Source organism: Acinonyx jubatus, chromosome X, assembly GCF_027475565.1.
Source record: "Acinonyx jubatus isolate Ajub_Pintada_27869175 chromosome X, VMU_Ajub_asm_v1.0, whole genome shotgun sequence".
NCBI lineage: Eukaryota > Metazoa > Chordata > Mammalia > Carnivora > Felidae > Acinonyx > Acinonyx jubatus.
Window position 1 is genome coordinate 94663849 of NC_069389.1, and position 71073 is coordinate 94734921.

Genomic DNA, 71073 nt, shown 5'->3' on the forward strand with positions numbered 1-71073 from the left:
GGGGGGAGGGAGCTGCTGACTGCACAGCTGAGGGGTGTGCTTGCAGGCCCGAGGGGACGGGGGTCGTGTGCCTGGAACAGGAGATGGCGGGGGTGGGGGTGGGGCAGGAAGACCTACACCATCGGAGCAGAACTTAGAGGGGTCTGAGAATTCCAAATCCCAACTGGCCCTTTCAGGTCATTAGGAAGGTACATTTGTCATGGAAGGAGAGAAACCATTCAATTAAACGTGCTAATTTAAATCTATAAATATATGGTATGTGGCTCCCCCCCCCGAGCTTTTTTTCTGACAACTGCAAATGCCATAAATGCTACAGGAGGTCCAGGGTAAATATCCTCGTCCATCACCCCTTTCCCTTCTACGGTCCATGTTACACTTCATTACCTATGCACGACGGGGCCCCTTGCTTCTGAAAACACTTGTTCTAATAGCCCATCTTGCTACCAGACGTAGATCTAGTCCCTAGTCTTGGCTGGAGTACATCCACCAACCATCTTACCCCGTCGTCACCCCCAACAGCAGGTATTTATATGCAAAACTTCGATACCATTTCTTCCCCATACAAACCCCCACCTGGAGGCCATCAGCTTGGTTGGGCACATCTGCGTTGTGCTCTGCACTACCTCTTAAGAACATTTTGCTTCTCGGACAGCCCTCAGCTCTGAGTTATCAATAACATTATTCGACTTCCCTCCCCACGCGACAAAGACAGACTACCGAATAGGCTTTATTGAATTTATTTGCTTTGCACGTATATAATAAAAGTCAAGAATGCTAAAAGAAGCTGAAAACTTCTCAGAACGCGCATCTATGCATTAAAAAAAAAACCTTAACCTCTTAACTTAAAAACAGAGTTTTGTTAACCGTGGAAAAGAAGTGATTAATGGAGAGCTCTCAGAGTGAGAACGAGCTAATAGTGGTCTACGCTGAGGGAAGGGGGGTAAGGAGGTGTAACAGCTAAGTACCAGGGTCACTGGGTAAAGCACATCCACCTAAATAAACGGCTCACTATGGAAATATAAAGGAAATCAAACCCGACCGATCAAAAACCTAGCATTATCAGAACGGCAAAGATACAGTATCGGGACAAATCGTTGCCTTATAAAGAAAATGCAAAATCCAGCATATGATTGTACAAGGTCACGTCATGCCATCGCCAGCAAAACCAAGCATCGAGGGTTTAAATTCACTTTGGCACCTCACTGCCTCTCTGAATTTTGTTTTTGCACGAGGCAGTGCCCCCCTCTGAATTTAAAGGCACAGTTAGATGTCTAGGCTTACATTTCTGTTGAAGCAAAGCAGCCCCGTGATGACAGAGGCAGACACAGTAAAAGGCATACCGAGAAGACACTTCTGGGTCTCCTAAGAAAATGAGCTAGGTACGGCCCAGGCACCCAAAAGCAGCTCTCCCTTAGTGTTCGGTGTGTTTGGGGGGGTGGAATGGAAGGAAGGAAGGGATCTGGGGTGAGTGGTTCACTGGGGGGAGGTGGGGGCTGTCTAGCCGAGTGACTTTTGAGGTGTGTGCCTCCAGGAATGAGGACAGGGAGAGGCTAGGCGGATGGAATTACTTAAGGCTTCCAGTTGGCAGAAAGTGAACTGTTCTACGGCTTTGGGGTTGTGGTCCTGCTCTGGGCTAAAATCTCGTGAAACAGAGGCTGCCGAGGAGAAGAGACTGGAAACTGGGCTGCGTGGAGGTTTCCACCTTAAAACTAGAGCCAGAAAGAAGACAGCTCTCCAGGGGCCCCAGACTTCCTCCAGGAAGGCTTCCCATCTGCCTGATAGAAAGTACGGTTTTTGGCGTCTGTAGGATTTTGAATTGGGTCTTAAGTGCTTAAAAAACAAGATCTGTATGGCATTCAGCACATCTCTTGGCAACTGAAGAGTCACAGCGGCATTGGGGCAAGAGGTCAAACACTGATGAACTAACCATCTAAGGGAGGACGATAATCCCCAAGAAATCCTCTGTCTCAGTGGGAGGTGTTCACGGCTACCAGACCTGTGACACGGGGACATGTGCACAGAAGGAGCTCTAAGCTGCAGGCACTGGGGAGCCCCAGGGGTACAAGGGCAGTGCTTCAAAGGGCAATGGCTAAGTGGAGGCCAGGCCGGGCAAAATTTTCCGCGGAGACTCAGTTCCACCATCTCCTCTAGGGGCCTTTGCAAAGCTTGGAGCAGGAACCAAAGAACTGAAACATTCAACCAGGCTCATAAAACCTAAAAGCCAATCCTTGGGCCAAGCCATCTGGCCATTTCCATTCGAATTAATTTATTTAATCAAGGGAAATGACCGCATCTTAGTTGCTCTAACAAAATGTTTTTTGCTTTCCGTCTCCTAAGGCACACTGTCCAACGTTCAAGATTTCCCCACCCTATGGCAGTGCAAACATTTTTACATCATTTTTATAGAGGAAATGCTGGGTTTTCAGATGTTGGCGGTGACTGTACTGAAGGTTAGGCATTCATGGCATTGGCTGCATTCTAACGGTTATTAGCTTGAATTACCATCTTAAGGCTCTTTTGCTTAATGAAGAAAAATGGTTAAAAGTCAGTCAGTCACGACTTGGCCTTAATATAGCGCTTGGCGATTATCATTTGAAATGTTGACTCTCCACCCAGGAACTACTCAATGCATGATTTCTGTTATATGGCTCCTGGCTCCAAGCTTTGGCTTTCTTCTTGGCCACGGAGAACCAGACGGGCTCCTCCGGCTGTACCGGCTCTTGGAGCATGGCTGGGGGAGTGGAAGAGTGCTGGATTCCTTTTCCCACGGCGAGCTCTTGAAACGTCCCCTCATCTTCAAATCCTACAAGAACCACAGCAAATGACACACACGCGGTAAGAGACACGGAGCTACGTCGATGGGAGAGCAGTACAGTTCTTCCTCCTTTCAGCTTTCCTCTGGCTTCTAAAAGTCAGCGCATGTTGCACTGCCCCGGGTGGGATGTCGAAGGGACAAAATCTACGTGGCTATGGCCACAGGGGCCTGGGCATGGGAAGGCCTGAGAGAAAACACCTACAGCTGTAACTGCCAATCTTTGGCCGGTTGTTGTTACTGGATGGCCTTGCACTTCTGAATTGAGACCGGAGAGGAAGCAGATAGTTACGTTATCTCTTCATTCGGCTTTACGGCTGACTTAGTGGCTTAGACTCAACCCGTGGTTTTCAAGGCGGGTTACACATTAGAATCGCCAAGGGCTTTTCTTTCTTTCGTTCTTTCTTTCTTTCTTTCAAGCAATCAGACATTTGGTTGCTTCGGGAGACACAGATCTGAGTAGAAACCGGACTGGTGTTAATGTTGGGTCCTACTATTCCGTGGCCAGACCATGGTTTCCTAAATTGCTCGTCAAATTCTTCACGAAAGGGACTAAGGGAGAGGACAGAGATGATTCAAAACAAATCCATCCACCCCTCCCCCCCCCCCCCCCCCCGGCTCCTGCTGAAAAGAAAATCCCCCTGGCACACAACTCTACTGATGAGACCACATTCTTTCTTAATTTTATTTATTTATTGTGAGAGAGAGAGAGAGAGAGAGAGAGAGAGAGCGCGCACGAGCGAGCGCGAGTGGGATAGGGGCAGAGAGAGAATGAAAGAGAATCCCAAGCTGGCTCCGTGCAGCCAGCACCGAGCCTGACACAGGGTTCCAACTCACGAATAGTGAATCCATGACCTGAGCCGAGATCGAGAGTCAGATCCTTAACCGGCGGAGCCACCCGGGCGTCCCGATGAGACCTCATTCTATTCTATCCCAGCCCAGTGCTCTCTCAGCTTTTGACATGGCCCCACTTCTCACATCTTGTTCAGAAGGTGGAGAAACAGGCGTTTTACATAGTTAAAAGGAGGAGTGCCTGGGTGGCTCAGTCGGTTAAGCATCCAACTTGGGCTCGGGCCATGGTCTCGCGGTTCACGGGTTCGAGCCCCGCATCGGGCTCTCCGCTGTCAGCGCGGAGCCCGCTTTGGATCCTCAGTCCCCCCCCCAACCCCTCCCCTGCTTGCATTCTCTCTCTCTCAAAAATAAATAAACATCAAAAAAAAAAAATAGTTAAAAGGAACAATTCAATATCACTGGGCCTTCACAGTGGATTAAAGTGCCATTGGGGCTGTAGGAGGCAAGAAAATACTGTTTTCCCATGGACTGGAAAGTAGCTTTTGCTTCTTTCCTCCTGAATACCAGCCACAGGAACATTTTCGTGAGTGATCACAATTCTGTGCCTATAACAGCGTCCTCGATGAGGCAGGAGACCGGAAGACCCTCTGGAAGTTTCACAGTGGACTTAGAGTGGTTGTAATAACTGGATTTGCCTAAAACAAGCTAATATCTGCACCTAATGGAAGAGCCCTGAGAATCATGAAGCTGATTCGGGGCAAGGCGGGGAGGGGTGAGAAAAGGAAGGCGTGGATTGTTGCCAGGGTCCTTTTTCGGGGGAGGGTGTATGTTTTTACCTCCTTTGGTAGGCTGAAGTAGCTTCTTCAGTGCCACCTGCTCCTGTTTATTGACGTTGAAGGTCAAACTACTTGCTGGTTGGTTTTCATCTTCTAAGATATCTCCCTTTAATACAAAAAACGACAATGAAAGGCTTGTAAGTCCTGACGTGGAAAAGAGCCAATCACTTATTCAGAAAACCACAAGGGGCAAAGCCTCGTCCCGGGTATGAGTTCAACATTAGTCAAAAGGAAAGAGAGAGAGGGAGACAGAGAGAGGGAGAGAGAGAGAGAGAGAAGGAAGGAAACAGCACTGGGAGACCTTGGTTCAGAATGTAGGTTCACAAAACCTTAGCTGGGTCAAGTTTACCACCTTTGAGATCTGGAAGAAAAAGGCTGTTCTAATCCCACAAATGGTTTAATTATGCTTAAAATAACATGATTATTTAACCTGAGAACAACCTTTTCCCAAGCACATCACCGGCACTTAACAGCAAGCTGACGGAACGTGGCGGTTACAAATGAGTCTTGTCAGCGAATGGAAGGGAGTTCCATAGGCTCTCACTTAGCCAAACTGTTGACATCTGCCTTGCACTCTTCGCATTAGAAAGAGATGTAGCCATGAGTCTTTTCGGAGTTATACAGTTGAAGCTTTTCAAATGAACCTCTGCACAACTGGTCTCAACGAATGGGTTTATGCACCCTACTGCATTTCCCCCTGACAACGGCTTTAACTAAGGTGGACTTGGCCCCTCTATGGTCCTGTTCCCACAAAGATACGAATGATGGAAGGTGAAAAAAAACTCTTTAAAGCAGAGTTCAACAGATCTGAACGTGATCCGTCAACAAATACAGGAAGCACTTACAAGTACAGGACCTTAAACATATCTCTTTTTTTAATGATTCTTTTTAAAAAATTTTTTTTAACGTTTATTCATTTTTGAGAGACAGAGACAGAGCACGAGTAGGGAAGGGGCAGAGAGAGAGGGAGACACAGAATCCGAAGCAGGCTCGGATCTGAGCTGTTAGCACAGAGCCCGACGCGGGGTTCGAACTCACCAACCGCGAGATCATGACCTGAGCCGAAGTCGGACGCTCAACCGACTGAGCCACCCAGGTGCCCTTTTTAATGTTTATTTTTGAGAGACAGACAGAGAGAGAGAGAGAACAAGTGGAGGAGGGGCAGAGAGAGAGAGAGAGAGACAGAGACAGACAGAATCTGAAGCAGGCTCCAGGCTCCTTGAACTGTCAGCACAGAGCCCGATGCAGAGCTCGAACTCACAGACCAAGAGATCATGACCTGAGCCAAACTCACAAGCTTAACAGACTGAGTCACCCAGGGGCCCCGTAGATATATCTTGATATGCAAATTTGATTTGTTTTCTTGACAGTTTCGACAAGAGGGCTTCTCATTCCAACACCTCCAAAGACATTGCAAATGGGACACTGAAAGCAAGACACCATCCCATCACCCCCCATCCGCATGTGGGACCATTAGTCTAGCTCATCACGTAACTTTTCTTCTAATCTATAAGGAGGTGCCACACCAAACCAAAGCAAGATGTGAAACCCCAAATAGCAAACATTGCCTTTATAAGGTAAACTGCTACGTATGATATGGAAAGGTGTCCAGAAGTGAAATGTTACATGGAAAAAAAATATGGCTAGTTGGAGTCCATTTATAGCTTTTTCTATGATTTATTCCTCACTTCTCAACCGACTTCATGATACTGCTCTATAATATTTAGGACAGGATTGGATTTACAGAACCTTTTTGTATTAATTACTTTTCATGAGCCCTTTAAGACCATAAAGCAGGGCACGTCATATTTTTGTTTATTCATTTTTGAGAGAGAGAGAGAGACAGAGACAGAGACAGAGAGTGTGGGAAGGGCAGAGAGAGAGGGAGACAGAGGATCTGAAGCAGGCTTCAGCTGAAAGCTCGATACGGGGCTCGAACTCACGAAACGTGAGATGATGACCTGAGCCGAAGTCAGACGCTCAACTGACCGAACCACCCAGGCGCCCCAGCAGGACACGTTATTGTATGAGTCCAAGGCAAGACCCTTCCCCCTGAAGAGCCTCCCGGCCTTGATTAATGCACCGACAGAGGTGGGAAGCTGCACGCTTGGCCAAATTCCCAATGCAAGCTTAGTCAACCAGTTCTAACACCCTTCGGGAGTGTTCTGTGGGCGGCCGCACGTCCTACCGCACGTGAAGGCTCTTTGATCGTGGCTCTGTTCTTGGTTCTCAGCTCTTTCCTAGAAAGGAGGGCCTGAGAACTCTTCTGCTTCTCCTTTACCTCGGTTATCCAAGTTGGGTCCGAGATGCTATAATATTCCTGTCGACCAGGAGCCTTTCCTGAGAAAGGAAAGAAAGTAGTTACAACCGAAGTGAGGCAGGCAGCGTCTCAGGCCAGGCTGGGGCCGACCCACGATAACGTAACCACGTGGGATCCTCATTAATTGCCAGATGAAAATAAACAGCTATCACACAGAAAAGGCCCCCTTCTTCTGTGCCATCCCCACAACTTGGCAAAGGCAGGAGCTCCTTGTGAAGATAAGAGGCTGTACCTCCACGTTTGTACACTGTCCTCTCACCGGTCCCTTTCCCTCCCTTGTCCATCCCTCTTCCTGTCCCCAAGTCAGGGGAGGACAGTGGTTGCCAGGTGGGCTGCGAAAACTCCCCGGAGGCCAGGGGCTCAGGCTACTGATGTCATTCCTGTAACCCCAAGGGATACCTCATAGCCTTATGGCCCTTCACCCAAGTGTGTGATTCCACGGGTGGGGTTACGGGCCTACTCAAGAGTATGTGGTGGCCAGTCTGAAGGTACAAAGGCTTTGAGAGAGACCAGTGCCCCAAAGACCACCTAGCTCAGGATTCTTAGGCATGTCAGGGGTGTGAAGAAGCTAAGGAACTATGAACATTCCCAGTGAATTAAGATTTCGGGCTGAGAGGCTGCCCATAGCGCTCTACTAATGAGTTGGCTTTGAAAATCCCCACGGTGTCGTGGGCAGAGCATAGGACGTGTCAAAGTATTTGGAGAAAAGTATACAATTCCACCTCAGGGTAAGGTGTACAGGGGGTCAGGGGAGAAGGAATAAGGAGGTGGTCGTGTGTCCATCACAGAATGTGGACAGCTGTCCAGATGGCTGGATCTCCTCGGGAACGGGAAGATTCACAACTGACCGTCTCCATGTCCATTCATCTAGAACGGGGCACCACCCTGCTCAGAAAATGCACCAAGACAGCCTCATCGGAGCATCAGCTCAGCCGGCCAGGCTAGAACAGACTTCCTCTCGTTCAAGGCTTTGATTTCTCATGCTTCCCTCCACTCGGTACTTGCCCTCTGGAAAAAGAAAGTCTCACCTGGGACCTTGCAAGCGGGTTGATTCCCAGCTATGATTTCAGATTTGGGCCTGTCCTGTTGCTTCTCTGCAAACTCATACCCTGGGATGAGGTGCTCTGCGGTGCCCAGGAACCCATGGGAAGCGCTTCTTCTGATTCGCTTCCCTTTACATACAGGAAATGACTTTGGGCCCAGGGAGAGTGAAGAAAGCTTGGTCCGGTCATCTTGTGTCTCATCCTTGAACTTGTCCGAGGTAGGGATTTTTCTCACTCGAATCCCAAAGACGTTTTCAACATCAGCCTCGGTGGTGGACACGTCTGAGTGGCTGTTATTTGGATCACTGCTCTTGACAACTTCCTCCTTAGGGTAAGTGACCCCGGAAGTGGATGTTTGGCTGGCGGGAGCAAAAGTGAACTTCACGGGTTTCGCAGCAGAAGCCAGGATATTCTTAATGAGGTCTTCAGAGCTGTGGCTACGCTTCTTGGTTCTGTGTGGAGAAGCCGGGCCTTTGGGTACGGACCGGCTGCTAGGATTGCTCCCAGAAATGGCTCCCTCAGCAGCAGTGCCCACGGAACCGGAAGGAACCTGTTGCTGATGTTCAGGGTCTGCAAAAGCCCAGAAGGAGGATCTGCGAGGCAGGGGCTCCTCAGAACAACTCCACCCCACAGGCGCACTCGCTGAGCCTGTTGAGGAAACATGTGGTTGTGATTCAGGCCCCTTCTTGGCTTGGGAAGGGCCTCCAGAAGGCAGCTTGTCTTCAAAACTCTTCCTGTCTTCAAGAGCGCTCACAGAGACCAGGGAGCCATATTGCTGGTACTCAAGCTTCCTCAGTGCCTGGGAAAGGTATCTGGGAGGCGGCTGCTTTTTTGAACCACTCGACTTCGCAGGAGCGCTCTCCGAATGCGAAGAGACTCCTTTGGGGTCTTCGGGCCTCCCTGAGGACCGTAAAGGGCCTTTCCAAGGCAGCAGCTGTGAGGAAATGCCTCCCCCCATGTTGGCATTCTTCTGACCTGAGAAGACTTGGCACTGGGCCTCGGGCCTCATCGAAGGTTTGGAAGGTGGATTTGTAGATGGGGGATTCGTGTGAAATCCCTGCTCGGCTGCAGGGCTCTCTGAAAAGACTCGTTCTGCCATGTACTTCACAAATGACTGGGAAGGATATCTAGGAATCGGTGACTTCTTAGACGTGTTTCCTTCAAGGGCCTTGTTCTCTAGACGCAAGGATATTTCCTGGACTTTAGACCTGACCAAGACCTGGGTAGGATTCTTGGGAGGCAGTGGCTTCCCGGAGACGGCGCCCTCCGCAGCATTGCTCTCAAAATTTGAAGATATTTGCTGGACTTTGTGTCCCGCAAGGGACCTGGAAAACTGCCTGGGAGGCAGTGGTTCTGCACATGCCTCCTTCTTGGCGGCCACGCTCTCCGGCCCTGCAGAGACTGCTTGTTTCCCCACGGGTTTCATCGGGGACTGAGAAGACATTCTGGGGGGGGGCTGCGCCTTGGACCCACCCTTCTCGGCCACAGCGCCCTCCAGACCCGTGGAAGCTGCTTGCTTGGATTTACGGTTGCCCCAGGCCTGCAGAGCGCTTTTGGGAGGCTTTGACTCCACCGGAGTGCTCCGTGCTGCGGGAGCATTCGCTGAACCCGAGGAGGCTTCTTGCTCAACTCTGGGGCTCACCCAGGCCCGGGAGGTGTGTGGGGGAGGCATCTTCTCCTCAGGACCGCTGCCCTCAGAAGCACTAACCGAGTCGGGGGGGAGGGTCTGTGCCTGGAGTCTGGGCCTCCCCGAGAGCTGGAAAGGGCCTCCGCGAGGCAGCTCGGCAGATGTGCCCTCCTTGACCGCAGCGTTCTCTGAGATCTGCTGGCTTTGAGGATTCACCAGGGGCCGAGCAGAATGTTTGGGGAGCAGTGGCCCCCCAGAAGCGCCCCCCTCAGCTGCAGTGCTCTCCGGACTCACAGAGACTTGTCGCTGGACCAGAGGTTGCCTGGGGGACCGATGTTTGGGGACCAGCGGCTGCATAGAAGCGTCCTTCTCAACCACAGCACTTTCCGCACCGGGGGGGACTCGTTCCTCAACTACCGATCTCAGCAGGGCCCAGAAAGGATCCTTGGGCGGCAGCACTTGCTTCGAAACAGACACGTGCTCTGGACCTGGAGGGAATGCATCCCCCGCCGTGGGTTTCGGGGGAGGCTTAGAATGCCATTTGAGGGCCGCGGAATTGACCCCTGGGGTCATGGCAATTTCTGGACTTTTGGAGACCGGTTGCCCAACTTTACGCCCCATCAGGTGCTTCAAAGAGGTCCTGGGAGGCAGCGGCTCCAGGGAGAGGCCCCAGTCCCTGGCAGTGCTCTCCAGACACGCCGAGGCTTGCTGCTCGGCCTTGGCGCCCGTCCCGGACTGGGGCAGCAGGTGCTCTGCAAAGCCGCTCCGCTGTGCCAAAGCCCTCACCGGGCCGGACGACACTTGCTGCTGAACAGCCGGCTTCGCAAAGGACTGAGGAAGCTGTTGGAGAGCGAGCCGCTGCATGGAAACATCCCACTCCTTAAGTACGCTCTTCGAAACTGAGGCGGTTCCTCCTTGGTCCTTGGGCTTCTCCTTCCAGGCCCGGGAAGGGTCAGCACTCTTGTACTTGTCAGAGTAACTGTGCCACTCGGTGGACACTGTGGGCTCCCCCAAGACCTTGGAAGCGGAGCTCTTGGGCTCCGTGAAGACTTCCTGGCCATGGTCGGGCTTCCCCGCCGACTGGAGAGAGCGCCCGGGACGCACCTGCTGCTCCGAGGTGTCTTCGTCCTCCGGAACACTCTCGGAATCCAAGGAGTCCTCTTCAGCTTCGGGCCGCGCCACGGCCCAGGAAGGGGATCCAGAAGCCAGCTGCTGCCCGGGCTGGCTCGGTTCCACAGCTGAACTTCCTGGTTTGGGGAAGACTTTTTGGTCACCTTTGGGCTTCTCCTGCTGGGAAGCAGGCCTGGGAGGCACCTGCTCAGAACCACCCCCCACCTCTGAAGAACTCTCGGAATCAGAGGACTCTTCTTCGGCGTGGAACTTCACCACGGCCAGGGAAAGGCTCCTGAGAGGCGGCGTCTCCACAGAAACGCCTCTCTTTGCCAAAGCACTTGGCAGAGCCGAAATACCTGCTGTGAAGGCCGGGAGACACTTTCCAGGGGGCTTTTCTCTGCAGACAGTTGGAATATCTTGAACTGACTCCATTTTCAGCTGGATACCTTGCAAATCGGAGCTGCAGGCTTCTTCCCTCCCCGACTGGGTGCGAGAAGGATCCTTAAACGCTTCGGCCTCGGTTGCCGCTGACGAGAGAGAAGCCATGGCTTCTGGCCTGTTGGCTCCCGGGGCCCCGTCCTCACGGCATGTTGATGGGTCACCAACCGTGGACCCTTCCACGTCTTCAGGTACAGACTGGGCTCCTGCTGCGGTTCCAGCTTTAAAATCCATCCCAGTATTTCTCTTTCCCAGGCCATCTGTATCCGAAAGTCCCTCCTGAGGAGTCACGCTTTTGGCCGGTGGAGTTGTGGACTGCTCCAGAGAGAGGTCCGCAGAGATGACAGAAAACTGTTTGAAGGTTCTTCCTCCGAGCCCACACTCACTCATGCCTATAGCACCGGAACCTCTCCTTGCACACTGTCTTCCAAACGCCATCGTCGACAGGTAGCCCTGAGTGCCAGCAGCATCTGGGTTTGCGGTCTGCTCTGCTGTCTTCTTATCCGGAGTTTCAGTTTTCTTGCTCTGCTCCAGGCTTGAGGTACCTGTACCAAAGAGGACACAAGGAAAAGAAAACCATATGGGCCTTTGACTTCCTAAAATAAGACTATTCTGCCCCGGCCCCATGGGTACCTATGTACCACTGAATTCCTCAGGCTAAAAGACGAAGCTATTCAGAAGAAAGGGAGCCCCTTGGTCACCGTCAGCCTCTGCAGCTGGAAATTTTGACATCAAAGTCAAATCCCAGTTTTGCAAACTGGTTACAACGTTGGCTCGTCAACATCAAATCGGTAGTCTGGTCCACCAGGAGGCGTGAGACACAATAAAAGGCAATGTTTTTGGTAAGATTTAAAAAAAACTGTTTATTTGTTTTTGAGAGAGGGCGTGCAAGGGGGGGAGGGGCAGCAATGGGGGAGGCTGGGGACAGAGGACCCGAAGCAGCCTCAACGCTGACAGCAGAGAGCCCGATGTGGGGACTCAAACCCACGAACCGTGAGATCATGACCTGAGCCCAAAGTCAAGAGCTAGACGCTTAACTGACTGAGCCACCCGGGTTTGAACCCGTAACAAGCATTACCCTTTAGGAAACTGACTGGGGCTGGGCAAAGGGGAATTTCGCTTTCTGATTAGTATTTAGATTTTTTACTTAATTCTAATTTCCATATCATGTGCAGTTGTCGCTTTAATTTTTAGCAAGGTGCCAACAGGGGGTCATCTGGGAGGTAGGATTGCGGCCCCCTTTTCTTTTGCTTTTTACTCTCTTGTATTAAATCAATCTGATGTCATGCACATGCAAAGCAATTCTTGGAAAGCCTGAACATGAGGGGCATACATGTTTGAACAATAGGGACAACTATTAAAAATAAATATGAGGGGCGCCCGGGTGGCTCAGTCGGTTAAGCATCCAACTTCGGCGGCTTGGGATTCTGTGTCTCCCTCTCTCTCTGCCCCTCCCCCACTCGTGCTCTGTCGCTCTCTGTTTCTCTCTCTCTCTCTCTCTCCAAAATAAATAAACATTAAAACAATTTTAAACGTTAAAAAACTTGAACAATAAGAAATATGAGAAAAAGATTAAGAAAGAAGTAAATTTAATTTTCATCGCATTTTCTCCTTCTCCTCTTCTTCCCTCCTCCTCCTCCTTCTCCTCCTCCTCCTCCTTCTTCCTGCAGATGAGTTTTGTGAATTTTCATGGGGAAATGTGTCTAGGGATCTCCTGTCTTTGAACCCACACAGGGAAATCCTTTGTGGCAAAAATATACCTGTTCAACTTAATTGTGGAGCTAGAATTTTGTTGTATCGAGTATTGCTTGAAATTAGGCTGTCATCGGCAGCAACCAACGTCCCCATCCACCCACCCACACACACACACACACACACACACACAGATTTCCACCCCAGTGGTATTTGTTATTTGGGGGATTTGGTAGGTGCCGGCTGTCAAGGACACCTATCCACAGCTGCCCAGATCTCTGGCTGGAAACGCATTTAAATAAAATAGAGATCCGGGTATAATCTTTTACCTTAATCCCCCACAAGGGGCAATTGTATTAGCTGGGCAGTTTCAATGGAGGAACCTGGACCCCGTTGGTGTGCACCTGAACTTGAAAGCTCTCCGAGGACCGGAGGCAGCAGGCCTAGCTGAATCTCACTCCACAGCTCCTATCACCTAGCCCTGTGCCATAAATACTCCTAATACGCGTTTCTGAATGAGGGTAAGGATGTGCCAACCTGCACTGTCGTTTTTCGGCTTCTTTTGGACAGCGTCTTGGGATGTTGTTGTACTCTTCTCTTCTTGAGACACCAGCAGAATGCCTGGCTTCCCCTGTTTTGGCTCCACCTAAAAGAGGGAAAGAAAGCGCTTGAACCCGACTGAAGGGTTTCCCACCCACCCTTGCGTGGTTGCCAAAGAAAGTAACATCAGGGGGAAGAAAAAAGTCCTTGATATCCAAATGGTTCAGCTGGGAGCATAACGACACCATTAACCATAGAAATCATGTCCAATGGCACTCATCCTCCGCTGATCCTTTTCCCTGTTGGAAGTGATCATTTTACCTATTGGAAGCGAGTCACGCGAATTCGAAGTTTCTGACCCCTGAGCGATGTGCTGCAGGGAACCTTCTAAAACTAACCCCGGGAACCGCCGAACCACGCTACCAGGCCGTCAGTCTGCAGCCGTGGTTGTTGGGCCGGACGGCAAGCAGCTTCTTGGCGACGCTGGCATTCCCAAATGCGTTGCACCCGACCCGGGAGCCAAATTCAAAGCCCGTTCGGCTTCTTTTCAGGGAATTTAGTGAAAGCACGAATCAGGCCTCTCCAGCTCCAAGGAAGCAAAGAGGATCGGAGGTTTGCTGGGAAAGAAGAGAGAACACGACGAAGGGTTCAGCCCTTATGCGGAAAGGCTTGGGCTTGGTTTAACATAAACCAGGTTTACAGATGAGTACAGCGCAGCTTTGGAAATGTCAGAGGAGCAGCGTGCCGAGCGGTGACCGAAATTTGCTCCGTGCGAGCCTTTATGGACGTACCTCTGATCTATTACTGATACTGATACTGATCTGATGTATCAAGTGTGTTACCATTGACGCCCTCACTCGAAGTGCCTGTGCAGACAGACTCAGGTCAAAGTAATCTATTGGTGAGTGAATGAGGTGAGGTAGACCCGGGCTCAAGTCTCTGCTCCATTATCTACTCACCGAGTGACCTCGGCCAGTTATTCTTGAAATCTCTGTGTCCACGTCTATCTCTAAATCTCTACACCCACATCTATAAGCCAGGGGGTGAGGAGAAAAGCCAAGAGATTCCAGAGCAAGGAGCAGGTGGCAGCAGCCTCTGTGTCATAAATGATCCCGGACCCTTTCGTATTCGCCCACGAGTCAGGGAGAGTCACACGGAAGAAGACGGGCTGACCTTCTTAGAGACCAATGCCCAGGCGTTTTCTTAATTAGGTCGTGCAGAAGGAAGGGAGTCAGAGGTTCACGCTAACTCTCCCTCGGCCACCCCCCCCCCCCCATCTCCTAGGTTTGTGGTGAGGTGTCCAGGCGACGATGCACGTAAATAGGGTTTAGTGCACAGGGATGAGTCCCCTTCTGCTCGACAACCAAGGAGATCCTCTCAGGGCCACCAGAGGGCACCCTGGACCTGCTGTCCTGCCACCTCTTCTTTCAACCCACAGTTTGTTCTCTTTCTGAAGCTAAATTGAGGTGTCCAAGCTGAGCTCTCTCTCTGCCCCTCCCCCACTCGTGCTCTCTCAAAACTAAAGAAACGTTGCAAAAATGATAATTGAAAGAAACCTGATCTGGGCTACGGTTGAATGCCCTCTGCAAAGAAAGGCTGAGTGAATTCCCAGCAGTTTCTGGGGTTTAGGTCACTGTGTCCGCTTTCTTCAGTCCCTCTTATGGAAGTTCCGCACGCGGGTTCGCTCCCCTCTCGGGGGTGGGGTGGGGTGTCGAGTTTGGGACAGTGCCCTTGACTTTACCATCCCTCCTCGGGGTATGGATCCCCCAAAATCATACCACTCCCCCAAGAGCAGTTTGTGAAGGTTGGAACCCATTCTTTTATGATATGAGGGTTTTTGTCCCAGGCCTCTTGAAGGACCCACAGTCGTTTGAATGTTCTTCTTCTCCTTTTGCTTCCGGGGATTTAAAGCCATCTTGTGTCAAGCAGCTGAAGAATCCCAACAGGCCTTCGGGGAGGCTGGGGTGCTAAAACCAATGGGCAGCTGAGCGCTGCTGGGAGAGGTTATCATGGTAAATGTGGTCAAGGACTGTGAGTGGACGGGTCCAGGTGAGGGCTCAAAGGAGCTCTGGAGAGAGTGGGAGAAAAGAAATGAGGCAGCTCCGCGTGCTGGAAATTGTTCCGGCTGATGACCTCCCAAAGAAGAAATCTCTCCTGATTTCTTTACTTGTCCCTTTCCCTCCAGCAATATTCACGCTTCTGGTCAACGGGCTCACTTCTGCTGCTTCCCTCGTAGGGGAGGGCAAGAAACCTGAAGTTCAGGGGGCTCCCCTGCTTAGAAAGGCTGTGGGGGCTCCCCTCTGCCCTCAGAGAGGAACTCAGCCACTTCGTGGAGCTTACAAGGTCAGAGGATTTGTATTTTCTCTCATCCCCTACCCCCCGTTTCGTAGCAGGAGGGGCTGACTGGGGTGAGAGGCCCAGTCTGTGTCAATAAAACCCAATAGGGTTCTGGGGTTTCTCCATAAGAGGGGGGGAGGGCGCGGAGGGGAGAAAATCAGGGTGGAAAAGGGGCTTGTCTTTTGCCTAAACAGCACGCTGCCTTGATTGACATTTACTGTTCCAGAATGAGGAAGCAGGACCCTGAGGAACTGAGTGTCCTCACCCGCGATGAGGTGGATCGCGGTGAGGGATGGATCCTGTCACCTTTGCCTCGTTATGGCTGGCTTCCCCCTATTGCCAAACCATCCGGGCCTGGGGCTCCCAGTCGAGCTCCTCTGTAGAGGTTTCAAAACAGCCTTCTCTGGGCTTCCCGCCGTCGCCTTTGCTACACCTCAAAGGCACAGCCCAGAGCACCTCCCGCTCCTGAGAAACTCCAAATATCTGTGTTTAGGAGAGCCCCTCCGAAAGCCAGGTGATGAGCCATCTCTTCCCTGGACACCAGTGACAGGCGATCGGGTTCCGCAGGTGGACAGAATTTCCATTTCTGTGGACTCGCTGGCTCTTTCCAACCTGGCTTGTCACCGCACCCGGGGCCCCTCTGGTATCTGCGGCTTTCACATCTCTTCACATGTCCCCACCCCTGCTGTGTGTTGGTCCGGTGATACCCTACGGGGCTCCAGATACGGTCCTCGTATGGCCTGTGAGCCCAGTGCCTGGGGACATAACACAGTGCTAACGGGTCGGGCCAACGCTCTGCCCAGGTCACTATTCCGTTTCCGGTTCTAGGCAAGGCGGGAGGAACACTAGCTTTTGGAGGGTCGATCGCGCAAGATTAGGAGGGGTCCCGGGCCTTTCTTAGCTTCTTTATTCGTGAATTCATGGGACACCTCTTCCTGGTGGTGCATATTTGCCTGCGTTATCTACAGGAACAACACGTGTTATTGCTGGGCACGCTGTTCCTGCACGTTCCGGTGGCTTGCCTCTCTCACTTCCTTTACGTCTTGATACAAAAGCCACCTTCTCAGTGACAGACACCTTCCCTGGCTAACCTATTTAAAATTTTAGCCGCCCCGGGGGGTTCAGTCGCTTAAGCATCCGACTTCGGCTCAGGTCCTGATCTCCCGGTTCGTGGGTTCGAGCCCCGCGTCGGGCTCTGTGCTGACAGCTCGGAGCCTGGAGCCTGCTTCCGATTCTGCGTCTCCCTCCCCCTCTGCCCCTCTCCCCCCTCTCTGAAAAATAACTAAACGTTAAAAACAGAAAGTCTCCATACGTGTGAGCAGCTGTTGCTGTTTGGGGCGCTGGTTGTATAAATCTAGAGAGCTGCTAGAGTCCACATGGTTTGGTGAAAAAGCGGGGTGGATTTAGGCAGGAATCCCGCGTTTGAATCAGCTTCGGTTGGCTCTGTAGCCTTGGCCAAGTCATTTCACCTCTCTGAACCTCTTTGGGTTGGTTTGTTTCCACCTAAAACGGGAATAATAGTACCTTCCCTATCTACCTTACTGAGTTACTGAGACAATCAAATGCACCTATATATGCATAATCACTTTGTAAGCTACAAATTTCCATGCAACAGCGGCGGGGCTGGGGGCGTTACGCCCTCCTTTGATGTGTCAGGGGATTTAAAAAAATGTATCACTGGGCTTCAAAAACCTATCTATAAATAGTAATGGTGAATTATGGAATAGGCCATCAGGGGTAAAGCAAAAGGAGGCAGTCCTGCCGGACTCTAAATTAACTCTTCATTAGCCTATACGATGTTAGGACTGGCAGTGGCTTAACCCCCACCACGTTCAATAGCAACATTCACCCTGCAGTGGAACTAAAGCCCAGGTGCTTGATCAGCTCGGACCATAAGCACCTAAGTACTTGATACACCCCTTTCCCAAGAGCGAAAAGCGATTGGGTTGTGTATGCATGGCTTCTCTTTTGCACACTTATTTTTCCCCATGAAAAGCAATATTGAAGAAGAAAGATCTTCTATGGGCTCATCAGGGAATACAGATGAACATGAGCCAGGTTGGGAAAGTGGCGGGGGTCAGGGAAGTGCTAAGCAGGAAGATCCTCTGGTCCAAGGTGGGGGCTAAAGATGGCCGGCGGGGTGGATGAGTCAGGCCCTGTTAGGTCAGATCGTCTGGGCTTGTGTCTCTCTGTGTGGTAAGAGCCGACGTCAAACAGAGTCACCATGGCTCACTATGTCACTGTGTCGCCTGCGCTCTGCAAAGATATCTGTTCATCCCCGTTGCCAGTCTCACCTCTACTCAAAGGACACAAGCCACTGAACCAGGACAGAGGGCTGTGAGGCCGAAAGAGGAAGATCACTCAGGGGAGTTTCGCTAACCACAACTGAAAGGGGCAAAGCGCTCAACTCTTCACCCAAGGAAACGTGGAAGACACAGGCTGAGGCAGCGAGGCTTCAGGCAATCCTTCCTGTTCTGCCCCCAGGAGGGGGTGGGGTGGAAGGAAAAAGTGAGCCTGGAGTAAAAGGTCGGAGGTGTCCTTTGAAAAACCTCTCTTTATCATTACTTTTTGCCATTTTAATTATGAGTCCTGGTGTCCTTGAAGGGTAATGTGTTTCCCCCCTGGTACCAGTAGGAGGCAGCAGCTTGGAGAAGAAAATGAAACCGCGAACTTGAACTTGGAAAGATTCCTTGGAGATGGGAGTCCTCTTTTCGTCTGACTTTCCTATTTGGAGGATTTGGTTTTGCGCCGAGCTCCTTAGTCGATCCTCAGTGAGAAGGCGGTAGGAGTTGGGTTGGTGGGGAGGCCTCCAGGGATAGACTGCTTGGGGGTCATAATTTATGGGAAGCTTAGAGAAGCTTCCGGGCCAGCATATCTGGTTGGGATGGTGATTCCAGCGATTTCTTGGGATGACGCGGTTGCCACCACCTGTCCCCCTTGTGTTCACCACGGTGAACTAACGAACCAAGAAGCATGGCAGAAACAGCCAAGAAACTCTCATGCCTGGGGGTGATAGGAGGTTGACTAGACCACCAAAGATTAGACTTTCTGTCTGCCAGCCCAACGCTTAACGTACTGCAAGCAACCTGACTGAATTCTTGAATTTACTAATAGGAAGTTCATGACACTCCAGCAGGACGAATGTTTAGACTGGTGCTTGGAAATGTTGACTATAAATAATTTAACTCTGTTCATTAGCCTATAAAATGCATAGTTAGCCTACTCAAATTCACAGCAAGAGAAAACTCTGTATCTTAAAATGTCAAAGCTAGCAAAAGGAAGTAAATAATAAAGATTAAGGCAGAGACAGTGAAATGGGGAATAGAAAAAACAATAGAGAAAGTCAATGAAACCAAAAGTTGGTTCTTTGAAGAGTAAAACAAAATCGACGAATCTTTAGGAAGATTTACTAAGACAAAAAGACAGAAGACACAAATCCCTAGAAGTAGAAATGAGAAGGGAAAATTACTATGGACTTTACAGAAATAAAAGGAATTATAAGACAATACTACACATAATTGTATGTCAACAAATTAGATTACCTAGATGAAAGAGATAAATTCCTAGACACATCCAAATTATCAAAATTGACTCAAGAAGAAATAGAAAATCTGAATTGACCGATAACGAGTAAAGATACTGAATCAGTAATCAAAACTTCCCAACAATAACAAAAAAGACCAGGACCAGATGGCCTCACCGATAAATTTTACCAAACTTTTAAATAGTTAACACCAATCCTTAACAAATATTTCAAAAAAAAATCGAAGAGGAAACACTTCCTGATTCTACGAGGCCACCACGGTCATGATTCCAAAGCCAAATAAAGGTATCATGAGAAAAGAATACTTTAGACCTATGTCCCTCGTAAATACACACGCAAAAATACTAGCAAACAAGGTCCAACAGCATATTAAGGCAATTGTATAGCACGGCAATCAATTGCAAGGAGGTTTCATATGAAAATCACTCAATGTAATAATATACCATATTAATAGAATGAAGGAAAAAAAAAACTACACGATCATTTCAATTGATGTAGAAAAGCACTGTTAACAGGCGTGCCCAGGGTGGCTCAGTGGGTTAAGCATCTGACTTTGGCTCAGGTCATGATCTCATAGTTTGTGAGTTTGAGCCCCATATCAGGCTCTCTGCTGTCAGCACAGAGTTTGCTTCAGATCCTCTGCCCCACCCCCCCACCCCTCCCCTGCACTCTGTCTCTCTCTCTCAAAAATGAATAAACATTTTTAAAAAAAGAAAGAAAAGCATTTGACAAAATCCAATACTTGTTCATACTAAAGACACCTAACAAACTAGGGATAGAAAGCTTATATGAAAAATCCATAGCTGAGATCATACTCAATGGTGAAAAACTGAAATCTTTCCCCCTAAGATCAGGCATAAGAAAAGGATGTTTGCTTTTGCCACTTTTATTTGTTCTACTGGAAGTTCCAGCCAATTAGGCAAAGAAGAGAAACAAAAAGCATGCAAACTGGAAAGGAAGAAGTAACACTATCTCCATTTATAAATGGCATGATCTTATATATAGAAAATTATGTATCTACAGATATATATATACATATACGTATGAATGGAGACATATATATGTCTCCATTCATCTGCAGTTAACTGATTTCCAACAAGGGCGCCAAGAACATTAAATGGAAGAAATAATAGTTTTTTCAACAAACAGTGCTGGGACAAACTGGATGGTCACATGCAAGCCATGACAACACTGTACGTTAACTAACTTGAATTAAAAAAAAATGAAGTTAGACCCTATCTCACCCCATATATAAATATGAACTAAAAACGGATCAAAGACCTAAATATAAGAGCTAAAACTCTTTGAAGAAAACATAGGGGTAAATCTTCACGATCGTAAGTTGGGCAATGGCTTCTTAGATATGACACCAAAAACACAAGTATCAAAAGAAAAAATATCAATAAATTTGACTTCGTCAAAATAAAATTTTTTAAAAATTTTATTCCTTTGATAGAATTAGAAGACAACTCACAGAATGGGGGGGGGAACGTTTGCAAACCATAGATCTGAAGAGGGTCTGGTATCCAGAATATATAAAGAATTCGTAACTCAACAACAAAAAAACAACGCATTAAATAAAAAATGGGCAAAGGTCTTAAATAGACATGTCTCCAAAGAAGGTATACAAATGGCCAATAAGCACAAGAAAAGATGGTTAACATCATTAGTCACTAGTGAAATACCAATCAAAACCACAATGAGATACATACACTTCACAGCCACTAGAATGACTATTTTTAAAAAATGGAAAATGACAAATGTTGACCGACATGTGAAGATACCAGAACCCTTAAACATAGCTGGTGGGAACGTAAAGTGGTGTAGCTGCTGAGAAAAACAGTTCGGCGCCTCCTCAACAGGTTAAATACAGAATTACCATATGATCCAGCAATTTCACTGCTAGGTATACACCCAAAAGAGCTGAAAACATATGCTCAAACACAAACTTGTATATGAACGTTCATAGCAGCACTGTTCATGATAGCCAATAGGTAGATAGGACCCAAATATCCATCAGTGGATGAAGAGCTAAACAAAATGTGGTATATCCATACAACGGAGTATTATTCAGCCATAAAAACAACTGGAGTACTATATACACTTATATGATAGGCAAATCCAGAGACAGAAATCAGACTGGTGGTTGCCAGGGGCTGAGAGGAAAGAGGAATGATGAATGACTGCTTAATAAGTATGGGGGAACCAAAACCATTCGGGACCTAGATAGGAGTGATGGTTGTGAATTAATGCCACTGAACTGTATGCTTTAACGTGATACATTTTTTTGAAGTTTACTTATTTATTTTGAGGGGGGGGCATGGAAGGGGCATAGAGAAAAGGAGAGAAAGACTGGTAAGCAAGCTCTGCGCTGTCAGCACAGAGCCTGTCGTGGGGCTGGAACCCACGAACCATGAGGTCATGATCTGAGCCAAAACCAAGAGCCAGACACTTAACTGACTGAGCCACCCAGGCGCCCCTAACATGATAAATTTTATGTTATGTGTATTTTATCACAATAAAAGTTATTTAATTCAATCCTTCCACCAATTCAGACTAATTTATCTGATTTAGCAGTATTCTGCTGAAAATACTTATAGTCATAGTCTAAATCCATTGGCTGGTGAGGAACCATATCCACCTACCATTTGCCTATGCTTTAATTTTGTTCCTAACTTGACTGGGGTTTTGTTGTTGTTGTTGTTGTTGACATATTTAACTGAAGGCTGCTTCCCTCCATTGGATCTTTTAACATCAAAACAGTTTTGTGCTGACTGGTCAATTATCTTCATTATAAATTACCTTCCTGGGGGTGCCTGGGTGGCGCAGTCTGTTGAGCATCCGACTTCAGCCAGGTCATGATCTCACGGTCCGTGAGTTCGAGCCCCGCGTCAGGCTCTGGGCTGATGGCTCAGAGCCTGGAGCCTGTTTCCGATTCTGTGTCTCCCTCTCTCTGCCCCTCCCCCGTTCATGCTCTGTCTCTCTCTGTCCCAAAAATAAATAAACGTTGATAAATTACCTTCCTGTTTACTTTTTAGTTCCCAACGTTAATTGTTCTAAATGCTAGTTCACTTTAAAAGTCCTAGGGCACCTGGGTGGCTCAGTGGGTTAAGCACCCGATTCGATTTCAGCTCAGCTTATGATCTCATGGTTCATGGGCTTGAGTCCCACATTGGGCTCTGCACTGACAGTGTGGAACCTGAATGGGATTCTCTCTCTCCCTCTCTCTCTGCCCCTCCCCTGCTAGTGTTCTCTCTCTCTCAAAATAAATAAATAAACATTAAATACACATATATATATGTATATGTATATTTAAAAGTCCTTTCAAGTTCACTAACAACCAATTAAATTAACCACTCATTAGTTTGAGAACAGAAGTATTGATATGGGTACAATCTACTAATTTCCCAGTTGTTGATGGATATGACTTCATTGACAAACCCAAATGCATAAAATGCACAATACATGCCCTCTCATGTGTCAAATGATTTTTCACATGGGTGTGCGTCTACCAAACCATACTACATGCCCTAACCCTTGAGATTCTGCCATTCGAAAACACAGAGCCTTTACTCCCATAAAAATCTCCATTGTTTTCTTCCCGAAATAACTGAAAACCTCGGCAAACTATTCTTGTTTTCTGAAATACTGTCTTCTGTTGCTCATCAACTAAAGTGCTCATGATTTGGTTTGTAGACTGGGCAGAAAACCACCATGCAAGTCAAAAGTAAAAAATGGCCGCTCCTTCCCCAAATGTCCCCCTAGTGCTCAGCTCCAGCAGAAGAGAGTGCAAGCAGAAATCATGCCTCCGACCTGTGCCCCACAACCAAACCAAGCCCTAGGAGGGGGCTAACACTCACCTTCTTCATTGTCAAGATCTGCTCTGAAACGTCCTTTGGTGAGCTCTCAGGTGACTCCTCATCAATAGAGATTTCCTCCAAGTCCTTAGAGATTGTGTCAGAACGGATAAGAGGTGGGCTGATGCTTCGTTGGCATGGCAGCAGTGATGGGCTCTGTTAAGGAGGAGAATAGAAGGAAAAGTTAAAACCTGTGCGCTTTCTTCCAAATTACTGATGTCCTCTTGTTGCTTGCTGGCGGAAGGGCTAAGAACCCAAAGTGAGAAAACAAGCCAAGAAAAGAATCTCCCACCTCCCTGTCTTCAGTTCTTATACCTATGCAAGCCGAAGCCCAAGAGTTTTGGTTTGCCCTCTGGGTTGCTGCACACTTCTGCCAATCCCCAAACAAAGACAGAAACTTCAAATTGCTTGTTTGATCAAAATGAAAATTCTGGGCCGCAGGGCTGGTTCCATATCCACAAATCAATCAACATGATACGTCACATTAATAAAAGAAAGGATAAGAACCACATGATCCTCTCAAGAGATGCAGAGAAAGCATTTGACAAAATACAGCATCCTTTCTTGATAAAAACCCTCAAGAAAGTAAGGATAGAAGGATCCTACCTCGAGATCATAAAAGCCATATATGAACGACCCACTGTTAATATAATCTTCAATGGGGAAAAACTGACAACTTTCCCCCGAAGGTCAGGAACAAGACAGGGATGTCCGCTCTCAGCACTGCTGTTCAACATAGTGTTGAAAGCAATCAGACAACAAAAAGAAATAAAAGGCATTCAAATCAGCAAGGTAGAAGTCGAAACTTTCACTCTGCACAGAAGACATGATACTCTTTGTGGAAAACCCCAAAGACTCCACCAAAAAACTGCTAGAGCTGATACATGAATTCAGTAAAGTCGCAGGATACAAAATCAATGTACAGAAACCTGTGGCATTTCTAGACACCAATAATGAAGCAGCAGAAAAAGAAATCGAGGAATCAAGCCCATTTACAATTGCACCAAAAACCATAAAATACCTAGGAATAAACTTAACCAAAGAGCAAAAGATCCATACACTGAAAACTACAGAAAGCTTATGAAGGAAATTAAAGAAGACACAAAAAATGGAAAAACATTCCATGCTTGTGGATTGGAAGAACAAATATTGTTAAAATGTCAATAACTACCCAAAGCAATCCACATATTCAATGCAATCCTTATCAAAATAATGCCAGAATTCTTCACAGAGAGAGAACAAACAATTCTAAAATTTATATGGAACTAGAAAAGACCCTGAATAGCCACAGTAACGTTTCAGAAGAAACCAAAGCTGAAGGCATCACAATTCCGGACCTCAAGCTGTATTACAAAGCCATAATCATCAAGACAGTATGGTACTGGCACACACAGATCAATGGAACAGAATAGGGAACCCAGAAATGGACCCACAAACGCATGGCCAACTAATCTTTGACAAAGCAGGAAAGAATACCCAATGGAAAAAAGACAGTCTCTTCAGCAAATGGTGTTGGGAAAACTGGACAGCTACATGCAGAAGAATGAACCTGGACCACTTTCTTACACTATACACAAAATAAATTCAAAATGGATGAAAGACCTAAACGTGAGACAGGAAGCCATCAAAATCCTACAGGAGAAAACAGGCAACAACTTCTTTCACCTCAGCCACAGCAACTTCTTACTAGACATGTCTGTGGAGGCGAGGGAAACAAAAGCAAAAATGAACTATTGGGACCTCATCAAGATAAAGAGCTTCTGCACAGCGAAGGAAACAATCCACAAAACTAAAAGGCAACCTCCAGAATGGGAGAAGATATTTGCAAATGACGTATCTGATAAAGGGTTTGGGCTGGTATCCAAAATCTATAAAGAACTTATCAAACTCAACATCCAAAAAGCAAATAATCCAGTGAAGAAATGGGCAAAAGACATGAACAGACACTTGTCCAAAGAAGACATCCAGATGGCAAAGAGACACATGAAAAGATGCTCCACATCACTCATCATCAGGGAAATACAAATCAAGACCACAGTGAGGTACCACCTGTCACGTGTCATAATGGCTAACACTAAAAACTCAAGAAACAATAGATGTTGGCGAGGATGTAGACAAAGGGGGATGCTGTTGCACTGCTGGTGGGGATGCAAACTGGTGCGGCCACTCTGGAAAACAGTTATGGAGGTTCCTCAAAAAATTAAAACTAGAACTACCCTACAACCCAGCAATTCCACTATTAGGTATTTATCAAAAAATGCTGATTCAAAGGGGTACATGCACCCCAATGTTTATAGCAGCGCTATCAACAATAGCCAAATTACGGAAAGAGCCCAAATATCTATCTACTGACAAACAGATAACAAATATGTGGTATATATATACACAACGGAATATCACTCGATCAAAAAGAATGAAATCTTGCCATCTGCAACAACATGGATGGAACCAGAGTGTATGATGCTAAGCAAAATAAGTCAGTCAGAGAAAGACAAATACGATACGATTTCCCTCATGTGAAATTTATGAAACAAAACAGACGAACACAGGGGAAAGAAAGGACAAATAAGATCAAAAGAGAGAGAGAGGCAAACCATAAGACACTCTTAAATATAGAGAACAAACTGGGGGTTACTGGAGGGTAGGTGGGTGGGGGGATGGGCTCAATGGGTGATGGGCATCAAGGAGGACACTTGTTGGGATGAGCCCTGGGTGTCCTATGTAAGTGATGAATCACTAAATTCTACTCCCCCGCCCCCCCAAAAAAGGGTCAGCCACTTAACTCACTGAGCCACCCAGGTGCCCCAACAATGCATGATTATTAATGAAGGTCTGGAAACGACTAAAATGTAAAGGGAAAAAAACAATCCAATCCTGCAGGCACTGTAACATTTTGACATATTTCAGGTCATCTAGCTTGTAAAATTCCCCTTTCAAAGAATCTTGGCTGGTTCTTAACTTTAATCATTATAAAATATTGCATCCTGTTTTACTAAAAAAAAAAACCACAAACCCACCCAGAATTATGGTGTTCTCTCTCTACTGATGCTAACTATAAATCTTCTTTGAGTCCCATCTTTGTTTTGATTTTGGCCCTATCTTTGGAAGTCCAGTTCTTGCGGAGGTGAGTTTGGGGGTTAGGACCTAGGCTTGGCATCCAAACTACGAGCCTTGTTCCTATCATTCCGGGAATTGTCCGGATCAGATCTTGGCTGTGTCGATTGTTTATCTGAATCCTGTCAAGACTGATTTTTCTAGAGTTATTAGAAAATCTGCAGAACCAGCCCCGAGCAGAACAGCTTTACTAGTTTTCCCAAGGGAATAAAATTGGTCATTTGAGTTTTCCTTGGGCTTCAGCAGACTCATTGAGTTGATTCTAACTTGAAGCTCATGGTACACTTGAATCTGAGGCACTGGTCCCTGCCATGGTCATTTTGACGTGAATCAGAATCCCCGGTTTTATCTTTAATACTGGCTAAGCGTCCACAGCGTGCCGTGCCCCGATCTGAGCATTGGGCCTGTAACAATCAACAAAACAAAAGTTTTGCTGTCATGGAGCGGACGTGCTTCTTTCTGTCATAGGCTCTGCTGCTGTTCAGGACAGATGGACTTCAAACTCTCAAAGCCAAAGAAAGGGGGCCCCGATGAGGATTTTTCCAACGTTCTGCCCCTGGGGTACTCCTGGCCAGTGTCTAAGGTGACCCCTCATTCCCACCAGGCCCTACTGGGAGCTCCTGAGATGAAATCTCAAGAGATTCACCATCCCCGAGCCCAATTCTAATAATAATAACTACAATAATGACAACTAACTTTTACGGAGGCCTCTATGCTGCTGTCGTCTCGATTATTTCCTTCCTTTTGCTAGCTTTGGGTTTAGTCTGTTCTTCTCTTCCCAGTTCCTTCGGGTGGCGAGTTAAGTTACTGATTTGAGCTCTTTCTCCCTGACAGGGAGGAAGTGCTCTCCAGAGGTGGATTTCATTTGAACCTTGCAACAATTCCTTGAGGCATCTGCTCTTGTGGTCCCCATTTTACAGATGGGGAAAAGCAGGTCTGAGAGATGATATGACTGGCCCTAATTCTCGTGGCGGCACAGCAGGCATTTGGAAGGCCTGCTTGCCTTTATAGCCCATGTTCTTAACCCCTGTGGACTCCTATCTCCTAACTATTAGGGGCAGGAAAGGGATGTCCCATAATCAAGGGCAGGGAGTTTAATTTTTTTTTAAATTTTTTTACCGTTTATTTAATTTTGAGACAGAGAGAGACAGAGCATGAACGGGGGAGGGTCAGAGAGAGGGAGACACAGAATCCGAAACAGGCTCCAGGCTCTCAGCGGTCAGCCCAGAGCCCGACGCGGGGCTCGAACTCACAGACCGTGAGATCGTGACCTGAGCTGAAGTCGGACGCTTAACCGACCGAGCCACCCCGGCGCCCCAGTCTTGGTATTTCTGACAGAACTGTATACTGGGAGTTCATCTCCCACAATCTCCCAGGTGATCTGAATGCCACTTAATCCATGACGAATCCTGTCCCTTCAAGGGACCCAGCCATTGGCCAATTCCGTAGTTGCGTTGCTTCTATGCAGCATTGGGTGTCAGGACCCTCAACCGAATGCTGTCAGCCACCCTGTCATGTAGGGTTGTCACCTTGGCGCCTAAGGGAAGTCTCCTGTGCGGAGGTCAAACTGGCGGTTGATGGTTCGGGTTCTGTTAATACGCTACCCTGTCTTCAGCCATGTTTCCCAGAAGAAGGACTAAGGGACTAGGCCAAAGATGTGAGGAGGGGTCCAAACCAGCCATTCTGGCAAACTTGCCTTTGAGCTATTGTAGCTTTCCCTCCCGACTTCATTGTGAGAGGAAATGCCTCTAGAAGCCTAACCTTTAATCCCCCCCCCCACCGCCCCCGCCATAAGAGTCTCTCTGTTGCTGGGACTAAGAGAAGAGGCCTCCGGGAAACAGGGCTCCCCTTTCTGAACTGGAGAGCTAACCGTGTAGCCCTTGGTCACGGATAGAGTAAAACCTTGCTTTGTGAGCATGATTCGTTCTGGTCAGGCGATCAGCCCAAGATCATGGAGCCGGTAAGCAGCAGTCCGTCTGACTCAGCCAACCGTAGTCGGAACAATCCCACTCCATTACCTCAGCGATGTCGGATCTCCCGGCCCAAAGTGCACTTCTGGGTACATATGGGAGCACAGGTCCAAACGTAATTCCAAAAACAGCTCGATGCAGACTACTAGTCCCAGTTCTAGGCAGAGTTCTGGAAACATAAGGTCTCTGTAGAAGAAAGAAAAAAACACAGCGGTCAGAATGCCTGCACACTGACAGTGGGACGCGACCCTAATATACTCGGAGCATTCTTGGGGTGTGTCCGGAGAAGTGAACGTGGTAATGCCAGGCCACACTGCGTGCTGGGCGCTAGGGAAGCACATCATGCATTTACACATTCTCCATTCTTTACAATAGCCCTGCGGGGTAGAATCAGCTCGAGAAGCAAGCCCAAAGTCCCCCCGTGCTTGTTTTTTGGCAGAGCAGGACTAGGGAACGGAAGAGGAGCAGCCGAATTAGGCACTGAGGCTTGAGTTCACTATTACCTGCAGAGATCTGCCTCTCTGGAGCTCTGGAGACAGGTAGATTTTATTTGCAGGCTCAGGATCCATCATGAAGATGCTGTCATGGGACAGGGCTTTGCTCCCCATGTTGCTCTCGGCCCTGAACGGGAAGAAAAGGGTCTTGTAAAAGCAGCCCAAGGGCCACAGGAAGTGAAGATACGTGTATATGCATAGAATGATACGTATACCATCGACACGTCAGAAAGAGGGCACATGTGCTGCCATAGAAAGTGTTCCACGAGGGGTGCCTGGGTGGCTCAGTCGGTTAAGCGTCCGGCTTCGGCTCAGGTCACAATCTCGCGGTCCGTGAGTTCGAGCCCTGCGTCGGGCTCTGTGCTGACGGCTCGGAACCCGGAGCCTGCTTCAGATTCTGTGTCTCCCTCTGTCTCTGCCCCTCCCCAGCTCACACTCTGTCTCTCTCTCTCTCTCAAAAATAAATAAACGTTAAAAAAAATTTTTTTTAAAGAAAGTGTTCCACGAGACAGTAAGTGAAAAAATAAAGGATAGTATGGTCCCATTTAATACATTTGCCTATATTACATACATACATAGTTCATGATCACAGAAAAAAGTCTGCGAGGATATCCACCAAATAATTAGTGGTAGTTCCTTCTGAGAAATGGCACTGAGGACAGGAGGGGGATTTTAATTTCCTACTTTATGTACTTCTCTATAATTGTGAGTTTTTAAATCACCGACACACATCTTTTTTATATAATAGTTTTGAGATGTGGTTTACGTACCATACAATTCACGCATTTAATGTGTACAATTCAACAGTGGCAGCCCTGTGGCATGGGGGAAAAGACCCTGAGTCTTGCTGTTATCTTTTAAAAAATGTTTATTTATTTATTTGGGGGGGGGGGAGAGAATCCCAAGCAGGCCCCACGCTGAGTGTGGAGCCCAATGACGCGGGGCTCGATCCTTGAGCCATGAGATCGTGACCTGGGCCAAAATCAAGAGTCAGATACTCAACCGACTGAGCCACCCAGGCGCCCCTGAGTCTTGATGTTATTAAGGTGACAGTTATAAAAGATCTTTCACACCCAAATTTCTCTCTAGTGTTTTTGTTTTGATTTAAAATATCAAATATCTGCCCAGATGCTGGAGACTCTCATTCACCAGATCTTTTCCTCGTTCACACGAGGGTTCTGTGATACATGCGTCCTATCCTCTAAGTCATCTTACGCACATGTCCCACCCCACTGTCACCCCCAGATTGCTAAACCCAGAAGGAAATACCTTCTGACTGGGAATTAAGCCAGGTTGATGACAATTAAGCACTAAGACAAATCATAGAAGTTAGAAATGGAAGGATGAAGGCACAAAAGGCTCCTTTTGGAATGTGGGAATTTATTAAAATTTCAACCAAAGACATCACAAGAAAACTACAGACTAATATCGCTTATGAATATACAGATGTAAAACTCTTCAATAAAATACTAGTAATCCGAATCCAACAGCTGGGGGCACCTGGGTGGCTCGGTCAGGTAAGCATCCGACTTCAGCCCAGGTCATGATCTCACAGTTCGTGAGTTCGAGCCCCACATCGGGCTCTGTGCTGGCAGCTCGGAGCTCAGAGCCTGGAGCCTGCTTCGGATTCTGTGTTCCCCTCTCTCTCTGCCCCTCCCCTGCTTGCACTCTGTCTCTCTCTCTCTCTCTCTCTCTCTCTCTCTCTCTCTCTCTCAAAAATAAATAAACATTAAAAAAAACTGAATCCAACAACATAAAGAATGATACACTATTACCAAGTAGATATGATGATGAAAGGCTGAATACTTTCTCCCTCAGATCAGGAAGAAGACAAGGATGTCTGCTCTTGCCACTTCTTTTTTGTGGTTGTTGTTATTGTTAAAGTTTGTCTGTTTATTTATTTATTTAGCGGTAGAACTGATCAGTTCTATCTATCTACAGTCAATATCCTGTCGATCGCTCAATAGTGGTATGATTTGTGAGCTCTGAAACACGTCCGCCCGCCCATAACCATCTCCCCCACGGATTTTTTTTTAAGCTTATTTATTTTGAAAGAGACAGAGCACACGAGTTGGGGTGGGGGGCCAGAGAGGGAGGGAGAGAGAGAGAGAATCTCAAGCAGGCTCTGTGCTGCCGGTGCAGAGCCTGAGGTGGGGGCTCGAACCCACGAACTGTGAGAACACGACCGAAGCCGCATTCAAGAGCCAGACGCTTAACGAACTGAGCCACCCAGCGGCTCAGGCATACACCTGAGCGTGGAGAAAACCGCCGCCGCCCCCCCTGCCCCCGGGGCCTTGGCTGCCTTGGCGGTGGCCACAGCCCCCCTGAGCTTACCAAGGCTCAGTCTGATCTCCATGAACTGGCTTCAGAGCAGAGATGTTGATGTTGCTGCTGGACAGGCTTGGTTTTAGCTTCCTCCCTCCCCGGGCATCCTCGGGCTCTTTTTTCTTCTTCTTGCCAAAGAAGCTCTTGAAGACTTTAAACTTGGATTTCTTCTTTCCTGGAGGGTAGGAAGGCAAGCAAGGCAGGGTGTGACGGTGGAAGGGAGGGACGGGGAGGAAACAGGGCCTTTGTGACAGGAACGAGGACTGGGGTGCCCGGTGCCCCGCAGATCTCGGCCTTTGTCCACCCCCCGGCACCATTCATTTGGCCTGTTCTCTTGTTCCCAGCTCAGGATTAACGAAGCGGCTGAGTCTCTGGGGAGCCCGGAAGCTCAGGCCCCAGCTTGCGGCCTTTGGGCCGGCCTCTAAGCTGGTACAACTCACCGGGCATTAGCCCGCCTCTCTATCTCCCCCACCAGCCCACACCTCTTCGCTGACCTAAGACGTTCATTCATATGCAGCAGTTATTAAGCCAATAATGATAATAATAAGAAGCACCGGGCATCCCCCTGACTTCGCCCTGGTGGCCGGAATCATGGCAATCCAGTTGAGGACCCCCGGAGTCCCTGGCGGGGGCTGCTTCTGCCCTAACTTGTGTGTGAAAGGGTGCAGCCCCACGGGGTGAGCGCTGTCGGGAGCGGCACAGCCCTGGAGGCCGTCCTCAAGGAGGCGGGTTATGAGGTAGGGAGACGGCTGCGGATTGGGAAGAAAGGGCCACCAGGGAGAGAAGCTGCCTGTGCCAGAGGCATGACAGAGTCAGACACCAAAGGGTTTTGCAAGGGGTGTGTGTGTGCGTGCGTGCGTACAAGCGTGTGGGCGTGCGTGTGTTACGTGCACTGTGTGCGTTCGTCAATTACTGCCAGTGGGTTTGGATTATCGACAGGGCTCCTGCCCTCTGCACACGCAAATAACTGGAAGTTTGCTGGATCTACAATAACTACCAGGGCAGCAGCGCGGAATGGGAGCTGTCGATGCTCCTAAGGCTGTTTGGGCTTTTGTTAGTCTCCTAATAAGCACATGTGCCTTTATCGGGGCTCAGCAGGAGACGGGCAAGGACAGGGGAGTCCGAGCTGCAGCCTTCAGGGGGAGAAATCAGCCCTTACTGCTTTCGCGTGCAATCGTTCACCAGCGTAGCTGTCTCATCCCAATTCCTAACAAGCTGGTGTCTGGAAGGCCTATTGCCAGCACAGCAATGCTGGGCTGGCAGGGAAGGGTCTGGGCAAGGGGGTGGGGGGTGGGGGGTGGTCGATGGGGCTGCCAGTGGAAAGGCTTAGTGATGTAATGGAAAGTACCACCCAAGAGCCAGAACACTCTGGAATCCTCAGTTTGGCCCTGCTATCGGTTAGCTCTGTGACTTCGGATAAGTGACTCAACCTCTCTGGAACTCTACAGGGAAAAGAAGGGATCACACTAATCAGCATCTCCCAAAGTGTGTTCAGAGAGCTGTCGTACATTATGTCTATTGCATGAGAAAGGGTTCTGTGGTCCGGTCGTTCTGGAAAACGCTGGATTAGACGAAGTTAAGAGCCCTGCTTTCCAACAAGACTTTTCTGGAACTTCAAGATGCCCACGTGTACGGTGAAGCTCTAAGATACTGAGCAACAGTATTGTCTCCCAAGTGCAAAGAAGCAGAATGTCTGGCAAAACACACTGGCTGAACTAGGGTTCCTTCTAGCTCTGAAACTCTATGGCCTATTTGCATACCGATTACTCCCAAACCCGCCTATTAGAAAGGTTTCTAAACTTCAAGGCCTGCCTTAAGTCCAGTGTGCCACCAATCACGACAATGAACCCTTCTCTCTGCACACCTAAAGCTTGACTGTTGGCCCTCCAAGTTTTACATCTGAATGCTCTCTCATCTACTCATCCATCCATCCATCCATCCATCCATCCATCCATCCAACAAATATTTAAGACCAAGCACTCACTATGCTTTCGGTATCAATGAGAAAGGAATGAGATATAGTTCTGTGTCTTAGCTACTGTCCCCGACATCAAGGCTGTAGGCTGGCCTTCGTCGGCATCTTCTTTAGCATCCACCACAGCACAAGGCACACAGTAGCACCCAAGGGACAACTGAGTCCTTTGAGGGGTGCACAATACCAACACAGCTTGTCACTTCCCTTAAATTGAGATCACTGAGCAGAGTCATCCTTAAGCATCCTATAATTTAAACACTGGCCCTTGCCGGGGTTGATATAAATTGTAAATAATGTACGTAAAGAGCTTAACATAGGATCTGGCATGTTGCAAGTGCTAATGAATGTGGCCTAGCGCTAGGGAATCAACGATTACTCGTTTCTTTTCTAAAAACTTTTTTTAACGTAAGCTCTAAGCTCAGTGTGGGGCTCGAACTCATGACCCTGAGATCAAGAGTTGTATGCTCTACCGCCTGAGCCAACCAGGCGCCCCAATAATTACTTGTTTATTAAGGCCAGATTCAATTCTATCTGTAGAACTGATCTATCAATTCTATCTATCTACGGTTAATATCGTATCGATCACTCAATAGTGAACCGTACGATATGCATGATTAGAAGCAGAAGCCAGCATGGGGTGGGGCAAGAAGACTATAGGACTGTTTGCTTGCTCATCAATGCTTCAGTAATTTCCGTTTGCGATGGCTCAGGCAATTTCTCATCTAATAGGATGTGCCTAAACAGGGTCACGGTTGGGACCACCTTGGCAAATCTACCTACAGACAGAAAGGATAAAACATGAAGATACAGCAGGAAACGTAATTTTTCCAAGCTTGCGTCTGTCATTGTTTCAGGAAATAATGAAACTAATTTCTACGATACATTACTTAATAATCATTAAATAATAAGTTATTTTCAATGATGCGTGGCCTCATTGAACATTCAGTGCAAAGGTGCTGAGGAACATGCTGTACAGTGGAGGCTGGCTCAAAAATGACCGATATTTTGTCCTCTGGCCTCCTCTCTTGATCTCCCCGTCCCCGAATGATTTCTAAAATTGATTCAATAGTGAGATTTTTATGAAAAATCCTCATTACTGCATTATACCAATTGTTATAACCAGTTCTTTGCCGGAAAAGGTTTACCAACTGGACCTTGGGGTGGGGGGGAGGGGCGGGGAATGCCCTTATCTGTGGCATCTGCCCATTGCTCTGGTATAAATACTCGCACCGCGGTCAAGGGCAAGCTACCACATGCCATTTGGGAACAGATGTGCACCGTCTCCCGAACCAGAGTGAGCCAGCCCCAGTTGGCTAAATAATTGCTGCCCAGTAAGGACGGACTGGCCAGCATCCCCTCACAAGTGGGAACGAGCACACCATGATCATTTTAGCCTCTGCAGACACTGCCGTTTATCACCCAGAAGGAATAAGGTTTATTGGTTGTTGCCCGGCAGTCCCCTTCTGGCCTTCTGGCAGAGGAACAACCTGATGCTGAAGAGTATTTAGAAACACGGCGAGTTTTGCCCCTCTCGCTTCAAAATCCCAGAATAGAAGGCAGGAGAGCATCGGCGGCCGGTGGCTCCACTTGGGACACAATCTAGAAACGCTTAATAATTGAATCAAAACACTTCTATAAACTCTTCAGGCTATACAACTGAACGCACCAAGCACAGTCGTTGTATGGGCGGACAAAACAATGCGCTCACACATTTTTATGCCCCTAAATTAGCAACGTGTCTAGTGACTTCAGAACCTAACCCGGTGCTAAGAATTTAATTCTGCATGTATTCCAATCTCCCCCCAATTTTCCATTCCTGCCAGGCAACAACAACAACTTGTTTTCCCACAAGGGTCCAGAATACCTTAAGTAATGCATGTCTGTTTTCAACCATGGGCACTAGAAAGAAACTTATGTTTCCATTCGTCCCTGTGGGGTAGCTCTGAGTACCGCGGGGGTAGAGCTTTGTTGGTGGAGCTGGGGGGAGGGGGGCAGGGCACCAAGACATGCCAACCACCTCACGTGGCAGGTTGGTGGTGGCTCACTGACCCAGGGCAGTGGACTTGGAAGCCAAGACTTGGTCTCGCAAGGGATGATGGAAGCTGTTTTGGCTTAGGAAAGCTCCCCACCCTCAACCACATCAGATCCCATGTATGGAGATGAGCCCTGGGAAATTGATACAAATCTGGGAATTGTCCACATGCTACTTTGTTGTTTTTTTTTTTTTTTTTTTGCAACCCTAATGAAATCTGACACAGTGGCCATATGTCCAAGTGCAAGAGCTGGCCTTTTGAGCCCTGCACAGGCTCGTTTTCAAAAGCTGCTTAAGTGCAAAGGGTAGGTGGACCTAGGCAGCAGGTAGAGGTCAAAACCCACATTTGTATCCAGCAATGTTTCCGTAGGTCACCTCTACACTGGGCAACTCGTGCCCCCACAGGGTACAGCAGTGGTGGTCAGTGAGTTGCGCGACGCTGTCTACACTTCTCCTGTACCAAAGTCATCGATTTCCCTGTCCAAGTCCAAGGACTATGTATTCCCAGTCAGCGGCTTTCAACATCCTCATCCAATGAGGGCCTGTCACGTCCAGAAAACAGCCCATGGAAAGCAGTCTTGCCCCCCAGAGAGGAAAACACCATTAACTCCAAGGAAGAAATCATTGCTTCCGGCTTGTAGATTTCCTTATCCACCACGCACACAGGCAGCCCATCTGGGTTGAACTTAATGGGCTGTAAAAATGCATCGCATAATGGTTGACTTTGTTCTCTTGCATCGCTGGTTAGAAAGAAAACATTTCTAACTAGCCTTTCTTTCCGTCAACCCCCACACAGCCATGTCATTCTCTGGTTAGCAATGACCAGTTCTAAAAACATACCCAAATGTTTGGTCGTTTGAAAACAAAATCTTGGGAACAGAGAAAAGGCATTTCCTTACCTCCACTCTTCATGAAGATGAACCGTGTTGCCACCTTCTTTTGTAGGCATCTAACTCATATCCAAAGAGGTCAGTTGGTTTGGTTGTTGGAGCTGCCTTGGTGGAGAGGCCTATCGTTCATTTATTTATTCATTCATCGATCGAATATTTGGGGTGTCTAATTACTCTCTCTGAGACCCGCTACTAAACATTAGTGACACAGAAACGAAGACCCAAGCTCTGTTCTCAAGGATCCATGCACCAAGTTCAGCATCCCCCGCCCCCCATCATCACTGAAATCATGCCCCTGGAAAGCCACAACAGAGTTCCAGTCTATTCTTCCAGACCAAGTCTTCCACATCATACAACTGCTAAAGAACACTCAACAAAACTTGAAAAACCACCCAGTGAACTGTTCCATTTAGTTCTGTCTTTAGATTCAATGTCTTATTTTATGTCTGATGGTTCCTTTTTTTGGGGGGTGGGGTGTCAGTGAAGTTCATCATTTAGTGACCTTTGCCTCCTTTACATGATACTCTACCCATGGCCACGCATCACTCGTAGGTGGCCCCACAGTTTATGGAAAGGATTCACATCCGAGTAAGTTTTACAAAAAGCAGTTTTATAAATGGAGTCATATTTAACAGAAGCTTGTGGTGGCATCTTTTATCGGTACTCCCCCCCTTTACTCCTCAAATTACAAACTTATCTGTTGGTTAAATCTGGACTACTATCTATAGTACAACTTCAGTCAAATCTCTTGGATCATGGTAGGCTCTGATTTTTTTTTTTTCTGATTAAGCAGAAATACTTCTCCTGCCTTAGCAAGTAGAACCCGGTAACCATCCCCACAGAGGACTGCAGGGCCTCAGACAAGCCTTCTGATACCAGAGTTGGACACGAAAGAAAAGAGGTGAAAAGACTGCAAAGTAAATGTGGACTGAGTCTAATATTATTAGAAATTTGATATGAACTCGTTTGCCTGTGACTTCATTTTTTTCCCCCTAGGGATTCAACACAGTAAAGAAAGCTGGGTCTAGTTAGCAACATTTTACTGGGCTACTTACCCTCATCACCGGCCTCTAGAACTTCCAGGCTTCCAGAAGCTTCCCTCAGGGATTCAGCCATAGTAGGATCACTACAGTAAAATATTGAGTGAAAAAGCAAAAGATCACCGTCTGCTATCCACTCATTTTACACACTCATTTTGTACTTGGATGTGTATCCATTCACACACACACACACACACACACACACACAGTTCCACCTGGAAATATGGGAGAAGCAACGAAGTGAAGAAATTCAGAAGCCCCTCAGAAATTCCAGGGGAAGACAGGAGAATTCCTTGGGCCAGGAGCACAAATTTTTTTAGAGAAATTCTCTTCCCATCACCACCCATTTCTCTGCATCTCTTTAAAGCAAAACGCTAAAGAGTTACCTCATCTATACTTACTAGGCTTATGTCTTCACTTCTTGTTCTCCTGGGTTCTCTCTATTCAGGCTTCCAACCCAACCTACTTCTAAACCACTCTACCAAAAACTGCTCTGGCTAAATGCAACCATCAGTTACTTGACTTCCCTGCACCACTGGACACTCCCCCTTTTTGTATAATGTTATCGCTTTGCCTTTCTGAACATCACACTCCCTGAATTTTCTTCCTACCTCATTGGCTGTCCTCAATCTCCTTTGCTGAATCTTTCTCCTCTCCCCAGATATGAAACATTGTTGCACCTAAAAGCTCTGTCCTTGGCCCTCTTTATTCTACAATAATTTCCTAGACCAGTGCCATTAAATAGAAACATTAACATGCGCCACAGTTGCAAGCCATGTATGGAATTTTTAAAAATATTTATTTTGGGGAGAGCTCGAGCGGGGAGGGGCAGAGAGAGGGGAACAGAGGGTTCGAAGCGGGCTCTGTGCTGACAGCAGACAGCCCGATGTGGGGCTCAAACGCATGAACCGTGAAATCATGACCTGAGCCGAAGTCGGATGCTCAACTGACTGAGCCACCCAGGTGCCCCCACTACGTTTGTAATTTTTAAATTTCCAGGAGCCACGCTGAAGTTTTAGCTCAATAGAACCAACACATTATCATATTTTATTTAACTCAACAGAGACCAAATATTAGCAGCTCCGCGTGTAATCATTCTAAAACTAATGTCAATGGGATATTTTACATTCTTTTTTTTCATGCGAAGTCTGAAGTGTGGTTTGCATTTGACGTGCACAGCACATCTCAATTCGAGCTGGCCAATTTCAAGTGCTCAAGGGTCCCATGTTGACTACTGGCTACCATCCCCTAAATGATCTCGTTCAGAGTTGAAATACCCTCTATACACTGGACTCCAAAGTTTCTCCCTCTCGACTGGATGTCTTCCCTGAACTCCATATTCTTATAACCAACTGCCCGGCCAACATCTCCAACCAACAGCGCATGGAACTCTTGCTTTCACTCGTACTCACTCCTCTCCCACCCCAGTTTTCCCAAGCTCAGAAAATGCCACTAACCGAATGCTCAGACTGAAATCTAGGAGCTCCTGATTCCTCTCTTTCCTCCGTATGCCACAGCTAACCCGACAGGGAATCCTGTGAGTCCTTCCTTCTACGTATTTCTGTAATCCAACCATTTCTTGCCTCGGCTGAACCGCCATTAGCTTGTTGCTGCATTACCGCAATGACCCCACTGGTCTCCCTCCTTCCCTTTTTGCCTTCTTGTTGTCCACACACTGGCCACATCGGTCACGTCAGTCCCCTGCTCAACCTCCCCCTACCCCAGTGGCTTGCCGTCGCGCTCAGAGCAAAATCCCAGCTCCTTATCCTGGGCCCTATGAGATGTGGCCCCACCCCCACGCGCCCTGACTGTCAATTCTGCTGCCCTCCTCCTCTGTCCTTCTGCTGCGGCCTCACTGGCCTGCTCACTAATCTCCAACACACTCCAACACACAATCAACAACACACTTTCAGTCTCAGGATCTTTGTACCTGCTGCGCCCTTTGCCTGGAGGGCTCTGTCCCCCGCTAGTTGCATGGTTGACTCCTTTGTAGCATTAAGGCTAGCTCAACCATCACCTCCCAGAGAAGACCTCCGTGACCCTCTTAGTTAGAGCCTCCTGTCTCTCTCCGTCACATGACCCTTTATTAACATCTTTAGAGCACTCAGGGCCACCTGAAATTATATTCTGTATTACTTGTTTCTTGTCTGTCTTCTCTACTGGAACTTAAATTCCCTAAGAGAGCCTATGCGGGGCTGGAACTCACAAACCGTGAGATCATGACCGGAGCCGAAGTGGGGCGCTTAACTGACAGAGCCACCCAGGCACCCCTGCGGCCAGAAGTTTCTTACAAGTAGAGGCATCTGTAGGAGGCAGAGGAACATTTGTCCTGGGGGAGGAAGCTCCTCGTCTCCCAGCTCCAGAACCCTGGGTGCGGAGCCCCACTCAGCTGGGCTGGGCCCGGATCCTCACGGAGGAAGCTTCAGGAGCAGATACGCTGCCTCCTTCTATTTATAGCCTCCACCACCAGCAACCCTCTTTCCCTTTGCCCTCAGGCTGACTTTCTTAACCAGCGCTTGGCCTTCCGAACATCTCCTCCGAGAAGCATCCTTGTGTTTCTTTCACGTGTCCCATTAAGGCTAATATAAATCTGAAGTGAATGTGTTCCTTAGTTAGACCAGGGCTCGTCAAGAGTGACCTTTTGGGGGCGCCTGGGTGGCTCAGTCGGTTAAGCGTCCGACTTCGGCTCAAGCCATGATCTCTCTGTTCGTGAGTTCGAGCCCCGCGTCGGGCTCTGTGCTGACAGCCCGGAGCCTGCTTCCGATTCTGTGTCTCCCTCTCTCTCTGCCCCTCCCCCCCAAAATAAAATAAACATTTATATGTATATATATATGAGAGTGGCCTCTGGTCTATACTTTTATTTATTTATGGCTTTTAGCAAAAACTGTCACCTCACTGATATCTCAAAAAAAGTCACAATGTTTGCTCTCAGATAACACTCTGACCACAAGCCTCCCCTGCTTCCACAAGTTCATCAACTTCCTGCCGCCCTCCGCATGAAAGCCAAGTTCTTGATGCTCAAGGCCCTCCGCCATCTGGTGTCCCCTGCCCCCTTCCATTGTCCCAGAAGTCCACCCCCGCTCACACCTTCACGTCCAGAATCGCCAGTCATTCCCCAAACACGCCACGTCCTCCCACACTCTGGGCTCTCCACAGGCTGCTTGGCCTAGAATACCAATGCCCTAATCCCCAGCGCCTTGAAATCCTACGCGTTCCTCAAAGGTCGCCACCCACGCATGCCCCATGCTCTCGGTCCTTTGCACACGCCTCTGTCATAGTTGACATCACCTTGAAGACCGGGACCACATTTTGCTCATCTGGAGATCCCCGACACCTAGCGCGACACCAGGCGCATCGAAGGTGCCCACTGCATGTTCTTCTGGATGGACCCGGGGGCAGGGAGTGGGGGGTGGCTGCGATGACGAATGGGAAATCGGTGCCAAAGTGGCGCCCTTTTCAAACAGACGGGGACAAGACGATTCACACTTTCGGTAAAAGTCCCCTGTGCATGAAACCCATGTCAAAGCTGGCCAGCTGAGTAAGGAAAGAGGAGATAATGTAAGTTTTATCCAGAGCCACTTCCAAGGAACATAAAGTCATGTAATAATGGTCACTGGGAAGGAAAAAAAAAAAAGAGGTTAGAGTGGAAGAGAGCCAAAGCATAAGAGACTCTTAAAAACTGAGAACAAACTGAGGGCTGATGGGGGGTGGGTGATGGGTACTGAGGAGGGCACCTTTTGGGATGAGCACTGGGTGTTGTATGGAAACCAATTTGACAATAAACTTCATATATTGAAAAAAAAAAAATAATGGTCACTGGGAAGCCTGGCCCCGCAGAGACATGGAGTTTCATTATGGGTCATCATTTAAATGCTTGCTCGCTCTCTCTCGGCCGACCCTAGATGCTGAGGCCTCGGAGCTGACTTTCGCTTCTCAGACTGTCTGACTTGAGGGCTGAACAAGGGCTCTAGGGGGTAAAAAAAAAAAAAAAAGAAAGACAAAAAGGGAATAAGGCCTGTCTTCCAAGGTTGTTGACATTTTTTAACCACAGCCCGGTTCAGGTTCAAAGATTCAGAAGATTTTGCCTGATAGCTTTGTCCCCCTTCCCAGAGTGGGGAATGCTAACAGAAAGCAGCTGGCCTCTTTTTTTTTTTTTAAATAATCTGGAAGGGCTGAAATGCTTTTTTTTTTTTTTTTTTTTTTTTTTTTTTTTTTTTTACATAGAGCCCGTGGTGGGCAGAATTCTAATACGGCCCCGAAGATTGCTGCTCCCCCCCTAGTGTGCATCCCCATAAATCGCCTCCCCTTGAGTGTGGGTGGGCCTAGCCTAATCAGGTAAGCTCTTCTGAAAAGCGTGTCCAAAGGTCAGACAGAGAAGTCAGAGAGATTCGAAGCCACGGCAGACACTCTCCTTTTGGCCTGGAAGGAACAAACACCTATGTCGTGCTGAGGACTCCGTGGCAGGGAATGGCAGGTGGCCTCCAGTAACTGAGGCCAACCCTTGGCTGACAGCCAGTCAGAAAGTGGGGGCCTCAGCCCTACGGGCTCCAAAACCCGAATTCTCCCAACAACCAGTCAGTCTGGAAGAAACCCTTGAACCTCAGAGGCGCCCCCAGCCATGGCTGATACACCAATTGCAGCCTGACGACCCCCTGAGCAGAGGACGCAGCTACACCGTGCCTGGGCTCTCGACTCTCGCAGACTGAGAGGTAATATATTTGCATTGCGTAAGACACGAACATGCTTGTCATTTTTTACATGGCAAGAGAAAACAAACAAGTCCCACAGGCCTCAGCTCCGGTTGGGGAAGAAGGCAGACGCGGGGTAAGGACTTAAGATGAAACACAGAACTCGGTAAGCAGTCCTTGAGGGGATCCTCTGCTCTCGTCCCCCAGCCCGCTTAGCTTCCTCATGCTCCTAGGAGCAGATGTGAGCGCCCTCACGGTACCCTGGGTAGAGGAAAACAATATATATTTTTTAACGTTTATTTATTTATTTTGAGAGAGGGACAGCGTGAGCAGGGGAGGGGCAGAGAGAGAAAGGGAGACAGAGAATCCCAAGCAGGCTCCACGCTGTCAGCACGGAGCCCGATGCGGGGCTTGAACTCATGTACTGTGAGATCACCACCTGAGCGGAAACCAAGATTCGAATGCTTGACCGACTGGGCCACCCAGGCGCCCCGAGGGAAACAATCTTGATGGTCATTTATCCTGGCTCGGAGAGTCCTTGGGTGGATATGTGCCCAACGCGGAAACCGCCGCGTGGCCTTTGGTGGCACGTGATGTCATAGGACACCTTCAGGGACTTCCGCAAGCCCACGGGTGTCAGCAGGAAGACGTACGAGGGATACAGGGTCACCTCTCTACGCTCCACACTCACGCCTATGGGCATTTGACCACCGGAACCATGAAGGAGATGCCTAATCACGCCCTAGGGGACTCCCACCTCGGACACCTGCTCTAGAGAAATTGTCACCAGGGACTTTCTCCCGCTCTAGGAGGCCAGAGACAAATGAAAGCCCGCCGCTCTCTACTTCCCTGCCACAGGGAAGCCCGTTTCAGGAATACCTCTTCTCTCCCTGATCGTCAGCCAAGGAGCATGTCTCTGTCCCAGAGACTGGAGGCAGCCTCAAAAGAATAGGTGTCCTGGCAGGAAGACTGCTGGAAATTTCTGTGGAGATCCGTCCCGCCACTAGAAGAGAGCCTCTTCTCTTCCTCCTCCCCGTCTTCTTCCTTCTTTTTCCTTCTTGGTGTCTTCTCCTCTTCCAGTGCTTCCATTTTAAGGGGGCGCCTGGGCGGCCCAGTCGCTTGAGCGTCCGACTTTGATTCAAGTCATGATGTCAGGGTTTGTGGGTCTGAGCCCCGTGTGGGGATCTCTGCTGCTCAGCAGAGAGCCCGCTTTGGATTCCGTCTCCCTCTCTCTCTCTCTCTCTCTCTCTCTGCACCCCTCCACTGCTCACACTCTCTCTCAAAAATAAGTAACCATTTTTTAAGAATAAACAAAAAGGGGGCGCCTGGGTGGCTCAGTCGGTTGGGTGTCCGACTTCGGCTCAGGTCACGATCTCGCGGTCCGTGAGTTCGAGCCCCGCATTGGGCCCTGGGCTGACAGCTCAGAGCCTGGAGCCTGTTTCAGATTCTGGGTCTCCCTCTCTCTCTGCCCCTCCCCTGTTCATGCTCTGTCTCTCTCTGTCTCAAAAATAAATAAATGTTTAAAAAAATTTAAAAAAAAAAGATACATAGCAAGCCTCCAGTTCTGCCTTTTCTTTCCCTCCATCGCTCCCCCCCACCCAGGGCAAACCAGTAGAGGCTCAGAAAGAGCCACCTGACGCCACCCCCAACACTTTAGATCCTCCGGGGGGCTGCCAATGCAAAGAACCTGGCCTACAGCGTTCTTTCTGCCATCTGTCTAGTGGCTTCAAAGCCTAGCTGATGCGGAGCCCCCTTCTGTCCTGTCCCATCCTACGATTAAGGGAGGGCTCCGGTCTTACAGTGAGCATTACAGTGAATACAATGAACGAAACTGCCGAGTCCTTACTCGGTGCCGGGCAAGCGCTGTGAAAACTGGTCTCACATGCAGTGTTGACTGAGTCCTCACAAAGCCCTATGAGGTGGGCATTGCTACTTTCATCCCCGTTTCCCAGAGGAGGAAACGGAGTCTCGCTGAAATGAGGTCACCCGGGGTCACCCGTGCAAGGTCGCACAAGCAGTAAGTCCTAGAAGAGCTAGGACTCAAATCCGGTTCCGGAGGATTTCAGAGCCCAGGACTCAGCCACCGTACTCTTCTTCTTCGTAACTTGGCCAAATCTGCTCCTGCCCCCAAAGAATCTCAGGTCCTGGCCTATGCTAGGACCCGAAAATCGGACAACTAGCCAGGTCACTATCAGCCCCTAACATCTTTTGCAAAGATTCATCGGCCATGTTAACAATGAAGAGTCCTGCTCAAAACGGGGTCCCCGGACACACTTATGGTGGAGGCGTCACACAGTATTACAGGGGACAGACAGGTCTACAGCATGGGCCCCTTGGGTGGCCAGGCTGAAGTAGGGCACCCACAAGGGAAGCAGGAAGCATGAGGACCCTGGGGGACTCAGGGTAGAGCCAGAATTGAGTCAAGGGCCCCCGGGGATGGATTTCACTGCTCAAGTCCTTCCCCAGCAGAGTGACTTAATTTTATGACGTATTTGTTGTGGTTTCTGTGATTACAGCTCCTAGCATTCAATGATCCATCTGTTTTGGGTGTGTGTGTGTGTGTGTGTGTGTGTGTGTGAAAAAATCTCCAAAGAGGGGGAAAAAGGCAAAGGGCGAAAAGGGGGTGGCGGTGCTGGGGCCGGGCGTGAGTTCTGCGTGGCCGCGGGGATTCTGTGCGCTATGACACAGAGGCTTCCCGGCCTTTGAATTCGAAAGGCACGGAGGAGAGGAGGGGGAACCAGGAGAGATAAAAAGGAGGAAGAAAACCAGGCCACAGGAAGGTGCCCCCACGACAAGCCACACTATCCGCCTTCTATGAAGTTACCTTGTAGCTTTTTGGTTTCATCAAGGCCCTTTAAGCTCACGGGGTGGGGGCGGGGGGAGGTCATCTCAGCTTCACCTCCTAGGTACCGTAACTAGCCTTTCACCTCCCTGTTCTGAAGGGCAAGAGACAGGGGTCTCAGAGCGCCCTGTGCCTTAACAGGGGTGGAGGGAGGAGAGGGGAGAAGAACAGGGGACGCCGCCGTCTGCAAGAGGCACACGCCTCCTGAAATGAAAACGCATCCGAGAATCCGAGAGCCCTGGTCATTCTCGGTCAAGGTGATACCTGAGAGCCTAAGGCGTCAGATTTTCTTAGCCCTGAGCCCCACAGACAGCCCTGCAGCCTTACCCAAAGGTTCCCCGACCCCGAAATCTCTCCCTTTCCCCCAGCCGTGACATTGCCGTCCGTTGCCACACAGCCCCAAATACCCACCATTGCAATCATTCCCTCCGAACCAAAGTCAGAACAGTCTCTCCCAGGATCCCCCCCCCCTTACCACCCCGAAGTCCTTATGCAGACCTGCAATGATCCTCCCTATTCTGCGGATGAGGGAGACTGAAAGGCTGAGTAGCTGCCCAGGATCCCACGCGAGTATGTGGGGAAGGCAGGATTTGAGCCGAAGTGGCCGTGGGCCCAAGAGCGCTGCATAAAATGACGCACTCCCTGGTGACGACGGACCAGGACACGTGAGGAACGCGAGAACGGTGTTTGATTAGGAATCGGGAGGACTGGGGCCTGACTCTCCCCTTCCAACAGTTTCTCTTTGTGGCCTTGCCACACAGTGATGCCTCCTCACTGGGCCTCAGTTCCCCATGTGTAACGTGAGGAGGTGAACCAAAACCTATCACGTGTTCTCTTATGACGTCCTATGACAAAGACCCAAAAGCTAGACTCTAGGGTAGTGACTACACGGCGGAGGGGTCTGTAGCCCCGAGGGTCTGGGACCAGGAAGCCGGAATGTGCGTTGCTTGGATGTGTGGTACCGGGGGCCAAGGTGAGGCCGGAGAAGCGTGTCCGAAACACGTTGCAAAGCCAAGTCCAGCGCGGACCGGCAAAGCCAAGCCAGAGAACTAAGATCGAGACGTAAAAGAACAAGGGAAGGCGAGAGTGAAGGGGAAAGGGCAGGCAAAAGAATCAGGGAATCGAACTCGCGCAGCCATGGGAAGTTCTAAAGGCTGCTTTTGTGGGTGGCTCCCTTTATAGCAGCAAAAGGGGGGGGGAGGCGCCTGGGTGCCTCAGTTGGTTAAAACGCCCAACTTCGGCTCAGATCATAATCTCACGGTTTGTGGGTTTGAGCCCCGTGTCGGGCTCTGTGCTGACCGTTCGGAGCCTGCTTCGGATTCTGGGTCTCCCTCTCTCTCTGCCCCTCCCCCTGCTCATGCTCTATCTCTCTCTGTCTCAAAACTAAATAAAACATTAAAAAAAAATTTTTTTTTTCTTAAATAAAGCCACAAAAGGGACTACAAGGGACCTATCCGTGTAAGGCTGGGGTAATCATGAGAGGCCTGATAGATGAGACCCACCTTAAGATGGGCCCTCTGCTGGGAAGAAAATTTGTTCACAGCTTAAGCCCTGAGGAACTTACTGGAAAGTCAGCGTGGGTGAGTTAGGGTGGGGGCAGCGAGGGCAAATGACAGCCACGGACCCCGGGTGACCGGGAAGAGCCTGGAAACTCTGGCCCACAACGATGTGCTTGGAGCAGCAAGTCACGGGCGGCACCTGCCTCCCTTACATCCCCTCTGCCTCGGGATCAAGTCTGCTCTCATACCTGACTCTCAGACCTCTTTGGTCCAGTGCCCGGAAAAGAAGCCAGAAGCTCCCGGAGCGCTCCTGACGGGCCACAGGAAGGAGGCTCTAGGACTGGGGACATTAGACAGCAGCTGATTGGAAAAAGGGGCGCCCCGGGGCCTGGCTCTAGTGCCCGGGAGCAGCGCTTAAATGGGGGTGGGAGACGGCCGGCCCCCCTCCCCCCACCCCCCCAACCCCGACGGACACCGCTCTGTTGTCCACTTGAGGGTGATTTCCACTTGGAAGCACACAGCCAGCATCCGAGGAATAAATGAGATAGTCCGTGAAAAAGAGCACAGTGCCCCGGTACAAAGTAAGTGCTCACTAAATAGTAGGGTTTTTCTAAAAACTACAACAGATAGGGACACGGGTGTGGGAAATGAGTTCGAGGCGGAAGTCGACATCCCGAATAACAAACATGGATTCGTGGGCCCTCAGCCCCAGGGATTCTGATTCCCCATTGGCGGCGGGCCCACAGATCTGCTTGTTCTATAAGCTCCCAGGCGGGTCTGAGGGAGAGGGTCCCAGGCACCCCGCTTTAAGGAAACCCTGTTGTGAATCACGACTGGGGCAGCCATGTCCCAGAAGTGGATGGCAGGGCAAGGGTAGTGAAGAAAAAGCAACTTGAATGATATCTCGAAAGAACTGTGATCACAAAGGAAGGTATTTTGTTTTTCTAATAAACATCTCTAACACGTGAGCCCCCAGCGGGGCCCATAGCAACTTTTGGAGATTTGACATTCCAGCTTTGCTGTTAATTAGCCGTGAGGCCTTGGCCCGCCAAGTCCCTCCCCTGGGCCTGTTTCCTCACCGAAGAGCTAAGGAATGCAATTAAACTTGGAGTCTAGGATTCCTTTTATCCCAGGCATTCTAGGATTTTCTGATTCATTGAGATAGACAATCGATCAAAATCCCCAGTTCATCCCCAGAGAGGCCAGATTCTGTCGAGGCCCACTCTAAACCCCGCCTGAGCTGGCCAACAGGGGACCAGCCTACAGAGCAGACCCTTCAGAAGCCTGTCAGTATTTTCAGAAAACTCTCCTACTTTCAGATTGTTTAGAAACCTAAGCTATTCTTTCCATTTTAAAAACGCACAGGGGGCGCCTGGGTGGCTCAGTCGGTTAAGCGGCTGACTTCAGCTCAGGTCACGATCTCGCAGTCCTTGAGTTCGAGCCCCGCGTCGGGCTCTGGGCTGATGGCTCGGAGCCTGGAGCCTGCTTCCAATTCTGTGTCTCCCTCTCTCTCTGCCCTTCCCCCATTCATGCTCTGTCTCTCTCTGTCTCAAAAATAAATAAACGTTAAAAAAAAAAAAAACCCGCACAGGCTGTGGAAAATAATATGGGGTTTCCTTTAAAACATAAAAATAGGATCACCATACGATTCAGTAATTCCACTACTGGGTATTTACCCAAAAGAAAAGAAAGAAGATATACGCACCCCTATAATTATGGCGGCATTATTTACAATAGCCGAGATAGGGAAGCCATCCAAGTGTCCACTGAGAGATGAATGGGTAAAGAAGACGTGATACACACACACACACACACACACACACACACACACACTGGAATATTACTCAGCCATAAAAACTGAAATCTTGCCATTTGCCATAACATGGATGGACGTAGAGGGCATTATGCTAAGTGACTCAACTCATATGTGGAATTTAAGGAACAGAGCAAAAGAATAAACGAAGAAACAAAAGAGACACAAAAATCAGGCTCTTAAAGACAGACAACAAACCGGTGGTTGCCAGGTAGGGGGGTGGGGAGGGAAACAGATGAAGGGGACTAAGGGCACACTTACCACGATGAGCACTGAGTAACGTATAGAATTGTTGAGTCACTACATTGTACACCAGAAGCTAATATAACACTGTATGTTAATTACACTTCATTTTTAAAAAAAGAGCAAAAATAAAAAGCACAGGGTTGCAGGAGATTTGACTTAAACCTGCCCACTCGTTATTTCTTCCCTTTCAAAAAATATATTTTTATTCATTTATTTTTTTTTTAAGTTTATTTATTTATTTTGAGAGAGACAAAGACAGCGCGAGTGCGAGGGAGGGGCAGAGAGAGAGGGGGAGACAGAATCCCAAGCGGGCTCCGCCCTGTCAGCACAGAGCCCGACGCGGGGCTCGAACCCATGAAGCCAGGAGATCATGACCTGAGCCGAAACCAAGAGTCAGACGCTCAGCTGACTGAGCCACCCAGGCGCACCCCTCCCCCGAAAACAAATATTAAAAGAAAATCTTTTCAAATCAGAGAGCTCCCTGCTTCCTCCAAGTTGGAATAAGCAAACGCAGGCCATTTCTGCACGAAATAAGGATCTTTGACAACTGACTTCTGGAGCCACGGGCACAGGAGAAACAAACATTCATCACCTGTCACAGTAAAATGATCTTCTTCAACAACAGGTGATGGAGGAGGAGTGGGGACTGGGGACTGGAGACCCCCCCCCCCTCCAAGTATCACAAATGAACAGTGAACTAACACAGAGGCCTCGTCCGTATGCTTGACATAGACTCACGGGAGCAGACGTTCCCCGCCTTCTCTACTAGGCTCTGCTTAACATGTGGGTAGGCAGGCGTGCTCCCCGGACCGTTTCCTCTCCCCAGCCCCCCCATGGACGTCAGGAGAGTCTCCCTCCGACTTACTTCTCTGTCCATTTCCCCCGGAACATTTGGGTTTAGGGCAAAGGAAGATTTGATGCAGCACGATCTGAAGGAGGGTGGGGAGGTGACACGACCCACAGCTTATACGGGCCGGGCCTTGGCCCCTGGGGCCCACAGGACAGAAAATAAGAGATAAGGAGCTGGTTGATGCAAAAACGCAACAGGACTTTATCAGTCTTCGGTGGCAATCTTTTCTGAAATACAGTGCCTACCGTTTGTTGCTCTTTCCTTACCCCTATCTAGGTGTTCCCACGCCTGTATCACTCCTCTTTGTCCTTTCTTGTTTCTGGTCTTTATTTTGAACGCCTCCCTCGTATGCTATGGCAGATAACTGAACAATATTGTTGCAATCTTGTTGTGTTTGCGACAAGGAAAACAGCTTCGAATGTTCAAATTTGAGGAGTAAAATGTTCTGTTTCTCCTTTCCAAAAAAAGAAAACAAATTCAAGTAAGTTGCCTTAACCATATGGAGCCCTTTGTTAATTTTTTCCCATTTAGCCTGGGCCCCAGTAGATGGAACTCTTCCTCTCCCTAGAAGGCTCTGAGGGTTTTAAGGACAGAACCTCAAACAACGAAGATCTTCACAAGCTGTGTGGCCTAGAACAAGTCATCTCCTTTCTTCATGCCTCAGTTTCCTCAGCCATGTAATGAATCTGTCTGCGAACAGAATTTGGGAGACGGAGGCTCCTGGGCTCCTTTGCTTCCTGGGCAAGTCACTGAGCTACTCAAAATCTAAACCTCCTTCTCTGTCAAGTGGGGCTAAGAGCAGTGCCTTCATCATAGGCTACCTGTGAGGACTCATCCGTTTAAGAACTGTTTGTTGAGCACCTGCTATGTGCTAAGAAGAGATCAGAACAGGGCGCAAAAAAAAAAAAGAGAAGGGTCCTGCTCTCACAGGGGACTTGGTGAACTAACTCACGGAAGGCTCTGGGCATGAGCGTAACGTATAGTAAACACTCAGTACATGTAAGCTATTCTCACGACTACGCTCCCAAGGTATTAATGACCTATGGCCCCTGTTCTTCGTCAGTGTCCCGAAAGCACGGGATAAGACTACCTGCAGTTATCCACACTCTCCAGGACGCCCCTGGTGGCCCGCTTTGTAAAGTGACCATCGGCACCAAGGGCTACGGCCCAGGGCTGCGTGAGCACAAAGCCAGCTGGATCCAACCCCTGCCCTTTGCCCGTTATTAGCCACTGGGCCCACCGGCCACAGATAAGGCTTGAGTTTGAACTCCAGATGCCCACCGAGCCACCCAGGCGCCCCGGAATTTGGCTCAGATCATGATCTCCCAGTTTGTGGGTTCGAGCCGTGAGTCGGGGTCTGTGCGGACAACTCAGAGCCTGCGGCCTGCTTCGGATTCTGTGTCTCCCTCTCTCTCTGCCCCTCCCCTGCTCACACTCTGTCTCTCTCTCAAATAAACATTAAAAAAAATTTTTTAATGAAATAAATTCCAGATGCCTAGGAAACCCACTGTCCCCAGACAGCCTCTCTCTGAGCACACAGAGCACGATGGCTTCTTTCAGGGAACCCCCAGGCTCAGGTGAGGCTGCTCACGTCCCTCATTAATACTATACTTGTGACCACCTCAGAGCCTGGTGCTCTGTCCTTTGTCCTCACCTGTCCCTGAACAGTTCAGCCTGCTCTTCCGGACATGACAGTGGCCCAGCAGAGAGAATCCTTTCCCTCTTTCCTTCTCTCAAGAAAGGACTAAACAGGGACACCTGGGTGGCTCAGTCGGTTAAGTATCTGACTTCAGTTCAGGTCATGATCTTGTAGCTCTTGAGTTCAAGCCCCGCATTGGGCTCTGTGCTGACAGCTCGGAGCCTGGAGCTCAGAGCTTGGAGCCTGGAGCCTGCTTTGGATTTTGTGTCTCTGCCCCCAACTCCAAATGCCAAGCTTCTGTGCGCACTTATAGAGTGGCTCCTGGACTCCCCTGCCACACGCTTGGCTGGGTGACAGAGGGAGGAGGACCCGACGTCGTGAAGAGCTCCCGGTTTCCGTCTGCTCTCCGACACAACCTCCCCACGTCATCTGCAATATTAAGGCGACTCTACCGAGGCAGGAATTTTGTGCCTTCTAAAAAAAGAGCACTCTTGTGTGCAGACTCATACCATAAATCTGACACTTACAGAGGGCTTTGTGCTATGTGTCTCCCAATCTCTCTGCCCCTCCTACACTTGTCCTCTCTCTCTCTCTCTGTCTCAAAAATCAATAAATAAACATTTAAAAAAATAAATGAAATAAAATCAAAACTCAGTTCCTCAGTCACACTAGCCACACTGCAAATGCTCAGTAGCCACAGGTGGCTAGTGCTTCTCATTACCGGACAGAACAGACAGAGAACACCACAGAAACTTCTATTGGACGTTGCTGGTTTAAATAAACACTTAGGGTGTTCCTCTTCAGACCACAACTTTGGTCACGTGTTATTATTTTAAGGCGGGGCTTCTCAAGGTTGACACGACTGACATTGGGGGCTGGAAAATTCCTTGTTGTGGGGGGGCGGTGGGGGGGGCACCTCTTCCTAAGCACGGCAGGATGTTCAGAGGCATCCCTAGCCTCTACCCACTAGATGTCAGTAGCACGCCTTCCCCCTCGTTGTGACAACTGAAGGTGTCTCCAGAAGAGGCCAAAGGTCCCTGGTGGGGAGGGGGCCAAAACCACTCCCCGTGTCCCTGCTGGGAGCCTGTGGGTTAAGGTTAGTAAGGTATACGAACGAACGAACGGCAACTCTTTCGGACCTTAACTTGGCCTTGTGAAAACAAGCTACTTCACCCAACCTCGCTTCTCGTACTGAATCGTGACTTACCGCAATTTGCATTGAGTGGGTGGTTTTCATAGCTATTGGAGATTTCATGAAAAGAGTAAAGCCATTTAAAGCAGAACCCGAGTGGAGATGCCAACCGGGGATTACTATAATGTTCTGTACGATTAGCTCCTCAAACTCCCTAGCCGCCGACCATAACTATGAATTTGGAAAGGAAAGATTTAAAAAACAGATTGGTCTGGGATTCAGTCAGTTGAGCGTCTGACTCTTGAGTTCCATTCAGGTCATGATCCCAGGGATTCTCTCTGCCTCTCTCTCTGCCCCCTCTCCCTCGCTCGTGCTCTCTCGCTCTAAAAAAAAAAAAAAAAAAAAAATAGATTGGTTTATAAACCTAGAAGAACGTTAGAGCAAAAAAATCAATTAGGAAATGACAGAAGCAGTTGCATACTACATTTTGGCTACTGATTTCCGGAAACAACAAACAACCAAAAATTGTGCCACTTGAGAAATTAGTGAAAGAATCCCCCAAACGCCCAAGTGGGCCCAACAGAAAGGCTTGCAAAGGATTAAGCATTCTCATAGAAAATGCTGAAATTGGCTACTGATGAAATAATACACTTTTCCACATTTCGAATATATTCCCAAGGAAACGAAACCTCCCTGCAGCAAATGGAACCCTTGGAATGCTGCTAAAGACCAAATTAAACCTGCCAACTACATCTTCTGAGAAATCTCCAAAAGCTTTTTTAAAATTAAAAAAAAAAAAAAGCTTTTAAAACCATTTCCTCCTAATGACTTTTTACAGAGTTAAAAATTTTAGCGGCCCCTGGGTGGCTCAGTCGGTTAAGCGTCCGACTCCGGCTCAGGTCATGATCTCACAGGTGCTGAGTTTGAACCCCATGTCGGGCTCCGTGCTGACAATGTGGGCCTGTTTGGGATTCTCTCTCTCTCTCCCTCTCTCTCTCTCTCTCTCTGTCCCTCCCCTGTGCTCGCTGTCTCTCAATATAAGTTTTAAAAATATATACATGAATGAATGAATGAATGAATGAGTAAATAAATAAAATAATGAATTCCGGGGTGCCTGAATGGTTCAGTCGGTTAAGCGTCAACTCTGATTTCAGCTCAGGTCATGATCTCCTGGTTTGTGAGTTCGAGCCCCAAGTCTGGCTTGGGGCCGACAGTGTGGAACCTGCTTGGAATTCTTTCTTCCTCCCTCTCTCTCTCTCTCTCTCTGTCATAATAAATAAACTTAAAAGAACAAAAAGAACTTTCCCGGCTGAAGCGGGGGGGGGGGGGGGGGGGAGGGGTTGGGGGGGCGGGGGCTGGGACAGGGCCTTGAGGGCTCCCCTATGGCTCTCACGAATGGGAAGTGTGTCAGACAGATGCCGCAAGGTGAATGCAGGTTAGCAAAATGCAATAGCCAGTCCGGGCCCCTTGCCGGAGAATTGGAGTTAACAGCCTTTCTTCTCAAACTAGAAGGAAAACAAACAAACAAAAACCTGAAAGAAGGGAAGGAAGCAGAGTGCCTCCGGGGTCTCTAATGACCACATTACACAATTCCAGCGAGGAGTGGAAGTCGGGTCTAAGCTGGGGGGCTGTGGATACACATTTCTGGTGCTTTCTGCCGGCTCACGGCTCACGTTTGGCCTCCCCAGCTGGAAGCTCATGCAGGGCCAGGCTCTGCGTTCAGGAGCACAGGAGGCAGGTGGAACGGGGAGACAGTGGGAGACTCAGCTACTGGAAGGATCTGCGGGGTCAGGCCTCTTCTAGCACTGGGTGCCAGGGGCCCTGGTCGGTCAGGTGCCCTCCCGCCGAGGCGCTAAGCCTCACCTTCCCGGCTCCTGTTCTTAGATGAGGAGAAGCCCACTAGTACGATGGGAGGGGCCCACCGGCCCGGCACGCTCCCCGAGATGACCACCAAGCACCAGAGTGACGCAAAAGCACTGAAGTCCCATGGACACGCGCGCTGTCGGGAATAATCCCTCATCGCCTGTCAGTCTGACCGGGAGACAGGCCCTGGAGCCCAGGGTGGCAGTGTGCTGGTCTAGGGGAATCACTTAACATCTTTGGGGTCCAACTTCTTCACCCTTAAAATAAAGGCATTTTCACCCGTGCCACCATTACGGGATCTTTTCTGGCAAGTTCTTTTGCTTTTCCTCCGTCTCCTCCTTCACGGGCACGTAGTTATGGCAAGACTACTAGTATTTTCTCCCTTCTACCAGTAAGCATTTTCACTGATCCCTTGATAAATTCCCGCTGTCACCGGCTGTCATACCATGTGTATAAAAGTAACGGGACTTAGGGGCGCCGGGAGTAGGGGTGGGGGGGCTCAGCTGGTTAAGTGTCCGACTCTAGGTTTCGGCTCCAGTCGTGGTCTCACGGTTCGTGAGTTCAAGTCCCACCCACATCGGGCTCCGTGCTGACAGTGCAGAGCCTGCTTGGGATTCTCTCTCTCCCTCTCTCTCTCTCTCTCTCCGTCCCCTCCCCTGCTTTGCGCACTCTCTCTCTCTCTCTCAAAATAAGTAAATAAAACTTAAAAAAAATAAGAGCAGGACTTAATACCTAGCTACCTTAAGCAACAGCTGTATCTGCAATAACCAGCTCAGAATTTAAACACCAAAAAGGAGGGGCGCCTCGGTGGCGCAGTCGGTTAAGCGTCCGACTTCAGCCAGGTCACGATCTCGCGGTCCGTGAGTTCGAGCCCCGCGTCGGTCTCTGGGCTGATGGCTCGGAGCCTGGAGCCTGTTTCCGATTCTGTGTCTCCCTCTCTCTCTGCCCCTCCCCCGTTCATGCTCTGTCTCTCTCTGTCCCAAAAATAAATAAACGTTCAAAAAAAAAGAAAATTTTAAACACCAAAACGGGTACCCTCACAAGTGGTGTAGAGCAAGGTATCAGTGAGGCTGGTGGAAGGCCTGGAAGCATATGGGTGGCTCCAAACACAGCCATTTCCACCAGTGGCCAAACACCTCGAACACCTCCGACTCATAAAATAAAGGTACCCACCTACGGGTAAAATCGCGACCCCAAGCGTGATCTGGACAGGAAACTGAGCCAAGCCTGTGTTTCCACCCTGCATTTCAGCTTCCAAAGCCTGCCTACCGGGGCCCCTCGAAAGGCTACAAACCCTCCCGATATGGCCAAGCTGTGATTCTAGGACATCCCCTTGCTGGGGCCGTTGGGGGACAGAAGGTGGGAGAGAAGCGAAGCTTAGGGTGGGGGGAGGGGGCAGCCAAGGAAAGAAAGAAAGGGAGGAAGAAGGGAGGGAGGGAGCCCTGGGAAAACTCCACCAGCCGGGAGGCCGAATACCGTCCAGCGCGCAACATATTCGGAAAACGAAGGCGACTCGGGGAAATTTAACGCGGTTTCTCCACTCATCCAAATCCCGCGCTCTCTTTCCGTCCCTTCCTCCTTCCTCTCGGCTCTCCCATTTCTGGCCCGGGTTCCTCCATCTGCTCCGGTCTTCCCTTACATTCCCTCCTCCTGAGCTCATACCTCCCACCCCACCTCTTGCAAAAGCTTCTCAAGGGTGTCCCGGTTCAGTCGGGAGCATGCCTTCAACACATGCTTGTGGCCTGGCTCCAGAAAAAAAAAAAAAAAAAAAAAGGCAAACTTTCTTCCAGTGTTGAGCACAAAGCTTGCTCCGGAGCAGGTACACAGTATTTTGGAACGTCTACAGAGCCTCTGTGCCTGTTAGGTCCTTCGAGGGACTCCGAGCCACTTACTCACAGAGGCTGTGGCTCCTTAACCTCCTTAAATGCCTTCTTTTACCTTTTCCCATCTCTTCAGCCGTCTGATGAGCTCAGGCCTTCAACTGTGGCTACAGGAGTAGCCATTGGTCCACGAGTGTCTCTTGTCCACCCCCAACGACCTCAGGCTCCCCCTGATCCCCTCCACGGAAAGCAGACATCAGGATGAAGGGGCCCTGAGGAAGGCCCGTCGTTCGGCCGCAAACAGGAGAATCTAATATGAGCGCCCGGGGAAGAAGGGCTGGATGCTCGCCTGGGAGCAATGACATTGCCATGATCACCTCCCACGGCAATGGCTCTATCTCGCTGGCCTCCCAGGCGCGCCCGGCCATGCCCGCCGACCTCTCTGTCATCTGGGGCTCCGGTGAATTACACAGAAGCGTAGACGTCTACCCAGGGGCGCCCGGTGCCAGTTTTGAAGCAGCAGCAAAAGGGGGCAGTCAGTCTACGCACACCTCCGTGTCTGAACCACCTCCGTTCTACAGAAATACCTTTGCACGAGAGGAGAGAGCACGGCGGGGGCCAAGTGCACCCCTGCAACCCTCAGCTGTTGGAGACCTGCAGCCAGTGAGGTGAATCTCTGGCCGTGATTCCAGGTTCCAGCTTCATGAATGAAAATGGAAAAGAATCGTGTACCCTCGCGTGCCCGCTAACGAACCCTACGACCGGATCCGTTTTCGTTGATGTCTCCGTCTCTGTCCTTCTGTCTCCTGTTTTGCCCCTGCTTCTCCCCACCCCCAATATCTGTCTTTTCAGTCCCGCTGGCTGCTGACTAGGGCCAGAAGGAAATGCTTCCGTGGAACCGAAGCCCGTTCTTTTAACTGAATGATTACTGCGAAGGTTATTCTAACGGCGCTACTAGTCAAGGAAATTAACCTTGTAAAACCCAGATCGGTGGGGTGCTTTATTTCAAGACGACTTGGGCTACGCTTGGACACGTGCAAGCTGCAACCTGTAGCTTTGCCCCCGGCTCTCTCCCTAACCCGCCTGGTTTATAAACATCGTCCTCGTGCAGCTGTCCCTTCTCAAGACCCTCGAGCCATTTGTCACACACGCTGGCGCTGGCGCCGGCGAGGCTGCGCGAGTGCCACAAAGGACCCTCGCCCCGAGAGGTTGGGCATCACCCTCCGGGAATAAGGGTATTGCCGCGTGCATCCCTACCGCTCGGCGACATCTTCCCTTCGGAGCGTCCCCTCCTCACCTTGGCGAGGAAATGAATCCACAACCGCCACAGCCCCGGAGAAACCGTCCCGCGTTCTGGCCGGTCCGGGCTCCCTGGGACTCAGGCGAGGCAGGTGCGCGCGCGGCTGCCGGAGCGGGGCGGGTGGGGGGGGTGGGGGGGGTGGGGGAGGACGGAGTCTGCGGGCCCACGCCCACCTGCGCCAGGCTCCCCGCGCGTGCTGCCCCCAGGCGGCGGGCGCGAGGCCGCGGGTTCGAGACCCGGCCCCGGCCCGGACTCGCTCCGCGCTGGTCCTGTGGGCGGTGAGCGGTCCCCGCGGCGGAGGCCGAGGGCTCTGCCACCCTCGGCTCCGGGGAGCCTAGTCGGAGCCCTGACTGCGCCCGCCACTTACTCTGGAGTCTTCGGGCGGCCGTGTAGAACCCAGCCAAGGCGCCTCGCCCGCTCGGGGCCCGGCGCTGCGCGCAGCGGGGGGGGGGGGGGGGGGGGGGGGGGGGAAGGCAGGTGGGGCAGCTCTGATGCCCGCGGGCTGATGCACTAACCCAGATAGAGTTTCTGCTCCGAGGCCTCTCTCGCTGTCTTCTGAACGAGGTCCCAGAAGGGCTGGGCTTGTTCCTTACAGGGCTGGGAACTGTTAACTCCCCTTTTTCCTCTGCCTCCGACTTCCCGCGACCACAGCATCCTCGGTGCAAACTGCCAGGTGCTCTTAGGCCGTCTGTGTCCCTGCAGGGCTAACGAGGGCGAGGAGCCCTAAGGACTTAGCAGAGGCCTTTACCCAGGCAGAGGGGGACAGCTTTGGGAAGGCCATGTAAATAAGCACTTTCTGGCATTTTTGAATCTGCAGGCTTCGGGGCAGGGGAGGGAGAAGAGGGGCAGGAGGGACAGAGGGGAGAAGAGAGAGGCAGGCAAGGCTGCATACATTTCCGCCTCAGTCTGAACACTATTTTTGACCCGTCCAAGCCGTTCTTGTTCAATCTGAAGGAAAATGATTTATGCACCCTAAGCAAGGAGGAAGGAAGGAAGGAGGGAAGGAAGGAAGGAAGGAAGGAAGGAAGAAGGAGGGAGGAAGAGAGAGAGGAAACAGAGAGGAGAGAAGAAAGAAAGAAAAAGAAAGAAAGAAAGAAAGAAGAAAGAGAGTGAGGAAGAAGGGAGGGAAGGAAGGGAGGGAGGGAGGAAAAAGAGGAAAGAAGGAAGAAAGAAAGAAGAAAGAGAGGGAGGAAAGAGAGAAGGAGAGAAGAAAGGAAAGAGAGAGAAAGAAAAAAGGAAGGGAGGGAAGGAGGGAAGGGAAGGAAAAAAAGAAGGTAGGGAAGGAAGGAAGGGAGGGAGGAAGGAAGGAAAGAAAAAAGCATGAATGTCCTTAAAATTGTGAAATCTCCGTGTCCTTCAGATAGAAGTCCTCAGCAAAGATTGTGTACATGTGCTAACACGGTTTATTCACATTGCCTGGATTCGGAGATACTGCTGATCAGACCGAAAGAATGAGAGCGAGAGTGCGAATGCCACCTAATGCTTGCTGCCCGAAAGACCCCGTAGGGCATCCTTCCCACCCCCGCTTCAAGAAACAGGTGTCCCCGCCCTGGCATCTGACATGCAGAGGCAACAGTTTGCAATATTTTGACTTTCAAAGCACCCGGTGAGAGTGTGAAAGGCAAAGCCAATGCAGATGCAGGCTTTTGGCTTTTTTAAATTGAGAGAAATGGAGGTTTTGAAAGGTCAAGGCTTTTCCTGTGTGCGCATTCAGTGGGGGGGATCATTAAACCCTGCAGGACTGGGCGTAATCTGGCAGCCTTTCTGAATCTGGCTTCCCTGAACTCGGAGAAAGAAGAAAACCAGGTCCCGGCCCCTCAGGGGGTCTTAGCCAGTCTGTAGCTGAGGGCCTTGTTTCTTCTTCAGTCTGCAAGAGGCAACACCCTGCTTCTGGAATTTCACCCGGTGAGGGGACTGGGGTCTCTGGAGCAGGGTGGTGCATGGGCCCTTCTCTGCCTAACTTGGTGAGGAAAGGGAAGCACAGCTGCCCAAGGACTAGATTTACGCGGAGCATGCTGAATCCCCACCTGTGGCTAAGATTTCTGGAAGAATGCCTTTCTAGCTAAGCATGTATGGTCAGTGCTCCATGATTCATAGGTGGCTTACCCCCTTAGTGGATTTTCTGCGATTATGGTTTAACCAACTTCTACCTACCCGGGTTGGAATATCCGTGGAGGGTTAGGAAAGACCGATTTTATTATTTTTATCACTGTTACTATTATTTGTAGGAAAGACCAGGTTTGATGCTGGCCAGAGAAGAAGCTAGGTAGGAAGGCAAATCTGTGGCATTCCGCCCCCCGCCAACCAAATAGACCACGCCCCGAAAACCCCAGAATTTTGTTCTTTGACTAGACATGCTTTGCTATGAATCACCAGGAGTGGAGAGTCCGCAGAAAATCCATCCTAGAATTCCCAGACCGCACTGATGGCTCCCTCTCCTGAACTATGGCTCCGTTTGCGGTCAGGGCTCTGGAGCCAGAACTGGGTTCAAATCCTGCCTAGGTTTCTGATGTGTGATAGCCGTATTGGGATTTCGTAGAAAATGTTCTCAGGAGGTCCATGCTGAAGTTCTTAGAGGAGAAGAGCAATGATGGCTCAGTTTGTGCCCAAGTAAGTCAGGAAGACAAATGGGTAGGGACGTGTGTGTGTGTGTGTGTGTGTGTGTGTGTGTGCGCGCGTGTGTGGAGAGAGAGACAGAATGATAAAGCAAACGTAGGGAGGTGTTGACAGTTGACGATTGTAGGTGAGCCTACGCGTGTCTTCTTAGACTATTCTTTCAACTTGCCTGCGGCCTGGAAGGTGTTTTCAAAATTGAAAGTTGGGGCTGCCATCTTGGTTCTGCCCGCCTCGATCAACTGCGTCAGCCGCAAATTATTTACTTCTTGTAAATCCGAGTTCCCTTGGCTCTAACGTGGAGATATTGGGACGCCTGGGTGGCTCAGCCGGTTGAGCGTCTGGCTGGATAGCGGGTTCAGGTCATGATCCCAGGGTCGCAGATCGAGCCCCCGTGTCAGGCTCCATGCTGAACGCGCAGCCTATTTGGGATTCTCTCTCCCCCTGCCCCCTCTCTGCCCCTAATGCTCCCCTGCTAAAATAAATAAATAAATAAAGGAGATAATAGAACCTATCCCGTTAGGTTGTTTATGGGGATGAAAGTGAGATAATAAATGTCATGCCCTTGACATGGTGTCTGTCCATAACTGCTAGGATTTGCTGTTATCATGCGAGTGGCATTCAACATGCGATGACGTACTGTCTCCTCGCGCTCTCAAGGTGATTCGCATGCAGATAGCCTATATCCTTCACTTCGATTTTAAGCCTCCAGAGGGCAAAACGCACCCCTTACCCTTTTTCTAGTGTCTACCAAAGTAGCTGGCACAGCACTGCGGAAACCACAGCGAGCGAACTGAAGGCCTCGTTGGGTTGACTTTGATGTTACCGTTCTGTGAAACCGGTGGTCATAGCATTGCCCTGAAAATGCTCACGTGCCCACGGGCCAGCCATCATCGATGACAGACCAGTAGAAAAGAACGTTAGCGCTGCACGGTGGGCCCTGGGTAAGAAAGCAGGCGCCCGAGACAAGTCTCGGGGAATAGGCTTTGGGAATTCTTCAGGTTGAAGGTAGATACCTTCGTGCACAGCCAGACTTTTGGAAAGAGCGTCCACCTTTTGTACGTTCCAGGAGGGCGTGCATTCCGTTACGTGGCTTGCCGGGTGAGGAGGACTTCTACTGAGGCACATCCTTAGGACGCCAGGCCAATAAAGCAGATTTGCAGGGGTGGCAGGGTACAGATGCCCCCTCCCAGTAACGGGGAGAGCACAAACACTGCAGGTGACCCCCCACGCCGGTTCTTGGAGAAATGCCTCCATTGCTTCTGGAAGGAATCTGATCTTCCTGGCTCCAACCATTGATTCCAGTGAGCCGAAAACATGCAGGGTAAATTCAACTGAAACCTTCAGCACTGACTTCAAAAACCCTGCTAGGACTTTTAAACATCTGGCTCTCGAAAAATCTCTGTAATCCCTAGAGCCTGAAATGGAGAACGGTGAGACTCCCTGACTTCTGAGTAGATGCACACCATTCCAGAAGGTTCCTCTCAGTCCCGGTCTCTCCTCCCTTTCCTTTTGGCTCCTGTCTCCCTGCTTCCTCTTTCCTTTTTTTTTTTTTTTTTTTTAATTTTTTAATGTTTATTTATTTTTGAGAGAGAGAGAGAGACACACACTGTGATTGGGGCAGGGGCAGAGAGAGAGGGAGACACAGAATCCCAAGCGGGCTCCAGGCTCCGCGCTGTCAGCACAGAGCCCAATGTGGGGCTCGAACTCGTGAACTCAAGTCGGACGCTTAACCGACTGAGTCACCCAGGCGCCCCCCCTCCTTCCTCTTTCCTTTTCCCCTCAGCCCTACCTCCCGAGGCTCACTAAACGAATTCCCTTCCCGCTAAGGGCTGGCAAAGAAGCAGTGGGTTCAGGGGTTTGGGATGACAGAGACAAAGCAGTTTCGCGTCCGCATCCACGTGACTGCTGCTCACAGCATCCCAGATGGAGCGACATCTCCGAAGGCTTCGGAGGATAAGCTAGAGAGCTGGGTTGTGGCCTCTATGGAGCCATTCATCCTGACATCTCAGCCTGTCTTCGGAATATCTGCTCTCACAACATCCTAGGGCGTCTGCGGGCCGGTGGGATTCAGGAATCAAAGGCCAACAGAGCCAGGACCATCTCTCAGGGAGTTGGCCTGGGGAAAACGACAGACACTGGGTGGAGCGGGGGGCCTCCCCCAACCCCCAACGTTTACAGACAGGTCGAGGCTGATGTAGATTGGGATTGGCGTTCAGGGCTACGGAGGTAAGGAATGGGGAGGAGGAACCCAGCACAATCCTCTGGTGGGGCCGGGGCGAGGGAAGACACCTCCCTGGGGTTGGACGGATAAAAGGCAGAATGCTTGCAGAGTGATGCCTACCCGGGGTATTTTCTAATAGCAGTCCCCGGCTCTGCCTCCTCCCCCTCCCCCCCCTCCCCCTCGCCCCCCTCCTCCCCCTCCCCCTCCCCCTCCCCCTCTCCCTCCCCCTCCCTCCCCCCTCCTTCTCTCCCTTCCCCCTCCCTCTCCCCTCCCCTCCCCCTCCCCCTCTATCAGGTGCTCTTCAGACTCACTGAGGATCTCCTTCTGCCTGGACACCTTGGACTGGGGAAGGGAGGGGACAATCGGCAAAGTCACCATCACTTGCCACACTCCAGACTTGTCCCTGTGCTGGAGAAGAGCAACCAGATTTGGAGGAAGTCTGTCTTGTGTAGCACGTTTCGAATGCAGTTTCATTACTCTCAGGCTATACATCCAATCACACAGACTTGGCTCCAGGGCCTGGCTGAACAGACAAGAGTTTGTAAACAGACATTGCGGAAAGTTTCTAAACGCAGCCCCATCCATCCGCCTGCCTGCTAGATTGGCCTGTTTTCAGATTTTCCCTTTCTCGAGTGGAAACTGGAGCCCAGAGGGGGCCAATGCCGTTGGGAGGAAAGGTGCAAGGATGCGGAAGGTCCTCGCCAGCTTCTTTCTGGACGCATTCACTTCCTTTCCCCGGGTTATGCGAAAACTCTGGAATGATCCCCTCCACTCACCCCCTCTCCCTGGCCCTCAGGAGTAGTAAGGAAGGAGGCCGACTTTCCCCTCACCTCCAGCCATGGCCAGACTGACGATCTCCAACCTGCAAATCAGCAGGAAAGAGAAAGCACACACATGTATCACCCACACTTCGCTTAGCCCAGAGCCTGGAGGTGTGAGGCAGCTGGGGCCCCCCAGCTGCCACCTCCGTGGTGGAGACCCTGCCAAGTGTCGCTTCCCCTATGGGGCAGCCCACAGGCCCCCCCTTCCACCCAACCTTCAGCCCAGGGAGCAAAGACGCAGCCAGGAACGCCACCCCACTGGAGGAGGGACACTTGCTTGGCACAGTAAATTGGGTTTTTACCACCCAGCCGGGCACAGAACTGTTCTGGCTTCCTTGCCCAGGCAGCTGAGAGGGAAGCGACCCCCGCTGGGTCTGGAACCAGTGATTCGGGGGGGGGGGGGGGGGGGGGGGAGGGCTACCCAAACAGCCTCCTGCTGTCATTTTACTTCCTTCATTACCTAACATCCTGGAGAAGGAATAGCTAGCCCTTCCTCCCAGGCCTGAGTTGAGTGACTGGTCAGTGGGACAAGTAAAGGCATGTCGCCAGGGCAGCTGGCCTCTAAGAACTCCCCCCAAAGAAAGAAAAAATGGTTAGAAAAACTCTCATGGCACACAAAGGTATAAAATAATGAAACATGGGGCGCCAGGGTGGCTCAGTCGGTTAAGCGTCCGACTTCAGCTCAGGTCGTGATCTCACGGTTCGTGGGTTCGAGCCCCGCGTCGGGCTCTGTGCCGACAGCTCGGAGCCTGGAGCCTGTTTCGGATTCTGTCTCACCCTCTCTCTGCCCCTTCCCTGCTCATGCTGTCTTTCTCTTTCTGTCTCTCAAAAGAATAAACATTAAAAAAACAAAATTAAAAAGAATAAAATAAAATAATGAAACATGAACACCCCTCTCGACTCTTCATCTCCCAAAGTCCATTACCCGACTTCTTGGGTTCCTTCCAGGAAAGAAAAAAGTTGTGTGTGTGTGTGTGTGTGTGTGTGTGTGTACATCTCAAATCATCACATTGTACACCTTAGACTTACACAATGTTATATGTCAATTATATCTCAATAAAGCTAGGAAAAAAATGACACAGTAGAACTTCTGGTTTCCAGTTCTGCACGTAAGAGCTTAGAAGCCACTGTTCTATCCTAATAAGTACAAAGCTGAGCAAACTGAAAAATCAACAACTCCTCTTGGATCTATAAGAAAGGGGAGGACTTAAGGCAAACTGTTGCCCCCAAGATTGGAGAGACAGACAAGCAAATACAAGGAGACATGGCTTCCCAAAGCCAAGATTCACTAGCAGAAAACTGCCGCAGGAACTGGTACCTGGGCGGGGGCGGAGGGGGGTGGGGACCCTGAACTATAACTAACAAGTTGATGGAGGTTCAGTATGGCCAACTCTGCGAGTTAAAAACTAGCCAGGCTAACTGAGAAACAAAGAGAAAGGACACAAATTACTAATATCAGAAATGAAAGAAGGGACATCATTACCAATCCTATGGACATTAAAAGGGTAATAAAGGAATACTATGGACAACTCCAAGCCCACAGATTTGATAACCTAGATGAAATGGACCGATTTCCTGAAAGACACAATTTGCCAAATGTACACTAGAAATAGACAATCTAAATAGGTCTATATCTGTTATAGATATTGACAATTTAAATTACTTATTGACATGATAAGTTTCCAAAACAGAAAGCACCAGGCCCAAATGGGTTCACTGGTGAAGTCTACCAAACATTTAAGTAAGAAATTATACTAATTCTCTACAATCTCTATCAGAAGATGAAAGCAGAAGGACTACTTGTTAACTCATTCAATGAGGTCAGCATTACCCTAATACCAAAACCAAAGAAATTACAAGAAAACTACAGGCCAATATCTCTCAAGAACATAGATGCAAAAATCCTCAGGGCGCCTGGGTGGCTCAGTCAGTTAAGCGTCCAACTTCAGCTCAGGTCATGATCTTGCGGTTTGTGAGTTTGAGCCCCACGTCGGGCTCTGTGCTGACAGCTCACAGCCTGGAGCCTGCTTTGGGTTCTGTGTCTCCCTCTCTCTCTGCCCTTCCCCCACTCGTGCTCTGTCTCTCTCTCTCAAAAATAAACATTAAAAATTTTTTCAAATCCTCAACAAAATATTGGCAAATCGAATCCAACAACATATAAACAAATGGTATTTATTTCACAACAAATGGTAGATATTCCAGGTATACAGGGCTGGTTCAACATTCAAAAGTCAATTAATGTAATCCATCACATTAAAAAGCTAAAAAGGAAAAATGATGTGATCATATCAATAGATACAGAAAAAAGCATTTAACAAAATCCAACACCCATCCATGATAAAAACTCTCAATACACTAGGAACTTAAAAAACTGCCTCAATTTGATAACATGTTCAAAGAACTTACAATTCACATCATACTTGAAGCTTTCCCACTAAGATCAGAAACAAGGCAAGGATGTCCCCTCTCACCACTTTTTTCCAACATCATACTGGAAATAGTAACTAGTGCAATAAGACAAAAAAGGAAGTAAAAGGTATTCAGACTGGAAAGGAAGAAACAAAACTGTCCCTGTTCACAGATAACATGATTGTCTATGCAGAAAATCCCAAAGAAGCAACAAAAAGACTACTAAAACTAATAAGCAATTATAGCAACGTTGCAGGATACAAAGTTAATCTACAAGTGTCAATTGCTTTCCTATATGTCAGCCATAACCAAGTGCAATTTGAAATTAAAAACATAATACCATTTACATTAGCATCCCCACAAATGAAATGCTTACCTATAAATCTAACAAAACGTGTATAAGGTCTTCAAGTGTCCTAAAAGAGGAAAATTACAAAACTGATGAACAAAATCAAAAAAGACCTAAATAAATGGAAAGATATCCCCTGTTCATGGATAGGAAGCCTCAATATTGTCAAAATTTCAGCTCCTCCCACCTTGATCTATAGAGTCAATATAACCCCAATAAAAATCCCAGCAAGTTATTTTGTGGCTATTAACAAAGTGGTCCTAAAGTTTATATGGAGAGGCCAAAGACCCACAACAGCCAAACACAGTATTGAAGGAAAAGAACCAAGTTGAAGAACTGATACTACATGACTTTAAGACTTACTATAAAGCTGTAGTAGTCAAGACAGTGTGGTATTTGTAAAGAACAGACATAGATCAGTGGGGCAAAATGGAAAGCCGAGAAATAAGATTCACATAAATATACTCAAGTGATCTTTGACAAAGGAACAAAGGCAATACAGTGGAGCAAAGACGGTCTTTTTAACAAATGGTACTGGAGCAACTGGACCGCCACATATGAAAAAATAAATCTAGACATAGATTTCACACCCTTCACAAAAATTAACTCACCGTGAATCATAGACCTAAATATAAAACACAAAACTGTTAAACTCCTGGAAGATATCATAGGAAAGAACCTACATGACCATGGTATGACGTAGGTATGGCAGTGACCTTTTAGATACAACACCAAAGGCACAATCTGTGAAAGAAATAATTGATCCACTAGACTTAGTTAAAAGGAAAAACTTCTGCTCTGTGAAAGACAATGTCAAGAGAATGAGAAGACAAGCCACAGACCGGGAGAAAATATTTGCAAAGGACACATCTGATGAAGAACCGTTATCCAAAATATACGAAGAACTCTGACAACTCAGCACTAAGAAAACAACCTGATTTAAAAATGGGTCCAAGACCTTCACAGGCAACTCATCAGAATGTATACAGATATATACAGATGGCAAAGAAACTTGAAAAGATGTTCCACATCGTATGTCCACATGGAAACATATGTGCGGATGTTTATAGCAGCTTTATCCATAATTGCCAAAACTCGGAAGCAACCAAGATGTCCTTCAACAAGGGAATGGATACATAAACTGTGGTGCATCCGGACAATGGGATATTATTCAGCACAAAAAAAGAGTTGAGCTACCAACACATGAAAAGAATTGGAAGATCCTTGAACTCATACTGCTAAGTGAAAGAAGTTGCTGTGGTCTGAATGTTCGTGTCCCCCTAAAATCCACATGTTGGCAACCTAAATGCTCAAGGTGATGGTATTCGGAGGTAGGGCATTTTGGAGGTGACTGGGTCATGAGAGCAGAGCCCTCGTGAAGGGAATTAGTGCCCCTATAAAAGAGGCCCCAGAGCTAGCCCATTCCTCTTACCATGTGATGGCACACTGAGCAGTCAACCGTCCGCAACCGAGAACCCAGAAGAGGGCCTTCAGCTGACGATACTGGCACCCGAATCTTGGAGTTCCAGCCTCCAGAACTGCGAGAAATGTTTGTTGGTGGTCACTCATTGTGCGGCATTTTATTACCGCAGCCCAGAAGAACTAAGACAGTAGCCAGTCTGAAAAGGCTGTATATGGTGTGTAATTCCAACGACGTGACATTCTGGAAAAGGCAAAAGCGTGCAGACAGTAAAAAGATCAGCGGTCGTGGGGGCAGGAGTATACGGGACATCTCTGTAGCTTCCTCTGAATTTTGCTGGGAGCCTGAAACTGCTCTAAAAAAAAGGAAGTCTTTACAAAAATTAATTAATGTAAATAGAGAAAGAAGTCACCGTGAGACATGGCACGGGAGAATGAAAACAGCTGATTTGCTGCAAAGGTGTTCTGAATAGAGGGCCCCAGCTGAAAAATTTCCTGGAGGCTCCTTCATGCCCACCCCACTTCATTTTGGGGTGCTCACTCCTGAGTGCCCTCCTCCAACCCCAGCCTAGTCTCATTAGACTGAGCAGAGCTCCAAGAGTCCGGATACTATCCCCACTCCCCAGCACCAAACAGCACCTTTTATCTGAAATCTCTTCTCCCATACACAGGAAACTGCTCTGTGTTGCACGACAGTGACAGGCACGAGGGGTCAATCAAAGTCAATCGAATAATGCAAACTCTGTTAGGGCTGGTGTTAAAAATCTCCCACATCCCAGGACCTTAAGCCCGTGGGAAATGACACATAGGTTTCAGAACCTTAGGAAATATTTTCATTCTTTGTTTTAAATTTATTTATTTTGAATGAAAGAGAGAGAGAGCGTGGCGGAGGGGCAGAGAGAGAGGGAGAGAGAGAGACTCTCCAGCAGGCTCCGCACTGTCAGCACAGAGCCCGACACGGGGCCCGAGCCCACGAACCGCAAGATCATGACCCGAGCTGAAATCAAAAGTTGGGACGCTTAACTGACTGAGCCACCCCGGTGCCCCCGTTTTCATTCTCTTTAATTCTGACAATGGACATTGAGACCACCGCAATAGATTTTTCAACAAGGGCAATTTTTTCACTCCCTTGTGTTGAGAGGGTGAACGTACAAATGGACAATAGCCAGACCATAGATGACAACAGGACTCTGACCCATGCCTCTACAGCAACCGGTAGGGAAGTAAGCTACAACCCCTCAGTAATCACTCCAGATTCCCCATTTTTGCCGCTATCCTACCCCCTCCAAATTCAGGAAGAGCCAGAGGAAGCCAAGTAGGGCATCACCAACCAATCACATGGGACACCCCGCCTCGAGTTAGCCCACCCCCAGCTTCCCCATGCCTATGGCCTCCAGTCAGGTCATACCCGAAGCCTTCCCTTCTTTCACTGTAAAGCTTTCCCACTCCCCTGCCTGCTTCTGAGCCTCTGCCAAAGCCAAATGACAGTGGCCGACTCTCCCGTATAGAAAGCTCGGGATCAATAGCCTCTTTTGGTTCTCATTGGCGTAGTGCTTGTTTGTGTCCACCATGCCATGGCACAGAGCTGGCTGCCTATTCCAGCGTGCTCCCTGCCATCCGCCAGGACTGCCCAGAATGTCTATACGGGCACACCTGCACCGTCCCCGACCACCTTGTGATACAGCACTTTCGTGGTGAAGTCGCTCTCCCTCCCGGGAGGGGGCTTTTGGGCAACTTGGTAGCTCGGTGTCGTGATAAAAAAAAAAAATATTGATATTGAAACCAGATACCGTAGCAATTATTAGCTATAGGACCTCAGGCATGTTACTTACCCTCCTTGGGCCTCAGTTTCCACATCTCTTAGGTGGAGGCAATAATGTCCTCTGGACCTCTTTCATAGAGTCATCGCATCTCCGAAGGGAGACAATGTTGACTTAGACCACTGGGCTAGAAAGCAAACACGTAATGACCTGCAAAGATTTCGTGTGGGAACCAGGGGTCAGGCTCTGGTCCAGGTCGCGGCGAGGTTAACACACCTGGTTTCTCGTGCCCACTTGGCCTACTGGCTGGGGAAGGGACGGGCTCCTTCGATGGGTGTATGGAAGATTTATTAAAGAAGGAAGGAAAAGATCCCAAGATGTTTGTTTGTTTGTCTGACTTGCCCACCCACTGGGGCTTTCGGCAAGCCACCGAAGGTTCCTGGGTCTCCGTTCTCCCATCCATAAAATAGTAACAATACCAGCCCACCCTTCCTGGCTGGCCAGAACACTATGAAGATCTGAGGGAACAATGTGTGCGTGAATATGTTTCATCTTCTGAGTGTTATACAGATGCAAGTATTCTCAGGGGACAAATATTTACAATGGGATCATGACAGAGAGAGGCCAGAGGAGGGAGGGCTCGTCTTCTTGTGTTCTTTGTGTCTCGCGGCTGGGCTCTGGAGCCCACTGTCCACACCAAGGGCTCTGTCCCTTGAAAGAGCCTCTCCCTGAATGCTCATGATCCTCGTGTGCCAAGAAGTGGCTTGTCCATGTCAACGGAGCCTCACGGTTCTCCGAATATGTCCAGAAATGAAAACCATCTCTGGTCTTTTCATACCCTTAACAGTTTTCAGGGCTGCCTCACACCATGGCCCCTCCCGAGAGCAGAGTAAGAGAGTCGCCCGGTGGGATGGGGGAGCGCCTGGGTTGTAAAAGCAGGTTGCTTGGGAGCGTCACAGCTCTGGCACCTGCTGGCTGTGTAGCCCCGGGCAAGTCACATAGTCTCCTAACCCAGTTTCGTCGTTTGTAAAATCAGGAGGCAAATAAAGTAGCACCTACTTTATTTATGTGCAAACACTTAGAACAGTACCTGGTGCTGAGTAAGTGCTTGATAAATGTGTGTTATTGTTACCACTGCACCGAGCGGGGTGTGTTATCCCCTTTTAAGCCAATTCTAGCACCAAGACCATTCCTGGGACTCTTGTTCTGAAAAAAGTCATTCTATAAAAATGAGTGCACCCATAGAGTGGAAGAACGTATTTGCGAACCATAATGAACATTCGGGCTATATAAGGAAGTCCTACAACTCAATAGCAGAAACCAAACAACCCCAGTTTTTTGAGTTTATTTATTTACTTTGAGAGAGAGAATGGAGGAGGAGCAGAAAGAGAGGGAGAGAGATCATTCCAACCAGGCTCCACACTGTCAGCATGGAGGCAACACGGGGCTCGAACTCACGAAACCGTGAGATCATGACCTGAGCCGAAACTGAGAGTTGGATGCTTCACCGACTGAGCCACCCAGGTGTCCCAAAACAACTCAATTTTTAAGATGGGCAAAGGACTTGGATAGACATTTCTTCAAAGAAGATATACAACTGGGGCGCCCGGGTGGCTCAGTCGGTTGAGCGTCCGACTTCGGCTCAGGTCATGATCTCGCGGTCCATGAGTTCGAGCCCCGCGTCGGGCTCTGTGCTGACAGCTCAGAGCCTGGAGCCTGTTTCAGATTCTGTGTCTCCTTCTCTCTCTGACCCTCCCCCATTCATGCTCTGTCTCTGTCCCAGAAAGAAATAAACTTAAAAAAAAAATTTTTTTTAAAAAGAAGATACACAAATGGACAACATGCACACAAAAGGATGCTCAACATCACTAATCAGTAGGGAAATGCACATGAAAACAGCAGTGAAGGGCGCCCGGATGGCTCAGTGGTTAAGCATCCGACTCTGGATTTCTGCTCCGCTCATGATCTCATAGTTTGTGGGACCGAGCCCTGCATCGGGCTCTTCACTGATGATGCAGAGCCTGCTTGGAATTCTGTCTCCCTCTCTCTCTCTCTGCCTCCCCCACCCCTGCCCAAGCTCTCTCTCTCTCTCTCTCTCAAAATAAATAAAATAAACATTCTTAAAAAAACCAATGAGATACCACCTCACACCCATTGGGATTGTTACTATTAAAAGAAAAGAACATAAAGCAATGAATGTTGGTAAGGATGTGGAGAAATTGAAACCCTTGTGCACCATGGGCAGGAATGTAAACCGGTGCAACCATATGGAAAACAATATGGAGATTCCTCAAAAAAAGAAAACAAAAATAGACCCAACATATGATCCAGCAATCCCACTTCTGGATATATACCCAAAAGAATTGAAAGCAGGGACCTGAGGGGCACCTGGGTGGCTCAGTCGGTTGAGCGTCGACTCTTTTTTTTTTTTTTCAACGTTTTTTTTTTTATTTATTTTTGGGACAGAGAGAGACAGAGCATGAACGGGGGAGGGGCAGAGGGAGAGGGAGACACAGAATCGGAAACAGGCTCCAGGCTCCGAGCCATCAGCCCAGAGCCCGACGCGGGGCTCGAACTCACGGACCGCGAGATCGTGACCTGGCTGAAGTCGGACGCTCAACCGACTGCGCCACCCAGGCGCCCCGAGCGTCGACTCTTGATTTCAGCTCAGGTCATGATCTCAGGGTTGTGGGACCAAGCCCCACGTCGATCTCCATGCTGAGGGCGGAGCCTGCTTGGGATTCTCTCTCTCTCTCTCTCTCTGCCTCTCTCCCCTGCTCGCACACACTCTCTCTCTCATAAGTAAATACATAAATAAATACATGCAGGGACTTGAAAGGAGATTTGTACCCCCATATTTATAGTAGCATTATTGCATCAGTCAGGTGGAAACAGGTGGAAAGAACCCAAATGTCCATTGACATAATGGATAAACAACATGTGGTCTATACATATAATGGAATTTTAGCCTTAAAAAGGGAGGAAAGTCTGACAC

General features: G+C 49.1%; 1 protein-coding gene across 3 annotated transcripts; it reads right to left on the reverse strand.

Moving 5' to 3' along the window:
- Positions 1-3210: 3210 nt before the first annotated feature.
- KIAA1210 (KIAA1210 ortholog) lies at positions 3211-56590 on the reverse strand. 3 transcript variants are annotated; one of them, XM_027054290.2, is made up of 12 exons: positions 56481-56590; positions 36807-36877; positions 30864-31029; positions 28539-28656; positions 28084-28221; positions 22955-23107; positions 13211-13319; positions 7789-11526; positions 6722-6780; positions 6629-6673; positions 4441-4546; positions 3211-3364 (listed from the first exon to the last, which is right to left on the reverse strand). In XM_027054290.2, exons 2-12 carry the CDS (start codon positions 36865-36867, stop codon positions 3306-3308), a joined length of 4752 nt encoding a protein of 1583 aa, XP_026910091.2. In that variant the 5' UTR covers positions 36868-36877; positions 56481-56590; the 3' UTR covers positions 3211-3305. The 3 variants fall into 3 exon arrangements, with proteins under 3 accessions (XP_026910091.2, XP_053057574.1, XP_053057575.1); XM_053201599.1 differs by lacking the exon at positions 56481-56590 and adding an exon at positions 40080-40344; XM_053201600.1 differs by lacking the exon at positions 56481-56590 and adding an exon at positions 37193-37455.
- Positions 56591-71073: the final 14483 nt, after the last annotated feature.

Bases quoted from the DNA above. Each gene is read 5' to 3' on its own strand.
- KIAA1210 (XM_053201599.1), bottom strand. From the start codon at position 40,108: ATGAGCAAAATGTGGTCCCGGTCTTCAAG. The intron at 28,657-30,863 runs GTAAGCTCAGGG...CTTCCCGTTCAG, and splicing joins GGAGATCAGACTGAGCCTTG to GGCCGAGAGCAACATGGGGA. The intron at 13,320-22,954 runs GTGAGTGTTAGC...TCCCTCTTTTAG, and splicing joins AGATCTTGACAATGAAGAAG to GTGGAGCCAAAACAGGGGAA.